The 72,089-nt window shown below is 39.6% G+C and overlaps 2 protein-coding genes across 2 annotated transcripts; both read left to right on the forward strand.

Moving 5' to 3' along the window:
• Positions 1–7,101: 7,101 nt before the first annotated feature.
• On the forward strand, positions 7,102–10,681 carry LOC112178563 (protein DETOXIFICATION 27). Its single transcript, XM_024316715.2, has 9 exons — positions 7,102–7,250; positions 7,290–7,705; positions 7,978–8,519; positions 8,606–8,692; positions 8,779–8,835; positions 9,485–9,723; positions 9,978–10,096; positions 10,203–10,292; positions 10,399–10,681. The coding sequence occupies exons 2-9, from the start codon at positions 7,400–7,402 to the stop codon at positions 10,480–10,482; spliced, it is 1,524 nt and encodes a 507-aa protein (XP_024172483.1). The 5' UTR covers positions 7,102–7,250; positions 7,290–7,399; the 3' UTR covers positions 10,483–10,681.
• A 40,169-nt stretch (positions 10,682–50,850) lies between these two features.
• On the forward strand, positions 50,851–52,354 carry LOC112180046 (serine/threonine-protein phosphatase 2A 65 kDa regulatory subunit A beta isoform). The gene is made up of 5 exons (XM_024318545.2): positions 50,851–51,036; positions 51,145–51,225; positions 51,320–51,631; positions 51,941–52,033; positions 52,175–52,354. Exons 1-5 carry the CDS (start codon positions 50,866–50,868, stop codon positions 52,316–52,318), a joined length of 801 nt encoding a protein of 266 aa, XP_024174313.1. The 5' UTR covers positions 50,851–50,865; the 3' UTR covers positions 52,319–52,354.
• The last annotated feature ends 19,735 nt before the right edge of the window (positions 52,355–72,089 follow it).

A 72,089-nucleotide genomic window follows, 5' to 3' on the forward strand; every position in this document is an offset into this window, starting at 1 on the left:
CCTCCCCCTCTTCCTTTGGGGAGCCACAGCCTCAACCACACTTCCACTAAGTGTGGTTGCATTGCCTCTATATGCGGCATCGTGCCCCTTGTTGGGGACTTCTAACCTTGCAGGCACATTTGCAGCTGGTATATGTGATCTCGTCACTTTTGAGATATCAGTAAACGCATCAGGCATTGAATCTGCTATGTTCTGAAGATCGATTATTCTTTTCACTTCACTTTCACTTTGTGAAGTGTGGGGATCAAAATGAGACAGAGCAGGAACAAACCACGACAATTCCTGTCGTTCCCTTAGAAAATCCTTTTTCCTATCTCCCCCTAACGACGGGAAGACTGTCTCATCAAAGTGACAATCCGCAAATCTAGCGGTAAAGAGATCGTCTGTCAAGGGTTCCAAGTAGCGGATAAGTGTTGGGGATTCGTATCCAACATAAATACTTAATCGTCTCTGAAGACCCATTTTAGTGCGCTGTGGGGGCGCAATAGGCACATATACTGCGCAACCAAATATGCGTAAGTGTGAAATGTCAGGCTTATATCCAGTTACCAACTGGTACGCAGAAAAATGGTTGGCTAGCAGTGGGTCTGAAACGAATAAGTAAAGCTGCGTGCAATATTGCATAACCCCAGGCAGATATAGACAGGTTGGTGCGCATAACCAATGCCATAGCCACCATCTATAGCCTTTTAAAGGTGGCTTCTGCAAGACCATTTTGTGTATGCACATGGGGTACATGATGCTCTACATCGATTCTGATAGACATGCAATAATCATCAAATGCTTTTGATGTAAACTCTCCAGCGTTATCAAGTCTTATAGACTTGATAGGGGGATCAGGGTGGTGAGCCCTTAAACGGATAATCTGTGCTAGGAGTTTTGCAAATGCAACATTTCTTATGGACAATAAAGCGACATATGACCAGCGTGTCGAAGCATCCACCAGAACCATAAAGTACTTGAATGGTCCGCATTCTGGATGGATAGGTCCACAGATATCTCTTTGTATCCTTTGTAAGAATGGAATGTTTTTGTTTTGTATCTTTAGCATAGGAAGGTCTCAATCCTGTTTTTGCTAAAGAGCAGGCTTTGTGAAACGAGTGATGTGCCTTTGAAATAGTCAATGAGGCATAATGGGAGGGAGGTAGTGCTTTTGGTACGTCAGAAGACAGTGGCTGCATTGAAGCAGTACTAGGACTGACCCCTTGCAGTGTGACGGATTTTTGTCCCATTTTATTTTTCACTCGAAAGAAGGGATGTCCATATGAGTTCTTGAAAATACAGATCATCATGTCATGACCGGGGTGCCCTAGGCGGTCATGCCAAAGCATGTATGAGTCAGTGTCCCACATTTCATTGTTAGTGACAGTGTAGGATTCAATGATCCGAATCATAGTGAGGTACAATCCACTAGATTGACTCATAAGTTTCTCTAAAATGCATTTCCTTCCACATTTATTAGAGGTAATATAAAAGTATTCAGTTCCATTCTCACAGTATGTTTTTACATGATAACCGTTGGCATGAATATCTTTGAAACTTTAACAAGGTTCGATTAGCTCTTGGTGCATACAGGGCATATCTCATATTCTTTAGATTATTTCTATTTAGGTAGAATGATAATCTTTTCATTATAATAATTTTTCTCTAGATGTATTGCTTTACATCTTTATAGTGTTATTTCGAACCATGTAAATATGTGTAGTAAATAAATTTGAATAAATTCAGTGCTTCAGAATAAAATTCAAAATTTATTAATAAGCCAACAATAATCAAATCAAGGTTATGTTCATAAATCTAATTCATCAAACCATTATTGAAATAAACTTTAAGACCAAGTAGTAGTCTAATTAAAAATGAGGCATTATGCCTTCACAACTGTCTTTGAAAAATAAAATGAATAAAGCAGATCAGTCAAGATTGAGAGCATCCATTGACTTAGCAAGTTCCTCTTTGCCTTTGAAGTCTGCAATTGTAAGTTTGACGTCTAGGTCATGACCTCCTTCTTCCATATAGTGAGCCTCTTGTTCTCTAGACTCTCTATACCTCTTGTAATTGGCTGCTACTCTGTTATTTGCTTAGCATTTCTTGTACCAATGCCCAATGAATCCACACCTATAGCATGGTTCATTGTCAACTCTTTCCTTTTGCATCTTGTTTCCACAATCCCCATGTCCCTTTCCACGTGGTGCATTGTTGCCACGTGGGTAGGGATCAGCACGTCTAAACCCCCTTGCATTGGAGTTCTTTCCACCTTTCATTTTTCCATAATTAACCTCGGGAATTTTCTTTGTCGTAGTAGGCCTGGCATTGTTGTTCAAGAGATCCTCATTATGTCTCTTAGCCACTTGCAGTAGGCTGATCAGCTTATTGAAGGTTGTGATTCTTTTGTTGTCATACTCCAGCCTATACTGGTCCACTAGTATAAGCGCTGAAGTAAGAAAGGTGGAAAGAGTCTTGTAGATCATATCATCTTCTGTGATTTCCCTTCCACAGAAATTGAGATGTGCCTTTAGGCGCAACATGTCCTTGTTGAAGTCATTGACCCTTTTGTAGTCAAGCAAGCGGATTCCATTCCACTGAACGGCCAGTTCTGGGAGCAAAATGTCATGAATGTTCCCAAAACGTCCCTTAAGGGCATCCCACAGTTCTTTGGGTGTCTTCAACTGAAGGTACTCCCAGCGTAGGCTAGGATCAATGTCGCCTCAGAAACATTAAGGCATTTGCTTTCACCTTATTAGATGGTTCATCATCTTTGGGGTCAGTAATGGTGGCAGTGTAGTCTTTTGCCACAAAGGAAGTTTCTACATCGGAAACCCAACGGTAGTACTCAAGTCCTTCTGAGTCCAAGATGTCAAATTCAGGTCGAGTTGGATTAGCCATCTACATAAACAAGAGAGAAGATATAAATTACACAGTCATAAAGACATCCACGTAAATAATTTTCCAAAAATGTGAATTAGATTTCAAGACCAAGATTCGTAATGGTCACATTTTTTTCTTTCGATGGTATGTGAGAATGCTTTATCACAGTAAGTGTGTATAGATAATGCACATGAATTTTCATTATCATGGCAAAACGGAATTGATATGTTGCATTCTAAAATTAACCATATAAAACATAGCATATATAAAAATAAATTACATGGCATGCTCAAATTTCACATAGATACAACAAATTATATGCTACACATAATAATTAGTAATAATATATCATGAGTAAAAAATAAAATACTAACGATAGCATAATATAAAGGCATGCTTAGGAATAATTATATAGGTGTAAATAAAAATCACAAAACATGCTCAAAATTGCATAAATAATATATAACAAGATATATATGGCATGTTCAAAATAAAGTATAAACTATAGCATAATTAAAACATGCTTAAACATAATTATGTAAAACATTAATAACAAGACATGCTTAAAAGGATCAAAATTATCTAACTAAACATGCTCAAAAGTTCTAATTATAAATAATTAAATATATCGTAGTATGAAAATAAATAAAAGAGAACATACTTGGTTTCGATAAAATAAAACAATCCTAACACACGCGCGTGTTGATGCAGCGTGCGTAGCGATGTTTTTGAGCTTGAGAAAAACTGGGCCGCTTCATCTTTTTTTAGCAGTGGGCCACAAGGCCTTATTTTTTCTTCTTCATTTCTTTTTCTTTTTTTCTTTTCTGGGCCACAAGGCCTGTTTCTTTTTTTTTTTTTTTCTCTTTTTTATTCTGGGCGGCAAGGCCTGCTTCTTTGTTTTTTTTTTTTTTTGTTGGGCCGGGTCCTTTTCTTTGGGCCGGGTCACACCCTTTTTTTTTTTTTCTTCCTTTGCGTCTTCTTCTTCTTTCTTTACTCTATTCTTCCCCCTCCTAATTTGCAGATGGGTGGCTGGATATCGATCAGGCTTTGTCAGACCGTGGGTGAGTGTTGCAGCGAGGTTGGGTGGGCTGCGCGGACGCTAGGTGGGCGGCGTAGGTGCGGGGCCGTGCGTGCAAGTGCAGCAGCACTTGAGGCTGGGCTGAGGTCGGCTGGCCGGTGAGGATGGCAGGTGCTAAGCCAGGCGGGGAGGGCTGCTGCAGTGTGCTGGGATCTGCAAGGGTGCAGGGCTGGGTGAGCAAACGCAGTTAGCAGATGTGTTGAGCAGACGCGGGTGGGTAGATCAATTAGTTGGGTGCGGAGAGCAAATTGCTCTTGGCTGGGCGAGGAGGTCATGCGGGGTAGTGGGGCTGTTGGAGGCTGGGCGCGGTGGAGGAAGACAAGCTGGAGAGGGAGACGAAGGTGGGTCACGGTGGAGGCTACGGGGGAATTTTATTTTATTATTATTATATTTTTTTCTGTTGGTGGCGGTAGAAAAGGAGAAAAAGTTCCTTTTTTTTCTTCTAGGGTTTTAGTTTTTTTTTTTTTTTTTTTTTTTCGACAGAAAGAAACTAGAAAACTAGAAATTTTTTTTGGCTATTGGCTCTGAGTGTGCTGATAACATGTTAAAGTAAAATTGAGATGGAATTGGTCTACTCATTTCATTTCATAGTCCTTTTTCTTTTCTTTTTTTGAAACGGGGTTTGGAACCCAGCCTAACTGGGAGGCTTAGCCCCTCGCCCGACAATATTATTACTAATAGGATAAGAATCATCATACAGCGAGGGGGACATATTACCACGGAAATATCGATTACATTAATGATACTAAATGCTGATTGAGCTGTGATTGTAATTCCTTGATTCTCTCCTCGTCAGTTGCTTTGACGAAGGCACATAATGTGTTTTTCCTTTAACAATATCCACATAAACTAATCTTCATTTTTTTTATATTAAAGAATTAAAAAGAGAAAGAAAAAGAAGAACTAACATGAATATAATTAGAAACAAAACACAATCAAATATACTAGTCTGCAATCACATGCTCTACATGTGTACGAAAAAAATAATAATAGAAAAGTGAGTAGTTATTGTAGAAAAAATAGATTTAGTGGTAGTTATTGCAGAGAGAAAATAATGGGAGAGAAAAGTGGGGGTTGTGGAATCATTTCTTTTTAATTTTCTTAATAAAAATCTATTTTATAATTATCCTATTTATCCCCGTAATTTAATTTATTCTCAAAGTTTTTTTAATCTTTTAGATTTAAATCTGTCAAAATTTTCAGTTTTGGCTAACTAACCTCTTCTCTTAATAATAGTATAGATTAAATCTGTCAAAATTTTCAGTTTTGGCTAACAAAACTTCTTCTCTTAATAATAATATAGATATTGTAACAAGACCGATCACCGGGATATGAATAAAGGAACAAAACAGGACAAAATGACGACAACCATTATATTTTAAATGAAAGGATCATACCGATATAATAGCAGAACAATTAAAACTGAATTCTCTTTGACCCATTACCCAATCACATCTCTTTGGCCACATAGCCTCAGTCAACCAAAGGCTCACGGTTCCCTCTTTATCTTCTTCCTCCCTCATCTCAATTCATTATATGCCATCTATGGTTCTACGATCCCTCAAAGCCTCCCCTTTACCATTCTTGTTTCATCTTCATCATCATTAGACTAGTCTATTTAGAAGGTATTTTCTCAAATTTTACTCTCTTGATTTTAGGTTTTTTTTTTTTTGGTTGAATTTGGTGAATGGTTTCTATAGTCATGGACCCATACCAATTTTCTTGATGATTTTATGGTTGGACCCGTAGTTTTTTTTTCTCGATGATTTCATACCTGGTGTTCTAAGTAATCAATGTGGTGAATCCCAACATGTGATTTTATATTTCTTTCTCTGTTTCACCGTCAAAGCTTTTTATTAGTATTATGTTTTGAGGTGAAATTCAATTTATAATTGAGTTTGAAATATGATACTACAACCTTAAGATGGGTGAACCATCGTTACAAGAGCCGAATGAGAATGCTATAGAAGATGAGCCAAAACGTACTTCAGCTTGGTTAGGAATTTTAATCAATAGAGGAGGCTTATTATTTTTACTATGAGATATATGCAAATATTGTTGGTTTTAGTGTGAGAATGGATTCAACTAAGAGAAGTAAGGTGATCGGGAAGATTACTTGGAAGCAATTTTTATGTTCCAAGAAAAAACATATGAGACTTATGAGAACATAATAATGCATCACTCATCGACCACTGAAGAAAGGAATTGCGGAATAAAGCGTATGAGTTGTAAGGAAATGTTGAACATCGTCTTTAACAAAGCAAGTAAAAAATGGTGTATCATTGACTTTGAGGAGGCTCATATACATGAGCTTAGAACTCCTAAAAAGGTACATTTGTTACCATCGTACCTCAAGCTTACAAAGGTAAAGAAGTGTCTTACGGAAAAGCTAAGTAGTGTAAATATTTGAACAAGTCAGCAATTCAAAATAATGGAGAATGTGGCAAATGGTGTACAAAATGTTGGGATGTATTGCTAGATATTTGAGAAAGTTTCAAAGAGATTCAAGGAAAGAAGTGAAAGGACATGATGCAATTATGCTGCTTGAGGAAGTAGAGTCATAAAAAGAAAAGAATCCATCTTTTTATTTTGAAGTTGACTAATATGAAGAAAATATGATGAATCGTTACTGTTAGGCTGATCCTACTTAAAAAAAAATTATTTCTTTAACGATGTTGTCGTGTTCGATAGCACGTACAGCTGAAAGCACAAAGAAAAGATCTCCAGTCTATTGGTCATTTTTAGGACATGGACCCCAAATTAAAACTGACAGGACTGACCAGCTCACCTAAAAATCTCTCCCAAAGTTACCATAACACCAGCTCACCTAAAAATCTCTCCCAAAGTTACCATAACACCAGCTCACCTAAAAATCTCTCCCAAAGTTACCATAACACCAACCTTATTAGCCTTATTAAACAAACATATCTAAAAGTTTCATTTAAAATTTCTATCATTTTTCTTGATTATTTACAAAAATCGATATATCCTCGATATTTCAGTTGAAATTTCATTTTTCGGGACCATCGATATTTCCTCGAAACTCGATATTTTGGTAATTGCCTACACTATTTTATGGATATGACAAAAACCCTCTTTTTTTTTAAGAGCTCTCCTGAAGTAACACGTAAACAGAGTCCTTGTTCAACAGCTCACCACTTTGTCAAAGCAAAAACTCAGTTTGCCAACAGCAACTTGTTTTAGAAACATTTGGATCCTTCATTTCCGAAAATCAGAAGTTAACAAAATTAATATTTAATACTTTGACATTGACCAGCTCTCCTTGTTTTGCATGATCATCATCCTTTTCTAGTTTTCTGTCCCATATATAAACAAAGGTTGCAGATTCGCTTGGCTTTTAGCATGCCACTTCTCTCAGGTTAGACCAATAAGCTGAGGGAGAGAGCCAGCAGGCAAAGCAATCCGGCAAGTTTCATTAAGAGGCTAATTTCTCTAATGGACCACAGAAAGGATGAAAATGGTGCAGGTTCTGATCTTACCCTGTCCCTGATACCGGAATCTTCGCCACCCGAAAACGGCAGTTTTGGTTATGACGACAAAGAGGAAGGCAAGCTTTCCGTGAGGGTCTGGGTAGAGTCCAAGAAGCTATGGCAGATAGTGGGCCCCGCGATCTTCAGCCGTGTCGCCTCATACACCATGAATGTCATTACTCAGGCCTTCGCTGGCCACCTCGGTGAAGTCGAACTTGCTGCCATCTCCATTGCCAACACTGTCATCGTCGGCTTCAATTTCGGTCTCTTGGTACGTGAGTAATGATGTTCTTAATTAATAATATTATGTTGTTAGACTCTCGATCTCTGAATCAGCCTATGAAGTTTTGTTTGAACATAGGCGGATAATAACATAAACAAGTTGAATTTCTCATTAGAACTGTTTGAAAATACACTGTTGGATTGATAGTTTGGCAATTTAAACATGTCAGATATTATTACGTAATTGAATTGTTGTTTGAATAATGTATTGTTTGATTGATAGTCCGATAACATATGTTCTTTGTTTATCGCCATTGTTAGCTAGGAATGGCAAGCGCCTTAGAAACGCTATGTGGGCAAGCCTTTGGAGCCAGAAGATACCACATGCTTGGGATATATCTCCAGAGGTCATGGATTGTGTTGTTCCTCTGTTGCTTTGCTCTGTTGCCATTTTATATTTTCGCTTCACCGATTCTTAAACTCATGGGGCAAACGGATGAGGTGGCGGAGCAGTCGGGGCTGGTGGCTGTGTGGCTCATACCCTTGCACTTTAGCTTTGCATTCCAGTTTCCTATGCAGAGATTCTTGCAATGCCAGCTGAAGAACTCTATCATCGCTTGGGTATCGTTAGCGGGGTTGTTGGTTAATGTGTTCACAAGTTGGCTTCTAGTCTATGTGTTGGATTGTGGGGTTGTGGGTGCCGCTATTGCTTTGGATATCTCTTGGTGGTTTTTGGTCTTTGGGATGTACATATATATTGCTTGTGGTTGGTGCCCTCTCACATGGACTGGTTTTTCTATGGAAGCCTTCTCTGGGCTTTGGCAATTCATCAAACTCTCTGCAGCTGCTGGTGTTATGCTCTGGTGTGTTTATTTTTCTTCTCTCTGCATAGATAGTTTTTAATTTCTGGGTTGATATTGATCTTCAATATCCTTAATATTTAATGCAGCTTGGAGAACTGGTATTACAGAATACTGATATTGATGACTGGCTACTTGAGTGATGCAACTATTGCTGTGGATGCCTTATCAGTTTGGTATGTGATTAATTTCTAAGTACAAGTTTATCTTAAATTATTGCACTTTCCCACCGTGTTTGGTAATTTGGCTTTAATTTTTGCAGCATGACTATTAATGGTTGGGAGCTCATGATTCCTTTAGCCTTCTTTGCTGGGACAGGGTAAAGTTTCTTTTATTTCTACCTCATTTGGCTCCTTCTAACTTTCTCCTTTATAATAAAGTGGACAATTTGTCTTCTTTCTTTGTGTTGGATTGTAAGTGATACATTTATATTGGGATCCATCATGGGGATCCCTATATAATAAACCTCAGAAAAATCTCAGTAGTTAAATGAAGCTTCTGATACATGCATATAAAACTTTGCCAAAAGTACTAATTTTACATATTAAAAGGATGTCTGGTGTGTATGCATTTTAATTAGTTCTTGGAAATCGGAAGTAGCTAGAGAAGCGTCTATTGCAAGGCAACAATTTGTGTTAGAATCTTTCAGAAATATTAATTATAGTTGGCTTAACCTTAATAGTCCAGATTCTTGGTTGAGTTATAGATAGGATATAGAAGAAGTTGGTCAAAAAGTTCCAATCGATCATGTCTATGTAAAGAATATAGTGAACAAACTAACCATAGATAACAACTTTTAGTCGAAGCTGTATTTTCAGTTTTGGGAAAGCACTATTTGTGGCTGGATGCAGCCAAAATGATTAGAAATCATGTGAAAGCACTTATAGTTATGATTTATGAAAAAGCACATTTTTGGCTTTTCTACTTTCTTCTATAGCTAGTGTAAAATTTTGGTGGTGAACTCACAGAGTAAGGGTGGCAAATGAGTTGGGAGCTGGAAACTGGAAGGGGGCAAAATTTGCAACAAAGGTTGCTGTGACAGAGTCCACAGTGATCGGTGTCTTTTTCTGTGTACTTGTGATGATACTCAAAGACAAGATCGCATACATATTCACAACCAGCAGTGATGTCCTCGCAGCAGTCGATGATCTGTCTTACCTCTTGGCCATCACAATTTTACTTAACAGCGTTCAACCAGTTTTATCAGGTTCTTTTTTCACCCCATTCTTGTTATTTGAATCACATTTACTGATCGTTTTTCTAGCTTTTCTATCCGTCTCTCAAATAGAATGAGATGTAATTCAATAATGTGGTCAGTGAGTATGATTCATAATTTCAAATAGTCTTATTTATGTTATAGGCGTGTAACATGTATTTTTGAGATGTACATTATTATGGTCTTTGAGAACGAATAATTTTCTGGTCAAATCATTGACTTGTTTATGGGTTCACAATCCACAGGAGTAGCTGTGGGATCAGGATGGCAAGCATGGGTGGCATATATAAATCTCTTTTGCTACTACATTGTTGGGCTCCCACTTGGGTTTGTAATGGGGTGGGTCTTCAACTTAAGCATTGCGGTAAGTTTCATAGATGAATAAATACACCCACGTTTTTAATCAGTGCACCCAGTTCTGAGATGTCTTATATTGTGTTGGAATTGTTGTTCAAATTGATATGAAACAGGGTATTTGGGGTGGAATGATCTTTGGTGGAACTGCTATGCAGACACTGATATTGTCCATCATAACTGTAAGACGAGATTGGAAAAAGGAGGTACGTTCAAATTCAACGTAATATGATCTACTTCTTTTTCTCCATGTTTTGCTTTCCAATTTTCAAATCCCTCCATTTTCACTCTTTGGTGGTTTGAATTTTGAAGGCTGAGGATGCCAGCAAACGTGTGTCAAAGTGGTCGACGCCTAATCCAGAAGACAAGCCATCAGAACAGCTACTAGTAAATTAGCTGCAAGCTTGACAAGTTTTCAATGTGTTTCCTGCAACAATTCTGAGGTTACATTTTTTGTTATAGTTCTAAGTGTATTTATGTAGTGCAATAATTTTAATCCTCTATTCAAGGGAGTCATTCTAATAAGGACCACTATAATGAGTATTAGTTGAAGACTTTCTAATCAACGGTTTGGGTCTCCCAATTTTCAGTTACACATGAGTAGATCACTTTTGAAATATTTCTTCTAAATTGCTAATCATTAAGGTACCAAACTAGATCAAATCAATGGATGAACCAAATCTGTCAAACATGAACCCATTCATGTTCATAACTAATAAATCATGATTATAAATGCTTTAACAATTTTCAATTTGGTTGAAAAATTGCATAAATGATCTACAGATGAATATCTAAACATGTAACGGTTGATTTGCAGAAATGTGATCGAAAAGAGGGTCTCACACAAAAGTCCTCAATTAATCCTCATTTTAGTGGTCCTCATTAGAAGTTCTCCCCTCTATCCAATTGTTTGATGCATACACCTGCAATTGCATAACAAAAAAAAAAAGACAAGGGGATCTAGCAATTATTTTCTGGTCAATTTTGTTAAGAAGAAGAGAAATCCATTCAATAAATAATACAATTACAACCATGGGGATAATAATCGAGGCATCACTTGCTGAACGCAATGATCTATCCCTCACAAATGACTAAAACGGTTACAGTGAGCATGAGCCGAATGGGCCCAAACTCTAACCTCACTACTCGGCTTTTTTCATAAGCTATTGATGAAGAATCCCGAGAGCCTCTGATAACACATTATAGACAATTACTAGAAACATTATGTCCTCTTTCTCATCGTGTCCAAAAAGTACCAAACCACGTGCAATGATCGATTGTCGACATATTGACAATAAGAATAAACTGAAAATAATCCAACTCATTCCCAGGTATGACACCATGACGTTGACATTACAACTTGACCAAACCTTAACTCAAAAGAGTAAGGAACCAATCCTATACTACAAAAGAGTAGAGACTTATTAAAACTAAACCAAAATAATCTAAAGCCCTAGAGAAGAAGAAGAAGAAACTATCATGAACTGATCCTCTGGAGCCAACATTGAAAATCCAAGCACCCTTGTCACCAGGTTAGGAAAAGAATTGCTAGTTAACTCATTAGTTCTGAGTTGTTTTGATTTCCCCACCACTAACCAACCTCACCCCCTACATTATTCCTCTTCACCCCTAAGGTACCATCTTCTCAGCAAAATCATTAGCCTTTACTCCCATCATTGCCACCAAGAATTGAAGGCCCTATTTCAATCCTACCTGCAGATCCTCATTTACCATTGCCCACAGAAGGGATTGCAACACCAGAAACAATCTCAGCATTAGACGAGGTTGCAATACCATCTCCTATCATACCATCTCTATCATCACCACTAACACCACCACCACCACTAGAACCAACTCACCGTTCCGAGCGAGTTTGCCAACAGTCCATTCTTCTTAAGGATTTCCAATGTTTACCCGACTGTTTCCAATCTAATGTCTTCATTGGGTTCCACTTCTACAAAATGTAAAAGTACTCGTTACCCACTTTCTAATTTTCTAAACTCTCATAAAATATCTTCCGCTCACTGTTCTTTTTGTAGCCACTATTTTTCAAAATATAGATCTTACTTCTTTGGCCTAGGTTAAGACAAATCTTAAATGGCGTGAGGCGATGAACATGGAAATACAAGCCCTTGAGTAAAATCAAACTTGGACACTAACATCTTTGCTTGTTGGAAAGAAAACTATTGGTTGCAAATGGGTCTATAAAATCAAATAAAACTCTGATGGTTCAATTGAGCGCTACAAGGCACACCTTATGGCGAAAGGTTATACTAAAAAAGAAGGTCTGGTCTACAATGAGACTTTTTCTCCTACAAAAGAGTTAAGTCACTTTTAGGTGTTTACTTGTCATTGCAGCTATGTATCATTAGCCTCTTCATCAACTTGATGTTCAAAATACCTTCCTCCATGGTGATTTGGATGAAGAAGTTTACATGCTCCCACCTCCTGGATTTGGTTGACAGGGGGAGAATTTGGTGTGTCGACTAAATATATCATTATATAACTCAAAATAGGCATCCAAGAATTGGGTTGACAAATTTACCACTGCTCTCAAGATGCTGGTTTCAAACAATCTTCTGCATATTATTTACTAGTTCCACTAACTTCTCATTTAGAACCATCTTGATTTATGTGGATGACATTGTAATTACAGGAAAGGATCCTACAACTATCCAGTCTCCGAAGGATTTTCTTCACTAATGCTTTCGCATTAAAGATTTTGGCAATTTGAAATGTTTTTTTGCTGGCAAGTTCAGAGAAATGAATTTTTATCTCTTAAAGTCAGTATGCCTTGGATGTAATTGATGATGCAGGACTCCTTGGAGCACGTCCTGCTGCATTTCCTACAACACTTGAAACTTTCTCACACTAAAGGAGAATTGCTACATGATCCCTTATGTTACTAAAGATTAGTGACCCCTCATTTATCTTACAATAACAGGGCCTGACCTTATATTCTATGTCCATATATTAGGTTGTTTCATGCACCAACCAAGAAAGCCACACTTAGAAGATGCACTTCGGGTTCTACGTTATTTGAAGGGAACTCTAGGACAAGGACTTATTTTATGTGGACAATCCTCTTGAATTAAAGACATATTCTGATTCAGAATGGCTAGTTGTCTAACCACAAGAAGATCAGTCCCTGGGTAGTGCACATTTTTGGGGAATTCCTTAATTTCTGGGAAAAGAAAAAAGAGCAAAATACTATTGCATGATCAACCATAGAAGCAAAATATCAGTCAATGGCAGAAGCTAGTTGTGAGCTTGTTTAGCTACAATATATTTTGAGAGATCTTAGCAGTGATCGTTCAAGCCCATCAATATTGTATTGTGACAAATAATCAGTTCTATACATTGCAACAAATCCAGTATTTCATGAGAATACCAAGCATAGATTGTCATGTGGTGCAACAATACACAAAATCAGAGAAGATACAAACAGCTTATACAACACCTTCCTCACAACTGATTGCAGATATCATCACTAAATTAACCTTTGGGAAAAACTTCTATGAATATATTGTTTGGCAAGTTTTCACTTTATTCCTCTCCAACTTGAGGGCGAGTGGTGAGACATACAAGGAAACAAATGATTATCATTTTATTATTCTATCTCTAGAATAGAATTCTCTAGAGTAAGATAGTCTTTTCTTGAAAAATAATTCATTGTTCCTATATAATTGTATTCTCACAATGTAATCACAATTATCAATACAATAATATTATTCTTACCAAATTTACTAACTACCACTAAGAAATTTCTAGTACAATATTAAAATTCTAATAATTGGATTCCTTATATTTTCTTTTAGAGAATTATGGTTTATGTTTTCTTTCCCTAAAAATAGAAAGTTTCACACAAGTAGCAAACAAGAGAATTGTTTGATTTCTTCAGTTCAGCTAGGACCACAGTTCCTGAATTTCTATGCGAATCAAGGTATATGAATTGTTTCTCAAGATCGGTTATGGTTTATAGGGAAGAAAAATTCTTCACAACTTAAGATACGGGGTCTCCATTTATTTGTAGTGTTTGTTTCTTTCTCAAAGATACCAGTATAAGCTATTGGCTGACTATATAAATCTCTTTGAGGCATTTCATTAGAAGTCATTTTGTCATCACTTCAAAAAAAATATGATGGGCATCCTTTTGGGAGTTGTTTGCTTTCCACCAAAAGTTTTAAACACCAAACGTCCATTACAAGCCGACTCACATAGGACAAAAGCAAATGAAACTGTGAATGGGTGAAATCCCTAATCAAATCATCAACGGGGACCAGATGGGTGCAGGTTTCTCTTCTCAGCTTTATCCAATTGTTTTTCGTTTTAAGTATTGCAATGATTTACGTTCATCTATATTCCGCTCTCTTTTCGAATTCAATTATGCAGAAAAGGGCATAGCTTGTGGGTGATTGATTACATTTGGTTTTTCTGGTTTCCCTATCGAATTCCATTCCGGGGATTTATTATTCTAGTTGCATAGACTAGTTAACCTTTATTCAAATGCATAAACCAAGGCCCTTAATATTATTATTGTTATTATTATTCATCCATCATTTATGCTACATAGTTTGCCTTTCAACACGTACAATTTCAGCCATTGTTTACACCATACAACTACAAAGAGGCTTTTCAGGAAATCCAACACACCTCCAAATCAAGTTTTCAGGAACTGATCATTGAACACAGATTTTTCGGGAGCATAAGCCAATTAGATTACAATGAGAAACCAAATGTAACAATGTTCTAGGTAGCCTGCATTTCAATCAAGTTCCCTGTCATGAAATTCTGACCATATTTTACCAATGAACACATTGTGTTGGTTTAAATGGTGTTCGTCTTGTCATCTTAGGTTTACAATAATGAGTCTTCTGCATAAGACAATAGGTTGATTTTGTTGACCTTTTCACATGCTTTTCCACTAAATTAGTTTCCTATTTGCATTTGACTCTCACACAAATTAGATAGATATAAGTCACTGAAGTTCTTTATGTCTCCCTCATTAATAGGATACAAGCAAGAATTCCCCAGTGGAGTTGCTCAACCAAGTTTCACTCATCAAGGTTGAGGGCAGGATTGTTACATGTGAAGGGGATACCAATCCTGCACTTCACCCGATTGAATTCATATGCCTTGACCTTCATGAGCCGGCTATCTGCTACGTGCAGGATCACCACCACTAGAAACATGGCAGTGATAGTTCAACAAGTTCCCTTGGCAGTCCTTCTTTGAAACCATTTCTCAAGCAAGTTCAATTTGCAATGATAATACCTTTATGTGCTTCTTAATCAGTGGAATAAGTAGCTCATGATATGTCTTCTATAGACCGGAAAGCTTGATAAGTCACCATACTGTCACCTATTATCCAAGGTCACCTGGGACAAAGTGACTGGGGAAGTAACCAGGCAATTCTGCAATACTCTTGGCCAGTCTTACGAGAGCCCATTGAGCATGACTATAGCTGTTAGGGTTCAAGGGTTGCCACATGTTCTCAAGTTTATGAATGTAATGGTAGGGAAGAGAAATGAATGGCAGACTATGAAGCAATTGCTTATGCCAGTGAAGTTAGACCGTGAGTTTCAGTTCCATTCTATTTTTGTTTGTCTAGTTTCCAAGGAACAAGCAACTGGAGAAAATCCACCTATGTTGATGTCATCTGGACATGTGCTTTACAAGCAGTCTATTTCAAAGTTGTCAAAGAACGGCACAAAAACCTTCAAATGTCCTTACTGTCCTTCTGATATTGATTCCAGGACAGTGTAGGCATCTCTCTTTTTGCTGCATCTGTGGGGTTATTGACAGAGGAATTGACATGATATTTGAGTTTCAGTATAACAAGGTATTGCTTCCCCCTTGAGTACCTAGAATACCATCATGTTGGTATGATCAGCTTGCTAGTTACTTATGGAAAGAGCTATAAACTGATCTGTTCCTGTCACTTTGTTCTTTTCTTCTCTATATTGAATGAAGTAGCCTGAACTTTTCTTTTCAAGGACGAAGTCTTTTACAAGATACACTTTTTTCAATTGTAAAGAGAAGCAGGTGTTGCTCACACTTTCTAGCTGTCTAAATATCACTCGGTCCTTGGCTGCTTTAAACAATCTTAGGCTATGACTTCAATTTCAATTTTGTTTAGGTGGGGCACTCTGTATTCGATCTGACTTCTTTATGTTAGTTTGTGTGTTTCAATATGGCTAATTCTATCTACTCGGATCATTCTCTTATGACAAAGCAATCCAAGTATGGTCATGGCTCTAGTTGGGAATAAAGCAGATCCGGTACAGTCAAGGAAAGTTGCAGCAAAGGTAATTATCATTTTCTGTTTCTTTATCCTGCTTACTGGTTGAATGTTATCCAGCTCTTGATTGTTTGTGTCAAAAAATTTTTGATCTTGATTCATCAAGGATAAAACAATTTAATATGAAAATAATTCTATTGATATGCTTAGTTTCATTCTTTGCATGGTAATGTTTGTGTTTCTATTGATGTTGGACTATAGTTTACGGTCTCATTCTTATGGTAATTGTCCCTGCATCATGAATCTGATTTTGCCATGATCCTTTCCTTGTAATTGTGGCTTGAAGGAAAAATGTATCTAGTGTATGTTTTCTTTTATTTCCTTCTCTAGGTCAGTGATTTTGCCATTTTATTTTGCAGCAGCTGTACAAGCTTTGCATGGTTATGCAAATGGTTTCATCTATTCAAGATGTCTACAAGTATAATTAAGCTACACTATATTTGGCTTCATTTTGTCAAATAAGGACATTCATAAACACATTGGGTTTCTCCCAACCTACTATAAAATCCCTCTATAATCTTATACTCTTCAAATAGCTTCTATCATAATCAGACCCTCAAAATACATAGCCACAACTGAAATACACCATTTCAGGTTATTAGAAGAAGGGAAAAATTCACCAAAGGTGTCCGGACACTTCGGTGACTTTCAAAATGATACCTGAACTCTGAAAGTTATCAATGTGATACCTGAACTTTAGTTTTCGTATTATCGTCGTACCTGTGGCCAACTTCCGTCACTCCTCCGTCAACTGTGAGCACGTGCGGCCCACGTGAGACCCAAAATGAGGGCAAAATGTCTGATATGCCCTCTGTTTGTTTTATACCATCATCTACGCCCATTATTCCCTCCATAACACACGATTTGGACCAAATTTGTGGACTTCTTCCCTCCAAATTACATAAAATCCATTGACCATGCTAACAAATTTGACCAAGACCTGTTTCACATGAAATTGGTACAAAGAATGCAACTGACATAAAAGGAAATAAAATAGTGCCAAATGAAAGGCAACTCTGCTATCTTAACAAACACTCCATGTTCATAAAAAGCAGAAATTAAAAATGGCAAAGGCAATAACCAAATAGAAATTCATTGCCTCTTGAAACTGACAAATTGTTCCAGAAATTCAACAAAAGAGAGCAATTTCAAAAGTCATGTTCATTACATCATAACCCTACATGTTCCATACAAAAAGTAGATTAGTTCTTAAACACCCAACCCTTGCCTCAAAATCCTGCCCATTCAGATTCAGTTTGGCCCTTCTGTTGTGCCTTTTTTGCTGCAGGGTTTTGGCTACTCTGAGTTGGAGGTTCATGCATTGCTTGTGAACTAGAAGCCCCTCCATTTGCACCTTGGTTGCCCTCCATGGTCTTCAACTTCTTCCAACCCCTCCTAGACTTGATGATCTGATCCCTCAATCCGCTATTACCCTTTGAGGTTGGAACTTTTGGTGCCTACATATGAAAACATAACCATATCCATCACAACCAGAAATCCATAACCTTAATCTTAACCAACAAATCAGAACCTTAAACAGATGACAAGTTCACAACTATAGACAACCATATCCATCAATTGTCAACAAATCACAGTCATACATCCATTTGCTTCTTTTTTCATAAATCTGGTATCACACATCTATTTCAACTCAACAATCATAAATCCAAAATCATTCACCCATCAAACATTTACTGTAACAATACCACAACCAGCAAATTTCTACAAGAATCACACAAAAGAAAAAAATAACTGTTGGTGAGGAAAACACAAACCTGCTGCCTTCTTTGCCTCTTCCTAGTTTGCTGGCCTCCAATGGAACTCCCTTCACCCTACAATGAAAATTAAAACAAGTTAAATGTATGATTATAACCAACAACAAACCATCAATTCTGAATGCTTGGCCTGACTTACTGCTTGTTGAGCTGCTGCTGCTTTTTTGGCCTTAGTGATTGGGTAGCCCAACCTGTTATGGCCTTTCTTGAAGCACACCTGGCAAGTCATCTTGGTGTAGGTTCTAGGCATCCTTTTTTGGTTATCTGTTTGGTTAGGTGCTGGTGGAGGCAGCTTGTTGTCACCAGGTTCCTTGGTTCTCTTCATTTTTGGCCTTCCTGCTTGTTTCTTATATGGGGGAGGTGCAATTGGATACTCAACTTGTTCCCAATCATCCTCACCAGCAATAGGATGAATAATGGGATTATTTGCCTCCATATAAGAGGAAGGCATCAAGTAGTCATCACAAAAAAGTGCAGGTTCTGCTCCTTTGCTTCTAATAGCACAAATGGCATGAACACAAGGTATGCCACTTAATTGCCACCTCCTGCATGTACACGTGTGGAGCCTTAAGTCCACTGCATGCTTACTGCCATTTTCACCACCTCCAGTGATCTGGAACTCATGTTCACCACTGTGATATGCTCTATAACAAGAGGTCCTCTCTGCCACCTTATCCAAAATCTTTTTTATCCTAGGCCCAACCATATCATTAGTCCACTTTTGAACTCCAACCCTTCTGTTTGCCATCCTAACCATTAGGTCCATTCTTATGTTCTCTAACATGGTTAAGATGGGCTTATCCCTTGCTGGAAGAATTGCTGCATTGAATGACTCACACAAGTTGTTGAGCAATATATATCACACTTGCTATCAGATTTGAAGTATGCCCTGCTCCATTGCTCTGGATGCTTGTCTTGAAACCATTGCCATGCTTCTTGGTCCAATTGCTGCAGCTCATCCATGTGCTTGTTGAACCACACTCTGGTGCTGCTCCTTGCTGCATCCCATACAAGCTGTTTAAGCCCCTATCCTGGATGCTTGGCCTTGAAGTTATTGTACATATGCCGAACACAATGTCTGTGTTCAGCACCAGGAAACAATTCAGCTATGGCTATCCCCAAGCCCTTCTGTTTGTCAGTCAAAAAAGTGTAGGATGATTCTCTCTCTATTTTCAAATCCCACATCAAGTACTTTAGAAACCACCTCCATGTATCTGTGTTCTCCACTTCTGCTATAGCATAAGCTATAGGGAACATGCTATTATTGGCATCAATACCTACTGCACATAGAAGCTGCCCTGGGTGCTGACCCTTTATGTGACACCCATCCAACCCAATCAAGGGTCTGCAGCCTTCAATCCACCCCTTCTTGCAAGTAGCAAAACACACATACATCCTATGAAACCTTCTAACTTCCCCCACCATCTCAGTCTTAATCTCTATAGTAGAACCTGGGTTACTCCTCAACAACTCCTTCTTGTAACTTGCTAGCTTGTTGTACTGCTCCACATAATACCCTTCATTCATCCTTTTAGCTTTATTTTTTCCTCTTGAAATTGTCTGCACAGAAACATCCAAATTGAACTTCTTTTGAATGTGGTTCTGAATCCCCTTCCTAGACCAACCTTCATCCACTAATAGGTCTTCCTGTACCTCCTTAGCAATCCTATTATAGTTCAAATGGTGACTTTTATGAATATGTGAACAGTTGTGATCAGATCTGAGAGTCTTGATCACAAGTGTGCTTGGTCCAAGCTCTTGAATGCCACCAGCATACAACCAAAAATGACATCCCAACTGACATTTTACCTCAACCTTCTTAGGAGTGTTCTTTTGAAACCAAACACCCCTTCTATTCACCAAACCATACTCCCTAACTGCTTCCTTCAACTGCTCTGAGTTTGCAAAACATAACCCAACCAAAAACTTGGGGCTCTTCAGGTCTACCCTTCTTTTCCAAGATTTAAGTTTAATGCCTCTCCAAGAGTTTACAGGGAGTGGATTCCCTTCCTCGTCTTCTTCAGTTTCAGATCCTCTCAAGCTATCAAGCTCCTCTTCTGTTTCACCTCCATCATCACTGCATTCACCCCTATAGCCCATGTCTTCAAACTCTTCAACAGCTTCTGGATTGGACACATGTTCCTCAAACTGAGCATCATCTTCCTCATCGGCTTGGTCATAGTCACTGTCCACAAAGAAGTCAGAGCCATCTGAGCTTGATCCACTTTCTTCTACCTGCTCATATTCCTTTGCCCCATTGTTTCTCGTTCTGTACCTTGGCTCCTTTGTTTGTCTGCCCTTCTTCTTGGCAGCAGGTTTACCCTTCTTCCCCTTGGCTTGAGTGTCCGGTGCAACCTTCTTACCCTTCTCTGCCTCACTGAACCTCTTCTTTTTGCCTCCCCTACTGTCCTCTCCTCTTGGACCCTTCTTAGAACTAGCAGCCTGTTCAGTTGGTTCAGATTCCTTAACCCCAGCTTCTTCTTCAACTCTTGGTTCAAAAACTTCTTCTTCAACAATTGGTACAGCTTCTTCTTCAACTCTTGGTTCAGTAACTTCAGCTTCTTGCACAATTGGTTCAGTAACTTCTTCTTGCACAATTGGTTCAGTAACTTCTTCTTGCACAATTGGTTCAGTAACTTCTTCTTGCACAATTGGGTCCAATTGCTCTTTTGTTGGTGTTGTTGTTGCAGCGTTTTTAACAGTGCCTTCTACTTCCACAGCCCCTTGAACTGGTCCTCCTTCTTTTGTACTTTCTGCAGCCTTGTCTTCAGGCCTTCCCTTTGGCCTTGTTACACAATGTTTTTCACGAGGGTGAGGAATAAAAGCATTGTAAAAGCCACTAAATACCCCTGGACAACCATCCACATAGCCCCTATTACTATTTTGCCCCTGCCTCAGCTCACCTTGGATTCCCTCACCTTGTGAAGCAAACATGTCAGGCACCAGGTCACTAAGACCGGTAAAGGTGCCTTGACTTTGCTGCTGCACACCATCCCCTACTTCTTTATCACTATCTGAGTCCAACTTTATCACTTCAGGATGCCCTCCCATGTGCCTAACCCTCTGACCCCTTGCATTTACATCTGCACCCACTCCACCTCCAACATTTACTCCACCTACTCCACTCGGCCTATTTAGTTGACTTGCAAAGATGTTGCTACTTTGTTCCATCCTTACTCTCTCTGCTGCTGTCAACCTATTCAATGGGTTTTCCCAATCTGGGTCAGATGGCCTCAAGTCATCCTGTTCAGCCTCCTTTTTTCTCCTCATCCCACCACCAGTAATATACACACTGATTTGCCTTGTCTTTAGAGGAATGAGCTTGGTCATCTCAATTGCATCTGCATCATTCTTAATCGGCATCCATCCCTCATTGCAAGAAGTTCGAGGAATCTTGAAGTAGTATGAAATCGGTTTCTCTCTATACCCAAGATCCCAAGCTATGTTCCCAAACTCTGTCCATGCTATCTTATCTGGGTCTAAACCATCTAGCCATATCTTCCCACCATCTTTGTTAAACCTAGCCACCCTATACTTTTTGGTACCATCCGGCATCTTGTCAAAGTAACCACCATGGTGGATTTCCATGGTGTACAAGTCTTCTGGAACTGAAGATGAAACAAAAGAACAGTATAAACAACAAAAACCTTATCCAAAATCTACACAAGCTCAAAACCCAGAAAATGTAGAAAATGAAACAACAAAACCCAGAAATCCCAATTTTTTATTGAATACCCATAATCGAAACAATAAAAAATAATTCTGGCATTTCAGACCTAACTAATCCAATGTCAATCAACTAAGTGACAAACAAAAACTATTTTTCATATCATGGACCACTCCCGCTTGTCAATTAAAAATTCGGCCCCAAATCCCAAAACCCTAAAAAATTCATCTTAATCAAAACCCTAATCTGGTTTAACCTATTCTAAACCCAGATTTCCTGAAAACGATGTCTTTAACCATGTAAGACCAGATATTTGAAATCAAAGGATAGGAATGGGAACTCACTATTGTCGCGTCTGGGTCCAGATTCTCTGAAAAACCTCCACATCTTCGCCATTGATAACTTAACTTTTTGTCGGGAATCAAATCGAATCGAATTCTTTCTTGAGAGGTTGATTAACTTTTGTCGCCTTTTTGGTTTGAGAGCAAGAGTTTGGGACTGATTATGATCAGTCGTTTTCGATAACTGTAGTGTTTTCGAGGGAATTCAACTTTTAATCGATATTAGGGTTGGGTCCATGAAAATCTCTTTTTTGCCCTCATTCTGGGTCTCACGTGGGCCGCACGTGCTCACAGTTGACGGAGGAGTGACGGAAGTTGGCCACAGGTACGACGATAATACGAAAACTAAAGTTCAGGTATCACATTGATAACTTTCAGAGTTCAGGTATCATTTTGAAAGTCACCGAAGTGTCCGGACACCTTTGGTGAATTTTTCCCTTAGAAGAAAAGGAGCTCAAATCTTACTCTTTGATATTTCCACCTACACTCTTGTGCAACGACTACTTTATTCGAGATAACTTTAGTTTTCCATGGCCTTACATCACAAAAAGAAAAAAGAAATAAAATATAAGTTAGTCAAAGGAACTATAAATCTAAAACCACCCACCTAGACTGAACAAGTCCAATTATACAAAGAGTGGTGCTAGAGACAGCAAAATATTATACCAAATTTAAATCCCAAATGATGTGGCATTGCCACCTCATTCATAGTTATTTCCAACATGTAATTATGTCAATTAATTTTCATTTATATAGTTTCCATTATATATGCAATTACTTAATATTATATTAAATGAGAAAAATAATGTTTCCCTGCAATCCTAAAAATTGATCTTCAAATACTAGGGATATTCTCATATACCACATGTCATCATCATCCTCATCTCATGCACCAAAATTTTGAACTCAAGGGACGAAAAATCATCTAGGATTTGAATAAATAAAAGGTCTTGCGTATGAAAATCTAAAATAAAGAAGATGATTATGAATATAGCAACCACAAGGCATAAATTGGCTTTGTAAATCATAATCACAAGGGATTATGATGAAAAACTGTGAGTTAGCTCTTAATAAAAGATTAAGAAAGATACAAATCAATACAGAAGTTAATTTAACCAACTTGTTTTGAAATTTGAATCCACTGGATTGGTTCAAGAAATTAAAAGAGAGAACAACAAATTTACTTATTCTCTTTTTTTTTTTTACAATAGAACAAAGAATTTACTGATTGTGGATAGATGGCTGCGATATATGGAGGATGAGTTTTGCATTTTTTAAGGTTTATCAAGACATGAGTTTGCGTGCTTGTTAGATTGATTAACTTCACCGCATTTTCTTCTTCCGTTTTTTAATATCTTAGAGATAAATAAACTAATTTAAATACATATTCTAAATCTTTATTAATTAAGCCAATTCTGTAGAGAATGGTTAAATTTTTGAAGTACCTGTAATGCCCATAGTTTATTAATATGAAGAATAACATCATTTTCATCATGAGAGGGTGAAATTGATATTAGCCATAAAACTGAAAATAACTACCCACTATCCATTTATTTTCTTTTTTGTTTTTCAATCTTTATCTATTTTCATAAATTTTCAAAAATAAACGGCCAAATGGCACGCACAGAGTGCGTGTCAAGAGGCTAGTATATATAAAAAAAAATGACAGCTTGAATATTTTGAGGTTCATTAGGGCTGATGTGGTCAATGCCATATCATTTGGGATGGTTTTTTTGTATGGAATTTTGGGATCCAAAGCATCTTCCTTATACAAAACAGCAAGAAAAGTAAATTCAATTCAAGTTCAACAAAAACTGATAGTCAGATTGAAAACCAGAAATCATAGAACTTTTACCTGTACATACCTCCACTAGCATGGCTAGTTTGGTATGTCACCAAGTATAAGTAACCCTCTCTTAGTGGGCCCACGAGCCATGGTGGGACCCAACCGCGATATGCATCTCGTAACCCGACATCCAACTTACCCCGTGGTAGTCGGAAGCAACCGAGAACTCATCGGGAAGCTACCTTCCCGGCCTTGCCAAGATGCTTCACAACAAGCTTTTCTACACTAGAAATAGGACTTTGTGTCCCACATTGGAAAACAAGTGTAAGAGGGGAGGCTCCCTTACCTCCACCCACTTATTACAACATCTTGTAATCTTCTTCGGCGCCGCAAGGCCCAAACACATAGTAAAGCTTCAAGTGGATGTAGTCTCCTCCAAAGTAGGAGATGAACCACTATACTTCTCGTTCTCGTGTTAAGCTAACACTAACCTTTCTCTTCTAATGTTAACTAGACCCCCGCGGATTCTAACGTTAACATTGGCGCCGTCTGTGGGAAGCTTAACGGAGCTCAAAGAATTTTTTTTCTTTTCTTCTTTAGGTTATCAAAGTTACTCACTAGGTATCATCTTCTTTGATTAAGCACTATTCAATCTTCTTGGATTATCATCAGCTCCCAGTGGCTTCCTTCATTACATCGGGCAATGTCATCCATCCTTGGTGGCAACACACTTGACGGCAATAGAATTACTTGCCCAATCCCATCCTTAGCGGTAACAAAATTAAAAAATTAAAAAAAAATTTGGGTGCCTATTTACTCTGGACACCTAGGAATATGCTCTTGCTGCCAAATCTCTCCATTGATCATCAACGGCAAGAGGCCAACGTCAAGCCTAGGCCCAAGATAAGCAAACAAGGGTCTCGTCCCGCTAACTCTGCTCAACGAGCGACAAGAGCCTCCGTCACATCTGTCATCAATCACTGCCAACAGCACCAAGCTTGATCAACGCAAGAGTAAAAAAAAAAAAAATTGCAACAACAAACTTCTATTCCTTGTGGCCCGTCAACCAGTGCTCCGCCAAAGTGCCAAACACCATCCTCCAACAGCGACAGCCGCCATCAACTCACTCTTCTTGACGAAGCATCAACTCCTCTTCTTGACGTACCGCCAAGAGCCAGGCCTCCGCTAAAGAGTCCCTCTAAGAGCCTCCGCTAGGCAAAGCTCCCCTAGCCGCTAGCCAAACCTCCGCCAACCGCTAGCCAAACAAGTCTCCGCTAACCGCTAGGCAAGTCTCCGCCAACCGATAGGCAAAGCTTCCCCAACCGCTAGCCAAGCCTCCGCCAACCGCTAGGCAAAGCTTCCTCAACCGCTAGCTTTAATCCCTCTAATCATCACACACCACCAAAGTCTTTGATGCACTGCCAGGTCTTGCAATTAACAACCAGCGTCAAGCGCCAACAGCCAGCGTAGCGCAACGCACAGGCACCAGCAACCCCTTCAATGGTAGCGGTCACTCAGACACTCAATTGCATCGTTCAATTGCAGCAGCGCTCAACTTGATCACCTCATCACTGGCTTTCAATTCATCCAGAGGTGTACTCTGCGCACCTCCCAGATTTACTCTCTACACCCAACAATTCTCGTTCCTCCCTCTATGCTCTCAACCACGATCAGACATCCATCTTGGATTCTCTGCTATGTTCGAGTGCTGCCATATCTCTGATTTACGAAAAGCTAAGTCCTTTTCTCTATGAAGTCATGTTTATCTTTTGAAGTCTTCGCCATTCAAATATATACATGTTTGCTGACTTGCTGTGCATTCATACTTGTGTCTGCACCCAACTTATTGAAAACTTAAATTACATTTTCAAACGTGCTCTTAGCACTCCGTGGCATTCTCCCATCTTGACATATATGATATGGGTTTATGTTTAAAGCATGACTAGACATTTATTATAATTTATGATATACTGCACACTTCCAAAGGAGATAACCACTCAAACATTACTTGTCATTTTTCAATTATATGCATGATTTGCTACTTGTTTGCTTGAGCCCACCTACAGCACACATGTAACTGACTTGAATGTGCTCTATATGCATGGGGAAAGGATCCTCTCTTGAGCTACTAATCCACCTGAGCTGCCTTAGCTTTGAAGGAGATGAAGACATGTGGCAATACCAGATCTAATGGTTTATAATTCTCCTTTTTCACTTTCCTCTCCCTTTACGTTCACGGCCACCTGTTTTTGTATCCTTTGTCCTCTTGTTATCTTCTCTTCGTCCCTCCCTCCCCCCCCTCTCTCTCTCTCTCTCTCTCTCTCTCTCTCTCTCATTTTTTTTCTTTAGCTGATATCAAGCTGATCCCAGGCTAAGAACCAATTTTGGGCAACAAATCTTCCTTTGCAATTGTCAAATGAGAACAAACCCAGAACACTCTTTTCTCTCAAAACGGTCAAAAACTTAAGTAGTGTGATTATCACACCTCATAAAATCACAACCAAATCGCAAAAAAACCAAAAACCTTTACTCAGTAACAAGATCAAGAACAAAAGCCCAGCTAGGAATTTCAGCAGGGAAAGCTAGAGGGCTCCAATGCAAAGCCCTAAATCCTGAGGTTTTTGCAGCAATTAGGGACGAACAACACGCACCTCAAATGAATCAGCCACACCCATCAAATCATCAATCAATTTGGGTATTAATCTAATTATTTGAATGATTTCCAATGAAGGAAAAGGATAACATAGCAACTTGATTTATCATGTTGTTGAGCGATCAACCCACTACCCAAGTCATGAAAACTCTTCACTGTAACTTTGGGTTGTTGACTGTGATAGATTGATAGGGAAAAATATTTGAGCTTTGTATCAGAGAAGGGAAAGAACAGAAGAAAAGAAAAAATAAACTATAAGAGATATCGGCAGAGAACGAGAACGGAAGCAAGGAAGAAAACATCAGGAGAAGGGGGCAAAGATTTTTGGGGAGAAGACAAAACCTAAAGGAGGGAGAAATTCAGACCAAAAAAAAAGTGAGAGAAACATTTCAGTTGTAATGTAGACCATTAGATCTGATATTGCCACGTGTCTTCATCTCCTTCAAAGCTCAGGTAGCTCAGGTGGAAAAGTAGCTCAGGAGAGGATCCTCTCCCATATGCATGATGTCACCACCACAATAGTTGATTGCATATACATATCAGTTAAATCTCACATATATTTGATTGTTTCAAACATTCAATTATGGTTGCAATCAAGCATCAATACCAAATTCTACTTAACTCTTGTAAACACTCAGCGTTTCTCACTTGTCGTTGATAGCTGGTGAACATTTGAAACTACAATCATGCACATTTTATGCATATTTGGCTTACATGCCAGCAGGTTGACAATCACTCTCCATGAGTATATGCCTACTAACCACATGCTTATAATAATCATATGCTATGCTTAAATACCTTGTCTCAAATATGCTTCTCGGCATTAGAATTGCACTTTTGACATTCAGAATAGCAATGAACTTTGGTCCATGCCCAATCTAGTCAGTCTAGTTCAATGTTTATATTGATATATTCAAAGTGATTATTTGTGCATAAATCTCTATATATAGGCTCTAGGGCCTAGTACTTACATGATGACGTATTGAAAATGTTTCTTTAACATTCCATTGTCACTTTGAAATCCACATTAGATGCACACAATCAAATATGTCATTTGTTCTCAACTACAAGATTACTTGTACACTTTGCTTAAAATTTTATCTAAGTACATGTGCAAGCTACTAGTGTTGATTTACATACTCATGTACTAATCACTCATTTTGTTTCAAGGAGATCCAGTCTCGATCATTTAAATTACTTGCAAGGAGTACCTCGATGACGATACTCTTATCGATACTTGGACAACTTCAACATGGAGCGTCATGCTTGGACAACTCAACATGATTTCCCACTCCAACTCACTCCAAATTGGCATAAGATAAGTAACAATATCTCATTTTTAATTCTCTTGCACTTAGAGCTATTGCCATGTCAAGGTCACGCCTTGTATGTTTTGAAATAACTTTTAAAACATGCTTCCAACTTGTATCAATTTTAGTAGCACACCTACTATGCTTACATATTATTGCCATGCCTTAAATGTCTCTCTGATCTCTAAGCATGTTTACAACAATGCAAAAATGTTATTAGCAACTTCACTACAAGTACATGCTATACACATGCCATGCTTAAATCAATTTAATGTGACACTCACTTAAAACAAATTATGTCATGCTTCATACTATTCACCGAAAACTACTCCCAAAATTTTATATGGATACCTATTACACTTGCCGCTATCTATTATGCATGTTACATGGCCATAAGATCCACATATATTACTTGCTATGCTTATTTATTATTCTTCATACAATTAGCAAGATTTACATGTACTCTATATGTAAATATTTTGTCTAGCCTCTTGGCCACCATACTTTGTCAAACTCTCCCCTTAGGAAAGAGACCTAAACGGGTCTAGACTCCACGAGTCTATGGTCCACGACCAACCGCCAAACTGTAAGGCAACGCCTCATAATGACCATGACCGCTACGTGGCATTGCAGTCAAGGTTTTCTCCTTCGGGAAAGAGTAAAGGGATCAGTTAATGCTGCCCACAACAGCTATTGATCCAGCAGTTAACCCCCGATGCTTGGGTATCAAAGATTGGGTTGGTTACCTAACGCCTACTGCTTTAAACGCAGCTCCCCTCATCAAACAATTTTCCGACCATACGGAGGTCTATAGCCAGGAGTGGGGGACTCCCTGGAAGGCCTAGCAGGGGCCCACCCTAAAGGGCATAAGCGTTTGCTCCGACAATATTCTAGATGGACGAAGCACTTGCACTAATTATGCTCGTTATATGACACAAAGCTACGCTTTGGATCAACCTCGCAAGAAAATCCTCCTTAACTGGGGACTTCGGGGACTTGTACATAGAGCCCAGCATAATTAGCAACAGCTACGCTCATGCCTCAGGGCATCACCTTTGAGCTACCCGTTAATGCCTCATGGCATCCCCGAGCTCTAACGTTCTTGCCTTCTCGGCAACCCCAAGCTTCACGCTTTTGCCTTCTTCGCATCCCCGAGATTTCACGCTCATGCCTCATGGCATCCCCGAGCTTTCACACTCATGCCTTCTCGGCAGCCTCGAGCTTTCACGCTCATGCCTCATGGCATCCCTAAGCTTTCACGCTCATACCTCATGGCATCCCCGAGCTTTCACGCTCTTGGCTTCCCGGCAACCCTGAGTTTTCCCGCTCACGCCTTCTCTGCAACCCCGATCTTCACTCTCATGCCTTCCCGACAACCCCGGGCTTCACACTCACGCCTTCTCGGCAACCCCGAGTTTTATGCTCATGTCTTCTCGGCATATTACATGTTAGTGAAACATTGAATTCTTCTACCATTTGTCGTTTGCAACAATCGAATTCTTTTCAGGTTCCATTAAATACGAGTGAAAACCATACTAACACAAACGTTTGCATATTCATTGTTCATGAGTCACAAACTCTTGCCTTCACGGCACTCATGCAACTTACACCTACGGGCGTAACCTCGTCAACTTGACCTCGTTCATTTTCTTGCGCACATCATGCATTTATGCATCATATGCACTTCATATGCTCATTCTTGGTATGCTCACACAACCATGTACGTCATAACTGATCATACTCGATGCCATTCACATATATACATCGTTATGTATCATGCACCTCGTACAATCGCACATGCTAATACATATCGGCGCAACTCACATACGTTGCCTAATACAACAAGCATTCTACATGCGCATGCTTCTATCTTTGTTTTGCAAGTTAAAGAGTCTTTTCTTGCTTACAGAGTTCAGGGACTTGTTGGGGTTGGGCACCGCTTGGACGTCACTTCTGCTTGATGACATCATGTGTATAACTCCCCAACCAAGAAGCTTCTCTTACTTGGGGACTTCGAGGACTTGTACATACCTCCACTAGCATGGCTAGTTTGGTATGTCACCAAGCATAAGTAACCCTCTCTTAGTGGGCCCACGAGTCATGGTGGGACCCAACCGCGATATACATCTCGTAGCCCGACATCTAACCTACCCTATGATAGTTGGAAGCGGTTGAAACCTCACCAGGAAGCCACCTTCCGAGCCTTGCCAAGATGCTTCACAACAAGCTTTTCTACACTAGAACTGGGACTTTGAGTCCCACATTGGAAAACAAGTGTAAGAGGGGAGGCTCCCTTACTTATAAAAGGGACCTCCACCCACTTATTACAACATCTTGTAATCTTCTGGGGTCGCAAGGCCCAAACACATAGTAAAGCTTCAAGTGGATGTAGTCTCCCCCAAAGTGAGAGATGAACCACTATACTTCTCGTGTTAAGCTAACACTAACCTTTCTCTTCTAACGTTGACTAGACCCTAGCAGATTCTAACATTAACATTACTTGTATCCAATCAAGCACAAGAAGAGGAAGTTTGTGGTGCGTGCACGAATCGAGGGTGATTGCGTATAAGCAAATAAGGGAAAGAAGAATATGCAAAATGACCAGCAGTAGCACATCAAATAGAACAAATTAACTCACTTAAAGTCAACAATACAATATGTTCTAATGTCTTTCCATATTTGTTCCAAGGTATAAAGATCACAGACAAGTTTCAGAGCTAATTGATTCAATATGGGACTTTGCAAGTATCAAAAGGTGGTTTAAGCATCTACTCCATCTAGGAAGTAATAAATGAATGGAGTTTCAGTGAATGTGCTAAAATTCAGTTCATACAAAGTAAGTTAAAGATTATCACCTTCTCATACATCTTTATGGCTAGTGTGTTCGATGCTCTTACAAAAAGATCAACAAAGTAACCCTTATCACTGCCAAAGAAAGTTCTCATTAGTAGCATAACTATCAATCACTAGAAGCATCTACAACCCAGTAGGGGTTTTTATTGCCACTGACCTAAATATGTGATCCAACAAGTGAAAATGCAGTCACATATAAGACTTGCAGGAGTGCAACAAGTAGGGGTTTTTATTGCCCCTTTAAGGCCCTAACAATGGCTTCAGGAATTTCAATCGCCAATCTTCCTGCACATCAAATCAAAGTTCATATGGTAACCAGGTGAAACAAAAAATTCAGCATTGCAAGATGGAAAGCAAAGCAGCAAAGGTACATGTGCTTCCATGTTACTGGCACCAAGGTGAGGGTATAAGAGTGATGCATAGATAAGGGTACATGTGCTTCCATGTAAGCTCAGTATGAATGGTAATTGAAGGAAAATAAGCAAGAACGCAATATTGTATAGTATAGAACTTTTCCTACTGTAGATATTATTAACAATAACCACAATGCTTTCTATAAGCAAGATTAGCATGAAATAATTCATTTCAAGCCAATAAAAACTCATTCTTCCCTGTCCCAACAAGAAGAAACTGAAAGAAAAGAATGCTCAGAAAGCCAGTTCCAACCAAAGAGATACATGTTTTTAACATGATGCATATTCACAACTTGCTTTTCATACACTATTATACTTGAGGTGAAAAACAAATATATCCAAACTTCAAAACGGTATTTGTACACAAGAAAATAATGAGGCCTCTTTTGAAAAATTATAATATCCTTGACTTATGGAATACTAATTGAAGAAAAATAATCACATTTCAGCTTGCAAAGTAAAATTGACATTAAACATTCAAACAATACAAGCCAAAGGAAACTGAAAGTCACCATGATACTCCAAACTCTCAAATAACAGCTCAGATATGCTTTTTATATCAATTTACCAATAACAAACAATATTGAAAAGGTTTCACCTTCAAGACTTGGCTCAAAGTTGCATTTTTCATCCATAGATTTTGGTTTCCATGAAATAAGAAGACCGCACTTCAATTCAATGATCATTGAATACCTGTTGTGAACTTGGATTGCAACCTGCAAAGCATATAAGTAAAAGTGGAATTCAAAAGATGAAACTGGTACTCAAATGGAGCTACTTCGAAACAAAGAACCGGTTCGTTTCCAAACACGACCATGAAACTGGAAATTAAATAGGAAACCCAGCCCTAAACATGAAAGTCCATAATTAAGAATTATGGGTGAGGAATTAAAGGCTAACCTTGGGAGTTCAGCTCGTGCCTTGTGCTTTCCTGTCCCTTGCTACAAGATGGGAAAACTGAATCTCTAGCAGTATGGGTGTAGAAAAGATAGACATTCGGGGCTCTTGTATTTACAGTATTTTGATGTCTAAAGTTGTGAGATAATTTTTCCTCTTTCTTATTGAATCGATGAGAGGGAATATGAAAGTAGAGAGGGCGGGAATTTTAAACTGAACTGAAAATTTTGCCGCCATGAATTGAATTTCCTTCTCATAATTTTTATTTAAACGTTTGGTTTAAACTTAACTTAGAGCTATATAAGGAAATTTAATAACGATGAGTTACTTAATATTTTTATTTAAAAAAAAAAGGCTAGAAGGACTGCCCTTAACTGTATAGTTCTCAAAAAAGAATCTCATCGAGACATATAAAATTGGGGAAATCAACCATTAGATGAGAAGATTGGAATGTTTTATGATTGTTGTGAAATATTCAGTCAATTTAGTATTCGTTTCGACTTCAATCTCTTTGGTCAACCATAGTTACCATATAACCGTATATCTTATAAATCAAATTCCTTATAGGGTGTTAATGTTAGTGACCGAGGGGCCTAATTAACGTTTAGAGAGAGAGAGAGAGAGAGAGAGAGAGAGAGAGAGAGAGAGAGAGAGAGAGAGAGAGAGAGAGTAAATGAGACACGAGAAGTATAGTGGTTCTTATCCCGCCTTAGCGGGAGACTACGTCTACTTGAAATGTTTAACTATATGGGTTTAGGCCTTGCGGCCCAAAGGAATTACAAAGTGTGTAATGGGATGGAGTTTAAGTGGGAGGAGGGGTCCCTTTTATAGGTAAGGGAACCCCTCTGCTTTACATATTCTTCAATGTGGGATCTAAAAACCACTATTCTAGTCTAGAAAGCCATATTGTGAAGATAACTTGACAAGGCCGGGAAGGTGGCTTCCCGGCGAGGTATTGGCCTCTTCCGACTACCGTGGCATAGCTTGAACATCGGGCTATGGGATGCATGTCGTGGTTGGGTCCCACCATGACTTGTGGGCCCACAAAGAGGGTGTTACTTATGCTTGGTGATGTGGTAAATCCTCCATATTATTGGAGGAATGTACAAGTCCCCGAAGTCCGCAAGTAAGAAGAGCTTCTTGATTGGGGAGTTATGCACATGATGTCATCAAGCATAAGTAACGTCCGAGAGGTGCCTAGCTCCTACAAGTCCCTGAACTCAGTAAGCAAGAAGAGACTCGTTACCTGCACAACAAAGACAAAAGCACGCGTATGGAGAATGCTTGTTGTACTAGGCAACGAATGTGAGTTGCATTGATATGCGTTGGCATATACGAATGTACGAGGTGCATGATACATGTTGATGACGCCGATTATGATCGGTTATGACGTACAAACTCGAGAATGCGTATAGTTGTGTGAACATATCACGAATAAGCATATGAATTGCATATGATGCGCGTGGTGCTCGCAAGAAAACGAATGAGTCGGGTTGACGAGGTTACGCTCAGTGTAAGTTGCGTGAGTGCCATGAAGGCAAGAGTTTGTGACTCATGAAAAATGAATACGTGAACGCTTGCGTTTGTTTGGTTTTCGCTCATATTAATGGAACGGGAAAAGAATTCAATTTGTGATGGTAGAAGAATTCAATGTTTCATTAATGTGTATTATGTTGAGGGGATGTGAGTGTAAAGCTTGGGAATATCGGAAGGCAAGAGCGTGAAAGCTTGGGGTTCTGGGAAGGCGTGAGCGGGAAGCTCAGGGGTTGCCGGGAAGGCGTGAAAGTGGAGCTCGTGAGCAGGAAGCTCAGGGATGTCGGGTAGGTGTGAGCGTGGAGCTCGTGAGCGGGAAGCTCGAGGGTTGCCGGGAAGGCATGAGCGTGGAGCTCGTGAGCGGGAAACTCAGGGGTGCTGGGTAGGGGTGAGCGTGGAGCTTGGGGTGCTGGGAAGGAGTGAGAGTGGAGCTCGTGAGCGGGAAGCTCGGGGGTGCCGCTGAGGCAAGAGCGTGAAAGCTCGGGGATGCCGTTGAGGCAAGAGCGTGAAAGCTCGGCGGTGCCGCTGAGGCAAAAGCGTGAAATCTCGGGGATGCCGCTGAGGCAAGAGCATGAAAGCTAGGGGATGCCGCTGAGGTAAGAGCGTGAAAGCTCGGGGGTTGCCGCTGAGGCAAGAGCGTGAAAGCTCGGGGATGCCACTTAGGCAAGAGCGTGAAAGCTCGGGGGTTGCCGCTGAGGGAAGAGAGTGAAAGCTCGGCGATGCCGCTGAGGCAAGAGCGTGAAAGCTCAGGGGTTGTCGCTGAGGCAAGAGCGTGAAAGCTCGGCGGTGCCGCTGAGGCAAGAGCTTGAAAGCTCGGGGTTGCCGCTGAGGCAAGAGCGTGAAAGCTCAGGGATGCCGCTTAGGGGGGTGTATTGTATTTGGATTTATGTGGACTTTTTTTAAATGATAGACTTTTTTAAAAGTCCATGGACTCTATAAAAAGTTCATAGGCTTCTATTGATTTCTTAAAACCATTGACTTTTTAGCATAGACTTTTTACTGATTTATAAAAATCTACAGATTTTATATGAATGACTTCTATAGATTTCATAATATTTACAAAAAAAAAAAAACTAGTTTATGAGTCAGAGAATAGAATACAATGCATTAGCTATGTTAACTAATGTCCATTAGTGTAGAAATCAGAGAAGCTCAAATAATATTATGAAACAAACGTATAAGAAAATAAAGGAAAAACCTCCAAATGTAATGAACCAAAAGGTACCAAAAAAAAAATGTTTCATGCTAAAGAAGCAGATGTCTCTGAAACAATGATCTGATTTATCCTTCTCCTTCATTTTCACTTTCTTCATTGTTATTGTTTGGATTAATTTCAGTTTACCCCCCCCCCCCCCCGAGGTTTAGGGGTGTCATCATTTCACCCCCTCTACTTTCAATTTTGAATTTTTACCCCCTAAACTTTCAAATTTCAATCAGCCGTGTTCAATTTCTACTATTTCGTCCAAATTGGACGTTAAGTTTGACTTTTGAGGGCTAAAATGGTCATTTCAACATAAAAAATTTAAAAATAAAAATTTCTTCTGTTTTTTTTTTATTTTTTATTTTTAAATTTTTGTTTCTTCGTTTTTTTTTCCTTAAATTTTGTTTTTATTGTCTTCAACCTATACACCACAAGTTATAATAGGTTTATAAAAACAAAAAAAATACTCTAGGTAGTTGAAAACCGCTCCCTGGCCTACGATATTTGTGACATATCTTCGATAAATTGAAGAATTTAGGATATATCCCCAATAAAGTGAAGAAATATCTGTAAAAAATAATTTTACACTTTATCTGTAAATAAATATCTGTAAAAAATGATTTTACACATATATTTCTTCACTTTATTGGGGATATATCCTAAAATTCTTCAATTTATTGGAGATATCACAAATATCGTAGACCAAAAATGATTTTACACAGATATTTCTTCACTTTATTGGGGATATATCCTAAAATTCTTTAATTTATTGGAGATATCACAAATATCGTAGACCAAAAATGATTTTACACAGATATTTCTTCACTTTATTGGGGATATACATATATTTATTTTCAGATAAAGTGTAAAATTATTTTTTACAAATATTTCTTCACTTTATTGGGATATATCCTAAAATTCTTCACTTTAAATGAGATATATCACAACTATCGTGGACCAGCGAGAGGCTTTCAACCACCTAGAGTATTTTTTTTATTTTTATAAACCTATTATAACTTGTGGTGTATAGGTTGAAGACAAAAAAAAAAAAAAAAAAAAAGAATTTTTTTATTTTTTTATTGTTTTTATTTTTTTTATGTTGAAATGACCATTTTAGCCCTCAAAAGTCAAACTTAACGTCCAATTTGGACGGAATAGTAGAAATTGGACACGGCTGATTGAAATTGGAAAGTTTAGGGGGTAAAAATTCAAAATTGAAAGTAGAGGGGGTGAAATGATGACACCCCTAAACCTTAAGGGGGTAAACTGAAATTAATCCTTATTGTTTTCATTGTTGGCATTTGGTTGGGCATCTGTCCACATATGAGTAGCAATACTCATTCTCCATTCATTAGCATTTTCTCTCTGCTGATCTTGGGTTTGAAAATCATCCCATTCAAAATTATCTTCGTGATTGTCTATCGGATCTTCTTCTGGTTTGGGAGGAAATTCATCTGAATGGCATTCCTGTCGAAGAAAATTGTGCAATCCTGCAAGAGCCAAAACTAGCATCCAAAAGGTCACTCTCTCTTGATTCTCTCTTCTCCATTAAGCCACAAATTTTATCAAAACTTGTGACAATTTTACCAATGCCACTTGATAAGTTTTCTAGAACCTCAGCCTGACCAGTAGCCCCTTTTGAGCCACTATTATTTTCATAGTCAGTTCTACTCCGTTTTCCTTGAGTTCTGCTATGTGGTGGAGCTGGAGCATCTATACTGGTACCTTAGGAGGGTTGTTGTGAAAGAGAAGGCGAGTTTTCTTGGTGCGATGACTCATTTTCACTTTGTACGAACATGTTAGTATTTCGATCAAAAACTAATCCATCTATGCCACCAATTCCCCAAGATCCATTTTCCTCCGCTCCAAATGTTGTTGCATCTGTATCATCACATAGACTGATTGAGCCCATTCCAGTTGCAGTTCCATTTCCAACTGCAATTTTCAAGTTCTGACCGAAAGTGCCCATGCGTTGGATGTGACTAGTAGGTGTCAATATGATGATAAACATTTGAAATAATTATAAATCCAAATTAGAATAAACAAAAAGGCAATAAGCTCACCTTCAAATAATCTGCCCATACTTCATCATCAGCAGTGAATCTTTTTGTGATCGGATCCCACCCAAATCCAGAACTATGGCGCATAAGCTGAGAGTAATTGGTGTATTGTTTCTTAAACCATTTCACTCTGCTTTGGTAATGACTAAAAGTTATTTCATAACCAAGTTTTTCCTTAAGTTTAGGAAATATCTTCACCTCTACTGTTTGTTTGCTTATCACACCATTAATATCACGAAATCCAAGTTTGGCGCCTTCAACCATAAGTTGAAGCAAAACGTTGCTTTCTTTAGTGTTCTAAGTTTTGTAATCCTTTCTTTTACCATTCCCTTGTGAATCTCCCATCTATACGATTGTGTAGAAGTAATCATACATGCAACTTTTATCAATCAAAACATTATAATTCAAAGCAATGTATGTACAACTTTGAAGTATCAGAAGCCATGAAAAAATGAGTCTTCAATAATAATATATAAAAAATAAAAAAAAGAAGTATAGACAGGAAAAAAATTACAAGACCACTTATGTGTCCTCTATTTGTATCAATAAATTGTTGCTTCTTATGAATTAAGAAAAATATCTGTAGTTATATGTTCCTATAGTCCGATCTAAAAAATAAGAACGAAAACAAACCAGAGATTAGTTTCGAGTGGACCTGCAACTTATTTATCTTAGACTTGTCAACACCAGCCCGAAACAAAAAATTTCAAGCAAGGCTAGCAGGTTCTATATTGAAATTTACTGCAATTCACATGCTTAAAGTACTATCATTGTTGTCTAATGCGTAAAAGTGAGGGAGAGAGTGCTAGTCATGTTTTTGTGCACTGCACAACCACTCACTTAAGATATAGAGATTAATGATTAATAGAGACCTCACCTACTCTTTAGTTAATTCCCTTCCCTCACTCAGTAAGGGCTTAGGCTATGTAATTTAATATTTTAATTGATAGCAAAAGGCTGTTCTTTGATTAATGTTTCTTTTTCATAATTCATTCAATTACGCACTTGTTTAATCACACTTCTTTGTTTTCTATCAGTAGAATCACACACACTTTAGTTATAGAAAAGAAGGTCTGGCATGCACACAAACAAAAAAACCACACACACACACAAATACCATTAAGCTTATCTACCCAAACTTAAGAGCCACAAGGGCAAACCAATAGCAAATTAAACAAAGAGAACCAAGCCAATATAGGACGGCAACAAGTAATAAAAGAAACCAAAAACCTAGAGAGAAGAAGAAACAGACGCAGCAAACAACAGAAGAAAAGGAACTTCTTGCAAAATAGTCTAATAAGGATGACAATTGCAATAACAACAATAGCGCAAGACGCAGGACTATGATCAAACCGTAAAAGCATTAAGCATATACGTATCGACGACAAATTTAGGTTTTAGGGTTTTAGGAGGAGATGATAATATTTGGGTTATTAGGGTTCCAAGCATCACAATTGAAAAACAAAAAAATCAAATTCAACAACAACAATGAACATGTTAGGTATTAGAAGTTGATACCACAAAACATTAGAGAAAAGACAACAAAAAATTTAAGAAAGAGAGATGATGGAGGACCAACCTCTTCGCGCGTAGAGAGAAGAACTTTGATAGACTTTTCCACGCTCAAAATCTTTGCTCTGATGGCTAGAAAAATATTGGAGTTTGGTATTTATACTAAAGACTATAAAGTCCATAATTTTCCATGATTTTCCATGATTTTCTAATTCCATATGTATGAATGATATTTTGAATACCCCTAAACTTTTATTCATTTTTAAAAGTCCTAATTGAATGCCCGTAGACTTTGGTGAAATTCATAAAGATTTTTTAAAATCCTAATTGAATACACCCAGACTTTTATGGATTGTCAAAAGTCTGTATTGAATACACCCACACTTTTAAATTCCATAAACTTCTTTAAAAATGCGAGTAATTCCATATACAATACACCCCCCTTAGGCATGAACGGGTAGCTCAAAGGTGATGTCATGTGGCATGAGCGTAACCGTTGCTGATTATGCTAGGCTGTATGTACAAATCCTCGAAGTCTCCAGTCAAGGAGGGTTTTCTTGCGGGGTTGATGCCAAAGCGTGGCTTTGTACCTTATTGTTAGCATAATTAGTGCGAGTGCGTCGTCCATCTAGAATTGGTCGGAGCGAACGCTTTTGCCCTTTCGGGTGGGCCCCCGCTAGGCCCTCCGAGGAGTCCCCCACTCCTGGCTATAGACCTCTATATGGTCGGAAAATTGTTTGATGCGGGGAGCTGCGTATGAGTAGTGGGTGTTAGGTAGCAAACCTAATCTTTGATACCCAAGCGTCGAGGGTTAACCGCCGAATCAATGGTTGTCGTGGGCTGTGTTAACCGGTCCCTTTACTCTTTTCAGGAGGAGAAAAAACTTGACTGCAATGCCGCGTAGCGGTCATCTTCATTATGATCAGGAATTGCCTTACCGCTTGGCGGTTGGTCGTGGACCATAGACTCATGGAGTCTTTAGACCAGTTTAGGTCTCTTTTCCGTGGGGAGAGTTTGACAAAATATGGTGGCCAAGAGGCTAGACAAAATATTTACATATTGTGTACATGTAAATCTTGCTAATTGTACGAACAACAAATGAGCATGGCATAGTTTGTTTAACTAAGCGTTACATGTTTATTTAATTGAGTTGCAATTAAATAGAAGCATGGCATATGTGTATAGCATGTACTTGAAGTAAAGTTGCTAATAACATTTTGTGTTGGAAAAAAAATGCAAACAGTACCCGACCTTTAGCCCATTAGTAACTTTAGTACCTAACAAAAAAAATATATCACTTTGGTACCTGAAGTTTGGACCCCGACCCAATATTAGTACCCAAAACACTGTTGGTCATTACGGCGTTAGCCATGTGACAAACTTTGAGGGGTATTCTCGTCCCTTCACTCAATCTCTTCTTCTTCCTCTCACTTTCTTCGTCTTCTGCTTCCTCCCTACTCCCCTTGTTTCTCTCAATCTCTTCTTCTTTCTCAAGCTCAGATTTCCTATCCAGCCACCCACACCATGCCAATCAAATCTCGCCGCACAATCCACCATTCTCCGTCGCCGTCGCTAAACTTCACCCGAAACAAGGCTGAGAGAGAAAGAAAGAGGTTCGTACTTGGCGGCCATAGAAGGAGTTCGGGTCTGAAATCAGACGAGTTTGGGTCTGTGGTAGAGCCAGGTACTACCCATTGCTTCACCTTCATTCCCCAATTTCATCGTCCCTCTTTTCAACTCTTAATGCTTAATCTCCCATTGCAATTCGCAGCCCTTTGCTAGAAACATATGACGAATTTGTGGTGGAAGAGAAGGAAGAAGAAGACTTTTCTTGCTATTTTGAACAAATAGCTTCCTCTCCTCATCGCCGACGTCTTTCTAGGGTCAGATCGTCCAGCCGGCAACTCAAGAAAATGAATTGAAGTCGGAAAGCTTTGTGTTTTCGATTAATTCCGGTTGTTCTTTGATGAATTCCAATGACTGATTGGGATGCATGAGGTATAGAAATCACTCTCCTCTTCCCGCTTCACGCTCTACATGATGGGTATCACTGGTTTTTGAATTCGATCAAGTTTTGATTAACTGGGTTTTGGTTGGTTTCGGGGTCTGACACAAGTACCATCGCCGGTAGCTTTTCTGGCTTCGTCGCTTCACCGTTGACAGTATGTGAGGTATAAAACTTGATCTTCTTTTGATACTCTATGTGTTGATGTCCTTGGTTTCGATTTGTCATCGAGTTTTGATAAAGTTGTTGTTTGGGGTATTGTCGGCCGAGTTTCTGGTTTGTTTCTGACGTTGATTGGCATTCTGGAGGAAGAACTGCTTGGTGATGTTTATTTTAAGAATCTGTGTAGTGGAGTGCAAATCCGAGCGTGATTGGATGGTAGCAAGGTATTGGCTTCGAAGTTAGAAAGCTTCCTGTTCAGTGATCGTGTTCAAAACCAGACACAGTATCAATACCCATGATTAACACAGTGAAGGTAAATTTCGATTCTCACACTCCATGTGTATTGCGACTGTTCTTCTCGATGCAGAAGTGGAATGGGTTTGTGGATATATGATTATTGTTGGCTCTATTGTATTTTGATTGATTTTGCTGGAAAATGAGATTGGTATGTTGATTAACTACTATACTGAGAACCGAAAAATATGGAAATTGGGTTGTTGTTATAATCTTGGATTAAGTGCGTTACTAGAAATGTGATATTAGTTGAGTTTGGTCATGAATTAGAAAAAGATAATGAAGGAAAAACATGAGTGGGTGGCCTTGTATTCTGCGTTTTGATATTCATCAGTTGGGAGGAAGAAGAAGACGAAGAAAGCGAGAGGAAGAACAAGAGATTGAGTGAAGGGACGAGAATACCCCTCAAAGTTTGCCACATGGCTAACGCCGTAACGGCCAACAGTGTTTTAGGTACTAATATTGGGTCGGGGTCGGAACTTCAGGCACCAAAGTGATATTTTTTTTTTGTCAGGTACTAAAGTTACTAATGGACCAAAGGTCAGGTACTATTTGTATTTTTTTTCCCTTTTGTATTTGTTGTAAACATGCTAAGGTCATTGAGATCAATATTTAAAGCATGGAATTGCATGTAAGGCATAGCAAGTGGTTTTGGTAAATCTACGAAATGTTGTAGGCATGCTTAAAAGTAGTAAAAGCATGTAAAGACATGACAATGGCTCTAATTGCAAGAGCGTAAAAGATAAGATATATTTACTTATCTTATGTCGATTTGGAGTGAGTTGGGGTTGATATTAATATAAGTACTCAAATCATGTTGGAGTTGTCCAAGCATGACGCTCCATTGCTCCGGCGGTGCATCTTAGTAGAAGGATGATGATTTCGTTTAAATGGAGGGGTGATTGATGATTATATCTCCTTGTGACAAAATAGGTGATTAGTACACGAGTATGTAAAATCAACACTAGTAGCATGTATATTTTGCATATGTACTTTGATAAAATTTTAAGCAAAGTGTTAATGTTTAAAGTTCAGCGGTAGCTAAACCTTTGTTAACGCTGGTCCGACAGGCGGACCTCTATGATATTCTCAGAGTTTCTGCTACCTGTCAAGTAAAATACAGAGGGCGTCAGAGGGAGACCGCGCTGGGCGGTCTTCTCTTCTCCAATGCCTAAGTTAGTCAATGTATTTATGTTGATAAAGTAACAGTAGGTAAGTATTAAATGCGTAATCAATGAGGAGAGAATAGAGAACCTTTTATAGGTGAAGAAGGAGCTGATCTTCTTCATGTTTTCAATGTGGGACTGACATGCTTCAGTCCCCAGCTTCTGATGCTGTCTTGGCGCTGCGTGTGGCTGCCCGTCAGCTGTGATCTGGGGGTAAGCCGAGGCTCAGGCGGTAGCCTGCTTGGATGTGTTCCCGTAGGTCACTCCATTGGCGGGAGTTGGTACCGCTAGCGGTAGCATGAGCGTGGCTCGTTGTAGCTAATTATGCTTGTAAATGCCTATGTAAGTACAAGTCCCCTAAGTCCCCAGTCAAGGAGGGCAATCTTGGTTGGGGAGTTGCCTAGCGGTTCGAAGCGTTGCTTTCGCCAGTCTTGCAAAAGCATAATTAGCGTCAGTGCGCTGTCAACCATGGACTTACTGAGCAAAAGCTTTATACACTTCCGGGTAGGCCCCTGCTAGGCCCCCTAGGGAATCCCCCACTCCCCGGCTAATATAGACCTCCGTTTGGCCGGTGTATTGTTTGTTGAGGGGAGTTGCGCTGAGAAGAGGGTGTTGGGTAGCGAACCTAATCTTTGATACCCAAGTGGCGGGGGTCAACATGCTTGATCAGGGTCATCGAAGGCTGTTGATGCATCCCCCCTACCTGTCCAGGAGGACCATGTTTTAAATGCAACGCCGCGTTGCGTTCGTTGTCAAAGTGAGGCATTGCCTCAGGAATCGCCGTTAGTGGAAGTCCCTTCGCTGATGATAAGTGCCCTGCAATGTCGCGAGGACTTGCCTAGCGGTAGCCTGGTGCATGGCATTGCGGTCAGCTGTGACGGTCTTCCCAGGTGTTGAGGGAGAAGTCTCGCTAGTGGAGTTGTCCTTATCGGAGACTAGCTCGCTTGGAAGATGAAAAGTGAGAAGTTCTACTAGCGGAGTTGCGCTTAGCGGAGACTATCTTGCTTGCAAGATGGAAAGAGAGAAGTTCAGCTAGCGGAGACTATCTCGCTTGCAAGATGGAAAGAGAAGTTTCACTAGTGGAGTTGCGCTTAGCGGAGACTATCTCGCTTGCAAGATGGAAAGGGAGAAGTTTCGCTAAAGGAGTTGCGCTTAGCGGAGACTATGTCGCTTACAGGATGGAAAGAGAGAAGTTCCGCTAGTGGAGTTGCGCTTAGCGGAGACTATCTCGCTTGCAAGATGGAAAGAGAGAAGTTCCGCTAGCAGAGTTGCTCTTAGCGGAGACTATCTCACTTGCAAGATGGAAAGAGAAGTTCCGCTAGCGGAGTTGCGCTTAGCGGAGACTATCTCTCTTGCAAGATGGAAAGAGAAGTTCCGCTAGTGGAGTTGCGCTTAGCGGAGACTATTTCGCTTGCAAGATGGAAAGAGAGAAGTTTCACTAGTGGAGTTGCGCTTAGCGGAGACTATCTCGCTTGCAAGATGGAAAGAGAAGTTCCGCTAGCGGAGTTGCGCTTAGCGGAGACTATCTCGCTTGCAAGATGGAAAGGGAGAAGTTCCGCTAGTGGAGTTGCGCTTAGCGGAGACTATTTCACTTGCAAGATGGAAAGAGAGAAGTTCTGCTAGCGGAGTTGCGCTTAGCGGAGACTATCTCGCTAAGTGCTTCAATGATTGACGATTTTCCTTTTCGATGGTTACCTTGGACAGACGGCTCGTGTGATGGTGCCTGACACGTGGCCTACATGTATTGGATTAGCGTGTGCGATAACGTCTCTTCAGCACGCCCGTCATCTCGTCATTAATGTGAGTAATTATTGATTTTGTAACCGAGGCATTGCCTCGGTTAATCCGGAGAGTAAGTGCGTTTATGGGGCACGTGTACGGTTGTGGTGCGATGTTGTTTTTTCAGCGGACGGCGTAGATTAGTTTGATGTTGACATAAAAGAGAGGGAAACCTTGTGTTTTGGCACTTTGCACCTTGAACTAGTATCGTCGTCTTCAAGCTTGGTTTTTTTTTGTGTTCTGAGAAGATTGCTATGATTCAGTGAAGTTGTCGATCTCTGAAGCGCGGTGATCTTCTGCAGTGAAGAGAAGCGCCTTCGGTCGCACCAAAGTCTTCACCTTTGAGGTTGGTACTCAGAACCCCATCCCTGTTTTACTGGATTTATGTGTTTGCTTTTGTCAGTTTCTGGGCTTTTGGATTTGGGGTACTATCTCTTCCTCCCTGGTGTGCTCTGAGGGTGTGAAGCGAGTTTTGGGGATGGGTTTTGGTGTTGGATAGAGAGTTGGGGTTTAGGGATTTGCTGGATGGTCGAATCTGGGTCGAGTATATGGGTGCGTTTTGTTTTGGTATTTTCTGGGCAATTGCTCTTGATGCTCCTGGATGTAACTGATAAAGGGATAGCTTAGATCTTGTGCGAACTAACTGGTTTGTTTAGGGTTGTGGGATGGCTAGCGTCGTAGATATCTCGAGTGGTGTGGATTCCGAGTCTGACGAGTCGCTCAACGTGGCGGATAGGGTGTTTATTGATTCGTTGCGTCCGTCTGCCCCTGCAGGAACCTGGTCCGAACCGCTAGACATTGCATCGCTACAGACCATACCCTGGGAAGTTTCCATGGGTCGTGCTGGTCGTCTTGAGAGTTCTAGGGCAGGAGAGGATGCCGCTACTGGCAAAAGGCAGGAGGATAGGCTGTCGAGTAATAGCGCTGCTAGCGGCTCCGCTGATGGGGTGAGAGAGACTGGCGGGGAAGAGGTTGAGTCAGCCTGGGTTCTCCGCGATGGTACAGCGGTTGACGAGGCGGGAGGGCCGATGACTGTGGCCACTGTCGACAGTGTGAAGCGGGTGTTCCGCCTGCCAGGCGTTGTGAAGCTGCGACCGCCACTGAAGGAAGAGAGAGCGTCGGTCCTGCCAGCCGGTCACGCCGCCGTACATGAGGCGATCTTCCGCCAGGGAGTGACATTCCCGCTACTGCCAAATATCCAGATTTTGGTTTGCGAATTTGGCCTCTCTTTTGGGCAGATTTGTCCTAATATATGGCGGTTGCTGATGGCGCTCAACTCGCTATGGTGCCTGTCCGGTTGCGAGGGTCCAACAGTGGTAGAGGTGCTGCACTTCTACGAGTTGGTGTACGTGAAGCGCCAAGGATGGGCGGGCAAGTGAATCTGAGTCGCCGCCAGGGGGCGCCCAAGCTAATAGAGAATTTGAAGGATTCCATGTCACCTTGGCGGGGGACCTTCTGTGTTGCCACCACCGGATGGGAATATCAGGCGGGGTCCAACAATGGAGAGCCGACCTTCAGGATTAGGTCGGAATTCCAACCTATCAGAGGTTGTCGGTCTGCCGCATTTTAGAGTTGATTTTTGTTGCGTAATAATTCCCTGTTGTAATGACCACTTCGTTGTTTTTTTTTTTTTTTTGTAGCGGGCCTGCGCTATAGCCTGACGAGAGAAGAAGAGTGCCGCTTGGCAAGGATCCGCGTCTGCTGGCAGAACCGCAATTTGCTAGATCTCTGCCTACTTACCGGCTGGGAGCTGTTGGTTGATCAGCAGTTGACACAAGCCCTTGGTAATTATCTTCTGTTGATGTGTGCCTTAGTTCGATTGTCGTCAAGCTAACCCGTTGTTTTTGTACAGGCTCTCCGCCGGGTAACAAGCCAACCGCGAGGCGTTCGAAAAAGCCATGGACCTTGCCGAGATCAACAACTTCTTGGAGAGCATGTACGCCTCTGGGCTAGAGGCCCAACAGACTATCGCCGACCCTCAGACATTGGCGCTGAGCCCATCTGAGGTTCCCCTGGTGTTGTCGATGCCGCATCACTCACACCTCGGCCCCGACGGCTCGCCCTTGGTGTAGGCAGGAGCTGGCGGAAGCAATGTCCCTGCTGCGCCAGTGCAGCAGAAAGAAAGGGTGCCCACCATTAGGCGTGGGTGGCAGAAGGATAGGGTGGCGCCCACAAAGGAGCCAGTGACTATTGTGGGGCTGGAGCTGCAGATTAGAGCTCTCCCCGTCGCCGTTGGTGTGACACGAGTGGTATGCCAAGGGAAGCGGCGACAATGTTAATGTTTAAAGTTCAGCGGCGACAATGTTAATGCTTAAAGTTCAGATGGCGTCAATGTTAATGTTTAAAGTTCAGCGGTAGTTAAACCCACTACAATAGAAAACCTCATTTACGAGGAACTTATTCCTCGCTGAAAACCGACATTTCGTCGCTGTAGTATTTCTACGAGGAAATTTTTTTCATCTTCAATTCGTCAGAGAATGCTCGTCAAGAAAAGCTTCAGCGACGAAAAAATAATTTCCTCGCCAAACTCTTTTCACGATGAAATTAATTTGTCTCGTTGTTATTCTTTAGCGACATTTTTTTTCCTCACCCAAACTCATATTTTTTTCTCGTTTAAAAAGTTTGAGGATTAGAAAATAGTCGTTAAATATATTTTCCGACAAACAAAATTTCGTCGCTAAATTAATTATTTTCTTGCTAATGATAATTAATAATTTGAAAACTATAAATAATAAAAGAATTAAACTCCGGTTTTTGGGACGGAAATCTTTTCGTTGTTATAAATAGCTTTGGGCGAGGAAGTTTTTCCTTGCTATAAGCTGTTTTCAGCGAGGAAATTTCTTTCATCGTAACATGTATCCTTCAGCAAGAAAAAATTTTCTCGCTAAAGATACTCAACAATGAGGAAAGCTTTTTTTCATCGGTATAAGATCTAAAGTCTATAGTGGGGAAATATTCTTTTTGTTGCTGTTGTCTACTTATTACAATAGGACCTGTTGGCGATGCATATCAATTATTTTATTTTACAAAGAGGATTCTGATTCAAGACTAGTTAAACATTCAACAAAATAATAAAGGAAATAAAAGCACATAACAGGGATTTTGGAACAAAAGAAACTTATATTGCAGCAAACATGGTTTACATATGGTCTAGAGTACACAACTCTCTTGGTAGTTCATTATTCTTAGACTTGAAGGAAACGATCCAAACCTATATTTCAATGGCAAAAGTACATTGTGGACCAAATTTGCAACAATTTGATCTTTGTCAAGGAAAAGAATGCTGAAGTTGGATACAGTAGCTACATCTTTACTCTTGTCAAATTTGCAGGTACCACGATCAGTCCCACTGTTTTTAAGGGTAGTCCTTCTCTTGCTCCAAACCACCAGCCTTGACTTAGTCCACCAGTACAGCCTGAGTCACACGAACCGTACCAGTAAAGCCTGAGTCACATGAACTGTATTCTTCTGGATCACACTGGAAAATGTACAGGCTCATAAGACAATGCCATGCCATCATAACAATCAAGTCAACTATAGTGCATCATCAATCCATTAGAGATAAGAAAGCAACCAAGTGCCTAAACAAACACAGCTTCTACCACCAGTACTGAAAACTTTGCAGATATTATAAAATGAATGTATGTGAATCCTACTTGAAATCCCAATACACATTAAAAAAAAAGAAAAAAGCACCCAAGTCCTAACTAACAGGATTATGAGGAGACTCATATTTTAAGCAGGAAAAGGATATACAAAAAACCATCTCAATCAACATTATGCTTTCTGTTTGATCTTCGTATGCAGAGTGCAGATAAAAACTTCAAAAAAGTAAGTAATTCCAACCAACTTGAAATCTGTAATGTCAAAATGTACACTCACTCAATCATCTGGAAAAGTTCAATATCTTGAAGTAAAGATACATCATAGATCTACTTAATATTCCATTAGCAACATACTAATATATACATGACGGAGATTCAGATTCTACTACTGTCGAATTAGCTAGGCTTAAAGCCTTAAACTCAGTTAAGAAATTAGCTAAAGCTTCAGCCTTTAGGTTCCGCGGATAAAAAGTTCAATTCTCCTGTAGGTTCAGCGGATAAAAAGTTCAATACTTTTAAGGATAAACATATATAAGATGCTGCTGCTCACTGAGACTCACAAGCTCCCCTGTTGTCAAATAATGATCTCCTTCCAGTGCAAGCTCCCCTTATCTACAAGAATACAAGCAATAAATTATCCTAGTATGTGATTCTTGTTTTTTCAATCAATGTGAATTGCTTCAAATATCTGAACACACAAGTCAACGACAATACAAAAATTTCAGTGGGTATTAATCGAAGTTTGTTTCTATTTGATATTTGGTAGTGTTACACACACACACACACATATGATATGTTCTAAAATAATTCATTTTGATGATTAGATACCTGGTAATTAATACGATATGTTCCAAGATAATTTGATGCCATATAGATTATGAACTGTCAGTGGTATAAGAAATCATGTAACCAAAACAGGAAAAAGAAAAAAAAAATACTCCAACCTATGTGTTCTGTTTAGCAATGTAAGAAACGTCTGAATTGAAGACTTTAAGTAATGTCAAATACCTTGGCTTTCACTTTGGTTTATTAATTAGTTACCCATAAAACAATATAAAATACATTGGCTATTTTATTTTTACAAAAATATCATAAAATATTAATTATTGTATTGTTACAATATATAGTACAATGACGGGTTTCTACTAATTTCAACACATTAAAAAAAAAACTATTAGAACTTTCGCCAATGAAACAATAAGTTTCTCCCAAAATATATATTCAATTAATAAAAAAATTATTCATGGTAAAAGTTTACTTTTTGTGATGACTTTTAGCGAGGAAGACTTAGTTCGTCACTATTAAACTTGGCAGGTTCGAGAAAACTTTCTGCCAAAACTTTAGTGACAAGTTATTTAGTTCCTCGCTAATCGCATTTTTTTGTGAGTAAATTTTTCTTCGCTAAATATTAATTGGATATATTAATTTTTAGCTAGGAAACTATAATTTTGTCGTCGTTGAATTTGGCGAGTTTTACACAATTTTCCGCCAAATTAATAACAAGGAAAGTGTTATTTCCTAGCCAATCACTTCTTTTAATGAGGAAATGGTTCCTCGTAGAACACAGACTTTTAGCGAAGAAATTCTAGTTTTGAAGCTATTGAATTTGGCGGGTCTTATACAATTTTCTGCCAAACTAATAATGATAAAAGTGTCATTTCCTCGCTAATCGCTTCTTTTAACGAGAAAATGGTTCCTCATAGAACACGGACACTACACCAATTTCGGAATCAGACAACACATATCAGACGACAGCAAACATTTTAACTATCGTCTGATTTAATCAGACGACAGCAAGAAATATTGTGTCGTCTGAGTTTTCGAATTAGACAACAGTTTTTTCTTGGCTCTTGTGCAATATCATTTCAGACAATGGTTTATTTTTTTGATGTTGTCTGAATGAATTAATTTAGACAACAGTTATTATGTGATGTTGTCCAAGGTTCATTTATACAATGGTTGATTTTTGCTGTTGTCTGATTATTTTCAGTCACACAACTGTTATTAGGTGTCTGTTGTCTGATATCTTGTAAGTCAATGGCTACTGAAAGATGTTGTTTGATTTAAGTTGTTCAGACAATGGTTTTTAATTTGTCTGTTGTTACATGAGTTTCAGACAATGCATTTTATTTGATGTCGTCTGAGTTTTAGATTTTTTTTTTGGATACAATGAATAGCTGACTTTAGTTAGGGTTTGACTTATACTTTTAACACTTATACTCTTTCAACTCGTTCCCTCTCCATTCCATCGAGCAAAACACCCAGTCCGCCTCCAGCTGAAAATCACTCTCTCTCACTCTCACCCTAGCCTTTCTCATTTTCTCCTTCTTCCTCTTTCAGCCGCACATGCCTCTTTCTCTCTGCTCTCTCTCTTCGTCTCACCTTCTCTCTGTCACGCCGGAAAGCTCGACTTCCGGTCGTCGACTTTTGACACCTCCACCACCAAAAGATAGCCCAAGCGATGAAGAATAAAACCCCAACCACCCCTCCATCGATCGAGATCATCGGACCAAGGGAAAACGAAGGTTGCGTTGGATCCAAGGGAAGCAACCACACGTCCCCACAGTCCCAACCAGAGACAAGAGAGAAGAGAAAGAGAGAAGGGCCTAAGAGACTAGAATTAAGCAATTCGCACCAAAACCACGAGATCGAGCTGGTGCTAAATCCAGGTACAACTTTCTCCTTGATTCAGTTTGCGAATCAGGTTCTAGATCTTCTGAATCAGATTTCATATTGATGCTACGTTCCAATCGAATTGAAACCTAATTTGTTGTGATTTTGAGCACGAAGCTCAGCTTAAGTTATGGTTGTCTGCTATTTCTGTGCATTTTTATGAATGAACAAGTCGAGTGTTTATGCAAATGTAATGGTGTTTGTGTTGAAGGTGGAGAAAGCAGAGTTTAATGGTGATTGAGACGTGGCCGCGGTGATTCTGGGGAGTCACAGTGGGGAGCAAGAACGGAGTGGATCGGATGGACAAGGACAAGAGCCGTACCGATCTGCTCGCTGCTGGCCGTAAAAAGGTACATACACATTGGCTCATAGCACACTAGCTTTCGTAATTTGGCTGCTGTGTTAGCAAATAGAGCTCAAGGGTTTAATTCATTTGCCACACACTTGAACTGTAACTTGTCGAGTATATTTGTTATTAGGTATAATTTAGATAGATTGGGAAATCCTGTAATGCCTATAGGTGTTTTCTTTCATTTTGTTAACTGTTATAGCAAGTGAATTACAGTCTCATATACAAGGTATCCCACTGCCAATATACTATCTTATCTCTGTATCTATCCCTGCTTATTTTTTCATTTGTATGACTTATTACTATACTGTGCACGACTAGTTTTCTTTTGGCTATATAGTTTCAAGTTGGACCATGAGATAATAGTTTTCTTGATATTTATATTTGTGATTTGAGTCACCATCTTAGTAATAGTTTGAGAACTTGCCAGTTGACTTCTAATTGATGGTTGTTGTGATGTTGACATTCTTTAGGTCAGACCTGGTGCCTGCCTATGTTCGACTTCTTCGCGATAATGAGGCTGAGGTGCGGATTGCTGCTGCAGGAAAAGTAACCAAGTTTTGCCGAATTTTGGACCCAGAACTTGCCGTTCAGCAAATCCTACCATTTGTTAAGGTACACATCTTAACTTATATTTTATTTTAAATAGTTTGTTTGATTAGTCTTGATGCAGTTCTGATGTGTGACTTTAGCTTTATAACTTATAAAGTTTGCTTGCTATAGGAATTGTCAACAGATTCATCCCAGCACGTTCGCTCTGCATTGGCTTCAGTGATAATGGGAATGGCACCAGTTTTAGGAAAGGCAAGAATCTTCTGTTGACTTTTCTATATAATTCATAAAACTAACCATGCTCTCCTGATCCTTATATTAATTCATTTTCTGTTGGTGGTTGCAGGATGCAACCATAGAGCAACTGCTGCCTATTTTCCTTTCTCTTCTCAAAGATGAGTTTCCAGATGTCCGGCTGAACATTATTAGCAAGCTTGATCAAGTTGAGCCGTTCTTGGTAATTTACCTGGTGCAGGGAATTGGAATTGATCTGCTGTCCCAGTCTCTACTGCCAGCAATTGTGGAACTGGCAGAGGATAGACATTGGAGGGTTCGGCTTGCGATAATAGAATATATCCCTTCATTGGCAAGTCAGTTGGGTGTGGGGTTTTTCGATGATAAGCTTGGTTCTCTTTGCATGCAGTGGTTAAATGATAAGGTTTGTGCAGCCTTTGAGATTGATAAATAATTTTTTGACATCTCATGCTTATTGCTTTCAGAAAGCCAAGAAGAAGAAGAAAAAGAACTTGATGCTTCTGCTTTTTGTTCTTTCTATTTCATCATCAGAAAGAATTTTGTTACCTTATATTTACTTTTACTTGTCTAGAAGTAAAAACATGGGAATCTTATCTGGTGGTTAACAACTTCCTCTGGTTTTAAAATTTTGAAATGGCAGTAATCTGTCATGCAGTATAGGCTGGGAAACCTCTTTTTTGAAATTTACTGACAAAATTGTTGTTGATGGTAGGTTTACTCAATACGTGATGCAGCTGCTAATAATGTGAAGCGCCTTGCAGAAGAATTTGTTCCTGATTGGGCCATGCAGCATATAGTCCCACAGGTTTCTATTCTTTTCTTATTTTAGATTGGACTAAAATGTATCTATGACTAGGTTTGTAGTTTTATAGCACTAAGGTCTAGTTAGGTACCTTTAGGCTGAGTCATTTGTTACTCTTGTTTAAATCTGGCAATCTGTTGACAGGTTTTGGAAATGATTAACAACCCTCACTATTTGTATCGGATGACCATTCTACATGCAATTTCCCTACTTGCCCCTGTTATGGGATCAGAAATTACTTGTTCCAAACTTCTACCGGTGGTTATCACTGCATCAAAAGATAGGTAAATATTACTAGCTATGACACTTAATTTTTCTCTTTGCCTGATTTAACTTAGCTGTGTTAGCAAATAGAGCTCAAGGGTTTAATTCATTTGCCACACACTTGAACTGTAACTTGTCGAGTATATTTGTTATTAGGTATAGTTTAGAACTTTAGATAGATTGGGAAATCCTGTAATGCCTATAGGTGTTTTCTTTCATTTTGTTAACTGTTATAGAAACGACTAGAGAGAGACAAATGATCGATCTGATTTTTAATATTTGGTCCCTGTACATTTATCATCAGCTTCAATAATAGCAGTTGGTGGGTCAATTATGTTTTTATAAATTTGGGCATGGAGTGGAGATAAGTTTGTTGTTGCTTCCATATTAATTAGATCATGAAGGAATAATTATTGCTTGAATCCCTTGCAGGTATTGCGTTCCGGATATTTGGATACTATCCGGAGGCAAAGGAAGTGATTGTCATAAGGCTGCAATTACAGGAGACATGTAAGTCCTGCTGTCCTCCTTTTTCTGTTAATTTGGAGATGTCTAGTGGTACTGTGGCAGTAGATTTGACCAAGTTCTTATTGTTTTCGTCATTATGATTTATCTAATATTCTGTCAATCATTTACCAGTCTCTGAATTCTCAAAAATGATATCCTCTTGTTTGTTTTGCAGAGTGGGAGACCCATTCAAAGACACAGCTAGACCTTCACTTCATGTCCTTATTAAAATGCTTGCTACAAAAATGTTGGTCATGGCTCCTGTCTTTCTTTGAGTAGTTTATAACAATTCCGGGTTTTCCAGTTTGTCAGTCATGAGTGCACGTAAACTATTTGATTGACTTGTGTCAATCTACTTTTTATAAGAGCTTTAGTATTTGATCATGATGCTCTCAATACCTTGACAATTTATTAATTGCATCTACTTTTCTTTCCTTGCAGTGATTTTGCTTACAACTATCTTAGTGGTACAACACCAAAGGAATAGGCTTCAAGCTTGCAGTGATTTTGCTTACAACTATATCTTGAGAGATCGAGCAAATTGTATTCTTTTTTATTATCATGTAAAGCTCATGAAACTTGAAAGCTTGTTAAGCTAATGAAAAAGATATAGGCACTTGGACAAGGTTAATTCCTGTGTAAATGTTGGGACGAATACTGGAATGAAATGGTTTTTGGAATCAAGGATATGTTGTTCAATTGTGTATATCTTCTTTTCTATCTCAGACAATTCAATACCAATCGCAAACCATTGTCTAACAAACGAACTTAAAGAAAAAAGAAAGAAAAAACTGTTGTCTGAAGCAATAACATACAATAGCTTTAATAGTTTTCTTGTTGTCTTGTTCAAAGTCAGACAATAGTATTCAATTACATTGCTGATCTACAAGCTTCATTCAGACAACAGTTTTTGTACAAATCAATGTTCTCTAAATATTCATTACACGTCAACATTCTTCCAGGGTCTGCCAACTGAAATTACTTTGCACAAGAGTTCTGGTACAAATTGCTGTTGTTCTTTGTGGTGTTCAGACAACAGACTGGGTAGTAGCTGCTGTTGTACTAAATTTTATCAGACGACAGTTTTCTGGTATTGTCTGATTCATGTATCAGACGGCATTGAGATAGACAACAGCAAACCTTATACTCAGACGACAGTGAAAAACTGTCGTCTGATTGAAAAATTGGTGTAGTGGGACTTTTAACAAGGAAACCATTGTTTTGTCACCGTTGAATTTGGCGGGTCTTATACAATTTTCCACCAAACTAATAATGAGAAAAGTGTTATTTCCTCGCTAATTACTTCTTTTAACGAGGAAATGGTTCCTCGTAGAACACAGACTTTTAGCGAGGAAACCATAGTTTTGTCGCCATTGAATTTGGCGGGTCTTACACAATTTTCCGCCAAAAAAATAACGATGAAAACTTTAATTCCTCGCTAAATATCGTTTTAGCCACGAAAAAATTCGTCACCCAAGTCTCATATTTCCTCACTAATAACATGACGCTTTTGGAGACCAACTTATGATCACCTTTAGTGATGAACTGAAATATTCGTCGTAGAAAGTGATATACAATGAGGAAAATATATTTCTCGTTGAAAACCTAGTAGTATTTAGTGAGGAACCCAAATATTCCTCGTAAAAAGTAACATACACTGAGGAAAATAAATTCCTTGCAAAAAACTTGGTCGCTAAAAAGACTTTCTGTTGTAGTGACCTTTGTTAACGCTGGTCCGACGGGCAGACCTCTACCTATGATATTCTCAGAGTTTCCGCTACCTGTCAAGTGAAATATAGAGGGCATCAGAGGGAGACCGCGCTGGGCGGTCTTCTCTTCTCCTATGTCTAAGTTAGTCAATGTATTTATGTTGACAAGGTAACAGTAGGTAAGTATTAAATGCGTAATCAATGAGGAGAGAAGAGAGAACCTTTTATAGGTGAAGAAGGAGCTTATCTTCTTTATGTTTTCAATGTGGGACTGACATGCTTCAGTCCCCAGCTTCTGGAGCTTCTGCTGTTGTCTTGGCGCGGCGCGTGGCGGCGCGTCAGCGGTGATCTGGGGGCAAGCCGGGGCTCAGGCGATGGCCTGCTTGGTTGTGTTCTTGTAGGTCACTCCTTTGGCGGGAGTTGGTACAGCTAGCGGTAGCATGAGCGTGGCTCATTATAGCTAATTATGCTTGCAAATGCCTATGTAAGTACATAAAGTGTATATGCAAAATTGTAGTTGGCAACAAATGACATATTTGATTGTATGCCTCTAGTGTGGATTTGAAAGTGATAGTGAAATGTCAAAGAAGCATTGTACTAGACTGACTAGATTGGGTATGGACCAAAGTTCATGCTATTTTGAAATGTCAGAGTGCCATTCTAGTGGGATGTAGAGCCATATATGCAAGATTGAGGTGATCTAAGCATAGTGCACATATGTGGGCTTTAGGATAAAGTTTGCAATTTAATTAAACGTGGATATGCTCTACATGCACATTAGTTTGAAATTTGGACCCAGCCACGTATGCTTGGTTGACTTCCCCAGCTAGTTCGTTTGTGGGCATGCTCTGTTTAATCAAGTTGGAACACAACTATATATATATGCATAATTCATGCGCTTCTGCCACATGCATAATTTGGTCAAGAAGTTCCGACATATGTTTATTCATTTTGATAATTAGCTCAACAGTAAAGGTGTATGTGTCCATAGTTGATGGAAACGGCACATGCGGCCAATAATACAAACATATATATATATATATATATAAAGTGTACATGTGGATAGGTGTCCCATGCGGCAAGTGTATGTGCGCATAACTTATGACAGAAAGCAGAAGCACGTGGTGGTTGAACAGTAAGGAGAAGATTATATATGGAGGAAAACTTAGCTTGCCGTAGAGAGCGAATCCCTATATGGCTGGGTACAGTAAGGATAGCCCAGATAGCTCTGGCCTCTTGGCTGAATGCTCGGCGGTTGTGGATCGAGCGGTGGGGGTTTGATTGATGTTGGTGGTGGCTGGTGTTGATGAAGAAGATGCTCGCTGGTTGATCATGGGTGGCCAGATCAATTGCAAGTTTGCTATCTTCTAGCCAACAGTGTACTGGTTTGACCGCTGAGGTTTGAACTTCAAGTTTGAAAACTTCCGATGCTTGTACAATGAAGTAACATAACTTGCGGTGTACCGGAATGGGGATACTTGGCAAGTGATGTTTGAAGCTTGCGGTGCTTTGGCCGGCGGTAGGGGTTAGCGGAGGCTTTGGCTAGCAGTGGTGTTTGGCCAGCGGAGCTCTTAGTCAGTGGTAGTTTGAGTCAGCGGTGGTTGGGTCAGCGGTGCCTGGGTCAGCGCAGCCTTGGGAAATAAACGGAGCTTTGACATCAGCGAACACCGTGATGCTCTGTCAAGGCTTCGCAGCGGTGCATCAAAGTTGTGCTTTGCTTGGCGGATCACATTTGCTGCAGTGGTTTGTCTGGGTGTCTAGAGTAATTTTGCAGAAGACTTGGCGACGTGTTCCCGTTGATCCTCTTGGTGGCGTGTTCTCATCTAAGAGGATTAACGGGGTGGGAACTCACCGGTCTTGATGGAGTGGAAGGAAGCGAACCGTGCAGGCGGTTCGTCAAGATTGTTGGAGCTAGTGATGCCCGTTGGCGGAGCCTTTTCTTAGCGAAGGTTGTCAGCGGAGGTGCTAGGGAGGTTGCTGCCGGTTGGTGGAGTGGAGCAGAGGTTGGATAGCGGAGGTGTGCCACTGACGCTGATGATGCTGGCACTGATGATGATTGAAGAATGGTCATGGGTGCCCAGAGAAGTTTTCTGGGTATCCAGAGTGAATCAACACTTTTTGGTAGTGCCGCGTTGACTTTGCTTACCAGGGTTGACCAACACTCATCAGCGTTGACTAGCTTTGTTCGGCGTTGACCGCTCATGATCAGCGTTGACCAAACCTAACCGGCCCTAATGGGCGTTGACTAACCCTAATCTGATGTTGACCGAGCGTTGACTCGACTCTTAAGGGTCAAAGTTCATGGTACGTGACGAAGCCTTTGTGTTGGCTTCCCACAGACGGTGCCTGTAGACACCTCTCACTATGCATGGATAGTTTGCTACCTCACCAAGCATAAACAACACCCTCATGGGATCCAACCGCTACTTGCATCTTGTAGCCCTATGTTCAAGCTACGCCACGGTATCTGGAAGTGGCAAATACGTCGCCAAGAAGCCACCTTCCCGGCCTTGCCAAGTTGCCCTCACAACATAGCTTTTCTATACTAGAATAGTGATATTTGAGTCCCACATCGGAAACCATGTAAAAGAGATGGCTTCCTTCACCTATAAAAGGAATGCCTCCTCCCACAACTCAATCCATCCCATTACACACTTTGTAATCCCCTTTGGGCCGCAAGGCCCAAACACACATAGTACAATATTCAAGTGCACGTAGTCTCCCGCTAAGGAGGAGACGAACCACTATACTTCTCGTCTGTGTCTCTCTCTATCTCTATTTATAGTTAATTAGATCCCCACAGATCCAAACATTAACATTGGCGCCTGATGTGCTCATATTTTCCTATATTTCTATGCCTCTTAATCTTGATATTTTTGTTTAGTTCTCCTTATTTATGATTCATTTACATGTTTTAGTGTTTTTGTAGGTTTGTTTCATAGAGAGAAGAAAAGAAGCCAAAATGAGCTAACTAGGATTGAAAGACGCCCAGGTCCCAGAATCTGTCTGTGCAGAATACCCAACTTCCCCGAATTACTGGGTATTACTCAGATCGAATCAGATAATGAGCCTTATATCATTGGAAAGTTACGGATGTCTACTTTCTGTAGAATTTTACGGATCTCAATTTCGATACTTCTGGAGAAAGTTATAATTATTTGAGTGAAGATAGGTCAGACAGGAAATCTGCTCGGAAATTTACAACCATTCGTGGAGAACTCAAGTTCTGTGGCACAAGTTCGTCAATCTTAATGTTTCAAGGAAGTTAATTCAGATGAAGATTCAATAATGAACTTATTCCTACTTCTATAAGAGATATTTAAAGGTTTTCCCATTCCAAATGAAGAAAGGAATCTAAACCCAAGTTTTACAAGGAAACATGAAGCCAAAGATGAGCAGAAATCTTCCATATATAAGGGAGCACGAATTTACATGAGAAGAGAGAGTCTCGGGAGCACAATGTAGACTCCTAAGGAGCGGAGACGACTCATCCATCTTCCCTTCTTTTCCCTTTCCATTTTTTTTATGTTTTTCCTCTGTTTTATCTAGTTATATTTTGCTAAACCTTTTTCTAGGGTTAAGATGATGCCCTATCATAATTGTTTATGTACTTTGATGATTTATTGATGGATTTGTAGTTTCTTTATGATAAATTCTTATTCACTATTTGAATTGATGCTTTATGTTTAAGTTCTTTGATTGATCACCTTAGGGCTTTGCATCTAGTAATTAGAAGATGAATTTGAGGCATACCTGCAATATAATTCAAATTAGCTTCTTGTGATTAAGAGTTGTGAATTACATTATTGTCGTACCTGAAGTAATGATTTGCATGATTCTCTTGTTTTATATAACGTAATGAGTCCTATGTGTTAAATTTATGTCGTACCTGGATAAACTGCATGTTAGGATATACGACCTCTGCCGTACCCGGAGTGAATCATACACTTAAGGAAAACTATGGTATAAGTGTCGTACCTGGACTTAGAAACGGGAATTGTCATCAAAAGAAATAAAAGAATTTGTTAATTGCATCGAAACATAAATAGGATTGTTAGTGGTTGATTTTGAAACCCTAGGTTTTATCATTATTTGTTTGTTTCTTTAATTCTCAAATTATTTGTTTATTGGAAAATCCAAAAATCAATATCTTCCTTTGCTTGATTGTTTGTGATTTTGTGTTTGGATTAATTAGGTTAGGATTTAAATTGATTATCAATCCTCAGTTGGAATGACCTCGTACTTGCACATTATACTAACGACGATTCATGCGCTTGCGAGTTTTAATTAAAATTTCACAACAGCGCCGTCTGTGGGAAGCCAACAAAAGGCTTCATCACCTACCACGAACTTTCACCCGAAAGTGTCAAGTCAACGCTCGTTCAACATCAAATTAGGGCTGGTCAACGCCCATCGGGGCCGGTCAACACCCATCATGGCTGGTTAACGCCCATTGAGGCCGGTCAACAAAATTTTGAGCTGGTCAACGCCAACTCAAGAAAAGTCAATGCTTACCTACACCCAAAAAAAAAAATTAAAAAAAAATAATAAAAAATTGGCGCTAACTTATTCTGGGCACCCAAGCCCAAGCTTCAATCATCAGCGCCTCCGCTGAGCTCCAAGCTCCAAGCTCCACTCTGCCGAGAACCACAGCTAGCGAAAACTCCGCTCCACCGAGCTTCTTCTGCTGGTCAAGCCCCGCCAGCCACAACTTCTGCCAACCAAGGCTGCCTGCTCTGGCCATTACCGCGGGACAAAGCACTCCGCCGGCAAGCCTCCACCGGCAACGCTCCGGCAACCGCTGAACAAGGCTCCGTCCTCTCACTTGACTCACAAGGCCACAAGCTCCGCTAGCATTCTCCGCTAGTTGTCGATACAAACAAAAACCACCACAGCTGGCCAGCGCGCCGCTGATCATGCTCTGCCGACCAAGCTCCTCTAAACCAAGCCTCCGCTCGGCATCTCCGCCGGGTAAGCACCGCTGGCCATGCTCCACTAAGCTTCATCGCTATCGAGATTCACCGCTAAATTTCACCACTGGACAAGGGCGCCGCCAGCCAAAAGCTCCGCCATCTATGATCCGCTGATGCCTCCAAGCTGCCTCGGTTGGAAGGGCCCCACTGAGCAACGCCTCCGCTGAGCACCACCTCCACTGATCAACAGATCCACTGAACTGCTGGCCACAGCTCTACTGACCCTCTAGCCAAGCTTCCGCCAAGCAGCTACAGAGCTTGCTCGTCTTCCTTGCTTCTCCGCCCGAGATTCAACTGGGCTATTCTCATACTCTTCTCCAAATATGCATGAGTTTCCAACTCTTTTGATGCAGCTGCACGTCTAAGCTTTTGGCCAAAAGAACGAGAATTAAGCATCAGCGACAAAGCGCCACCGCCAATGACGAAGTCCGTTGACGGACACTCCAAATCTGATTTGGACACCCATGATCAACTTATGCATCACTCAGATCCAACCATCTCGGATGTTCTAGATGTTGAGAAGTCGATCCAAATCGAACCACCAGGCTGCCTCTGTCAAAACACCGAAATGCAGATCATTCTCGCACCGCTCTTCAACCATGGCTTCGAGCTCCAGCGGTCAAACATGCTAGATCACGAGCTAAGTCACTTCTTCTTATTTAATCCAAGTATCACGTGGCCATGGTTTGCACCATATAGCAAGTTTATCAAACCAAAGCATGACTAAATTATGAGGCCCACTTGTGTATAAAGTAGAGATGCAGCACAGGCTATCTACTGACCATCTGAGACTCTAGGCACATGCAACCATGTTTTAATTAAGTGTTGAAATTGCTAGGTGTAATCATCTGACCATAACACGTGCTGTGTCTTAATTAAGTGTTGGAATTGCTACATTCATATGCAAACACACACATAAACATATATGTATCGCATGCTTTCATTGGATGCATGTCCATCTGTTTGGGAATGGGGCAAGGGCTTATCACTTATTAATAGCATAATACACCTTAACGGCTTGATGCTTGGTCCATCTATGCAAGGGCCACATATATCCATGCATTATTCATGTCCGCCATGCATAATTTGCTAGCTGTACCCATAACTTGTCCCATATACTACTACAAGCCATAATTGGCTGCATGCCATGCAAATAAACAATTATACATACAACCTTTTTCATTTTGTCATGCATGACACATTAATGCTTAAATGGGATATGTTCGTCATCGTCAGCAAGCATGTCTATTGCTTATATATGCCCTTAGTTGGCACATGACTATCCTGCCACGGGCATGTACGTTTGTTAAACATAGCCACTATATCATGCATACAGATTGTGCTACGCACACAACCACTATATCAGCTACAACATCAGTACATTGGTTATACACTTCGCTTACTTGGTACATATATTTGTCTATATATCTTATCATAGTATATATGCAAGATGCTAGTGTTGATTATACATACTCATGTACTAATCACATATTTTGTTTCAAGGAGACATAATCACCGATCACCTCTCCAATTAGTAAAATCATCATCTTTCTACAAAGGAATTTCGCCGGAGTAATGGAGCGTCATGCTTGGACAACTCCAACATGATTTGGGTATTTACAATGATTCCAATTCCACCTCGCTCCAAATGGGCATAAGATAAGTAACTATATCTTATCTGTTACGCTCTTACAATTCGAGCTATTGCCATGTCTTTACATGTCTCCATAACCCTTACACATGCCTACAAAATGTTATTAGCAACTTTACTACAAGTACATGCTACACACATACATGCTTAAATTCACTTTCATGTGACATGCATCTAGAAGCTTGTGACACTTACGACTTAATTAAACATGCTCGGATTACAACTCGCTTGGGTATCGAGTATGGCCACGACTTGCACTTGGGCCACACCCCGCATGCTCGCATAGCGCCTACACACTCAACTACACCCAACTTGCTCGATCATGTCCAACATGCTTTACTTAAGCCCCAAGTTCACAAACGCTTCATACTATGTCACCGGGACTACTCCCACAATTTTCTTTGGACACCCATTACACTTGTCACTATCTATTATGTATGTTATATGGCCATAAGATCCACATATACAAATACCAATATTTTACATGTTCATACACATTAATGGAATATTGAATTCTTCTACCATTTGTCGCTTGCAACAAATCGAATTCTTTTCACGTTCCATTAATACGAGCGGTAACCAATACAACACAGCATTCTACATATGCGCGTTTTTCGTCTCATTGTGCAGGTTAGACGAGTCCCTTCTTGCTTAAAGGAGTTTGGGGACTTGTAGGGGCTAGGCGCCTCTCGGACATTGTTTATGCTTGATGACTTCATGATTATAACTCCCCAACCAAGAAGCTCCTCTTACTCAGGGACTTCGGGGACTTGTAGACACCTCTCACTATGCATGGATAGTTTGCTACCTCACCAAGCATAAACAACACCCTCATGGGATCCAACCGCTACTTGCATCTTGTAGCCCTATGTTCAAGCTACTCCACAGTATTCGAAAGTGGCAAATACGTCGCCGGGAAGTCACCTTCCCGACCTTGCCAAGTTGCCCTCACTACATAGCTTTTCTATACTAGAATAGTGGTATTTGAGTCCCACATCGGAAACCATGTAAAAGAGATAGCTTCCTTCACCTACAAAATGAATGCCTCCTCCCACAACTCAATCCATCCCATTACACACTTTGTAATCCCCTTTGGGCCACAAGGCCCAAACACACATCGTACAATATTCAAGTGGACGTAGTATCCCGCTAAGGCGGAGACGAACCACTATACTTCTCGTGTGTGTGTGTCTCTCTCTCTATTTATCGTTAATTAGATCCCCACAGATCCAAACATTAACAGCGCCAATGTTAATGTTAGTGACTGAGGGGCCTAATTAACGTTTAGAGAGAGAGAGAGAGAGAGAGAGAGAGAATAAATGAGACACAAGAAGTATAATGGTTTGTCTCCCGCCTTAGCTGGAGACTACGTCCACTTAAAATGTTTAACTATATGGGTTTGGGCCTTGCGGCCCAAAGGGATTATAAAGTGTGTAATGGGATGGATTGAGTTGTGGGAGGAGGCATTCCTTTTATAGGTGAAGGAAGCTATCTCCTTTACATATTCTTCAACGTGGGATCTAAAAACCACTATTCTAGTCTAGAAAGCCATATTGTGAAGACAACTTGACAAGGCAGGGAAGGTGGCTTCCCGGCGAGGTATTGGCCGCTTCCGACTACCGTGGCGTAGCTTGGACATCGGGCTATGGGATGCATGTCGCGGTTGGGTCCCACCATGGCTTGTGGGCCCACAAAGAGGGTGTTACTTATGCTTGGTGATGTGGTAAATCCTCCATATTATTGGAGGTATGTACATGGGGCAACTGCATCAATACATATGAAATGGAAAAACCAACCGTTGGATTAAAGTACTAGAATATTTTATGCATGTTGTCCAAAATTTAGCCAATTTCATCATAGTTTCAATTTTGATCCACTTAGTCAACCGAACTGACATATATAATCTCTATGTTGACTGATGACATAATGACCACGAACAGTGCCAATTTTTTCACAAGACATATATAACTAGGATTGTTGAGATCTGGTATAATATGTGGTATTGTTGATTGAATTCTTCATCTTCTCAAATTAGATTACCAACACAACAGCTCTCTTCCTTCCTCCTTCGCTTTCCACACTCCCAACACTCCGCCGCCATGTCATCATTCTCCGATCATCGCATCTCTTCTGCCGTGTCTCGGTCCTCCACCGCCACAAACTCGTTTTTCGAGATCCAATTCAAATACTGGAATCAAAAGCCAAAGAACAATAATCCAATTTGAATATCTGAATCACGATCACAATTCTAGCATCACTTTTTTTTATAATCAATGTTCAATAGATCGATCATCTTCTGCATTCTTTAGCATTTATGGAGTTTAGGCTTGAGGAACAGAAGAGGACTGGTAGTTGGGTACCTATTTAGCGGCGGTGGGTATGGATATATGGGTATTAACCATTTTCGTTGCTGGGTGGGTATGGGTAATGCAGGTAATGCCAACCCCAATGAAGATCTGGGATCTTCTTAAAAATATTTATATAATAATAATAATAAAAAAAAAAAAATAATAATAATAATAATAATAATAATGATGATGATGATGATGGAAAAAAATGCAAACAGTACCTGACTTTTAGCCCATTAGTAACTTTCATACCTCAACTTAAAAAAAATATCACTTTAGTATCTGAAGTTCGGACCCCGACCCAACATTAGTACCTAAAACACTGTTAAACACTGTTGGCCGTTAAGGCGTCAAATTTGTGACATATATTCAAGGGCAATTTTGTCATTTCATGTTTTCTTTTGCATTTTTTTCTCTCTCTATTATTGGACTCTTCTTTTTCCATTGGGTCTCTCATTTTCTTCTTCTGATCTGTTCTTGGGCCCCGACCTTCTTCACACTGATTTACAAATTGTCTCACTCTGTAATCGTATAATTACATGATCTGATTCTGCTGATGAAGCTAGCAAACAAGTAGAGGGAATTCACAATTTAACAACTAGCAATTGTAGCTTTTAAGTTCTTAACTAAGCCTGAGAAATTAATGCCTATTGGAGATAACTGTGATAGCTTCTATGTACTTCTGTGATGGCTTCTTCACATCCTCGCTCTGGTTTACTCTGTTTATCTTATTGAGTGGGATCACAACCTTGTAGTGGACTCTGATGAGTTGTCCATTTGGATTTGGCGATGATGACAATTTGATTGGCTTATCACTGCATAAGGCAATCTTATGTGTGGAGATGAAGAGGAGGCCTGCAATAAGACCTGTTGTGGTTGATAGATAATAGTGAGAAGTCTTCAAAAGCTTCTCTCTTGCTGCTTTATCATTATTACTAAAAAAATGCCTGAACACCTTCTTCGATGTTTCATAGTGAATAGATCATCAAGAGCTCTTGGATTCGACATTTAATTCCATAATTGAACATCCCAAAATGCTATTACAACTTAAATCGCAAACTATCATGATTTCATATTCAAATTTGAAGACAAATTGGGACTACCTCGAAAGCTATAGCAATTTGCTCTCCATTGGCAGTAACATGGTTTGATAAATCTGGCCTTGTGGCAACGAAGCCAAACCGCGCCGGCAATACACGCCGCCCTTGCGCCGCGTGTCCCTTATGCTTCTTCATGTGCTGCGGCGAGTAGGCGCCAACGCCGCCATCGGAGTTCTCCTCCCTCTCCATCGTCTTCGCAAACTCCAACAGCGTACCGCGTACCACTCCATGCCCTCGTCGCCACGTCAATCTCCGGCAATCTAAATGAAATTATCTGATGCCTCATCTTCACCGAAAACAGGGCTCTTCATCATCTCCCCTACTGACATACTCTCTGCTTCTTCAAATATGGTGGTACTTGTTACATCTATGACAGAGCTATTAGCATGATCCATCTCAGTCTCGAAAACATCCTTCACCTGAGCAGACGTGTATTTTCTAGAGAAGGCGCCTCTATGATCCCTGGCAAGCATCAGAACTTTTTTTCAGCATCCCAACTTATCCAGATTATCTACAGAATCACTAAAATACATTAGGTATTCGAAATCAACGAGAAACAGGGAGAATTGGGAGGAAGAAGAAGACGAAGAAAGTGTGAGGAAAATGAAGAATAAGAAGAGATATAGTGGAGGGTCGAGTATACCCCTCAAAGTTTGCCACCTGGCAAACACCGTAACGACCAATAGTGTTTTAGGTACTAATGTTAGGTCAAGGTCCGAACTTCAGGTACCAAAGTGATATTTTTTGAAGTTGAGGTATGAAAGTTACTAATGAGCCAAAGGTCAGATACTGTTTGCAGTTTTTTCCCTAATAATAATGAAGATCTGGGATTGATACCCAGAAGATGAAGATGAAGCTATGCGTCAAATTTTTTTTTTCTTTTTAATTTTCTTTTTTTAATCATAAATTTAATTCTTTCTTTTTTTTGGACAAAAAAAAAAAAACAAACAAACAGTACCTGACCTTTGGCCCATTAGTAACTTTCATACCTGACAAAAAAAAATATCACTTTGGTATCTGAAGTTCGGACCCGACCCAACATTAGTACCTAGAGCCGTTAACTCAGTAACGGCGTCTGACAGGTGGCATATATTGAAGGGTAATTTCGTCCTTTCATATTTAATTCATTATTTTTTTTTCTACCTTATAAGCTTGCTAAATTGATTTTTTTTTCTCTTGCTGCCTTCTAATTCTATACTCTCCTCTGCTGAGCTCAAATTAGACGTTCTATCAGGGAATTCAAGCTTTGAATTTGGTGGTCGAATTGAGGATTATGAAGTTTGTTGACATGCTTGTGCTTAAGTCGTCGAATCAAGTTCTCAAGATCACAAACAAATTCCTCTAGGCTTCGAATTCTCTTTGGAGCTTCATCTAAGTTTCTAGATGCTTGCTCTACTGTAGCAATGGCACCTACCATGCTTGAAACTATTTGTGTTGCAGAAGAAATGGCTTGCAAAGCATCCATTACTAAAAGCACAATGTTGGACAAGTATTGACCAATTCAATACACATTCTCACAAAATTCAAATTGATCTCTGGGATATTGACCTCAGTCCCAATGGATCGCTGAAATGGGATATAGGCATATATAAGAGAAACACCATATTGGATTGATCAAATGTAACTGTTGATATCTTGAATATCAGCGAGCTATTCTGAGGAGCCATACCCATTAGAACCTGGATTGGGTTTGGTCTTGCTGCCACAGCAACCCATTTTCCAATCAAGATTAATGGAGGAAACCCAGCTTGGGATATCAAACAAAATTCCAATGCAACAACTCAATCAACTCATACGCAGATCTCTCTTTGACTTGTCGCTCAACCGCGACGTCTGTGACGGCTATAGCAACATGGGGGTTGCGCCACCCGATGGTGGTTCGTATCAAACTGGAGACTCTAATTCCAGTAACTCGGCTGTTTTGGCATTCAACTCTGGTCGAGAAAGAGCAAGGATCAGCCTTTCTGGGCCAGTCTTTGCTTCTGATTCCTAAAGACGACCGGAGGTTCTTCTTCATCATATTCAATGGAGGTTCTTCTTCTTGTTGTTGTTCTTCTAATTCAACTCAGGGATTGGTTTTTTCTCTACCAAAGAATAAATTTAAGCAAGAAATAAGAAACACCCAGACACTAAGTTCAAGTCTTTATGAACAAGAAACTCTTCTCTGCTGTGACCGTACCAAATCCATACCTCCCGGAATCCGTAACCTCCGATGGGTTCACAGCCTCACTGCAGCTGCCACCGCCTAACGATTACAAACTCTCCAATCAGGTACTGATTCCGTCACCACAACGGCGCGGTGGAAATGTCGGACTGGATATGGGCGGCACAGAAGGAGCCGGAGGTGGTGAAGCTTGTTGGAGAGGTCAAGATTGAGAGAATCGGATAAACTGAAATTTGAAGCATGAGAGCTTGAGAGGTGAAACTGAGTTTGAACTTTGAAGACGAGAAATAGGGAGAGTTGGGAGGAAGAAGAAGATGAATAGAGCGTGAGGAAGAAGAAGAACATATTTAGTGAAGGGACGGGAATGCTCCTCAAAGTTTGCCGCCTACAAAACGCCGTAACGGCCAACAGTGTTTCAGGTACTAAAGTTGGGTCGGGGTTCAAACTTTAGGTACCAAAGTGATTTTTTATTTTTTGTCAGGTACTAAAGTTATTAATGGGCTAAAGGTCAGGTACTGTTTTCATTTTTTTCCTTTTTTTTTTTTATCAGAATCATAAACTTGGTTTTGATTTGAAAATTAAATAGAAAAACATTTTTCAATAGAAATAAAGTTATATGTGTATTCTATCCAAAAAAAAAAAACTTACAATAATTATATGGGTATGGGTACCCACGGATGTACACTTTGTTATCTCAAATTTGTCCACCATTGTTCTAAGGGAAAATCGTCCGTACAGTACCTGACTTTTTCCCTATTCTAAACTTTCGTACCTCACGTTAAGAAAATATCATAATGGTACTTGAGATTTTGACCCCAACTGAAGATTGGTACCTAGAGTCGTTAGCTTCGTTACAAAAACTGACGGCTGACATATTTTGATCATTAAATGACCAATTTACCCTTTTGTTTTAGTTTTCTTTATTTTTTTTCATAAAATTAAAAAAAAAAAATCTATTAGTTTCAAACTATTTTTAGTTTTGAAAATTTATTTAAATTTTTGGTTTGTCAAATTTTATCTTTCATGCCGTAAGATTAAACTAGACGTCGTTACGAGTTCGTAAGAATTATTGGAGGATTTTTCGAACACCCGAGCTATTTTTAATGATTTTTGAAATTTGGTAATATCCAGAAATATAATTAAAAATAGAATTTTCAAGTCGGCTACATCTAGACCGTTGATTTCAAATGACAGAAGATCTTGACCGTTGAAGGAACCTATAGATAGAGACCCAGACCGGGTCCGTGCCCACCCGAATTGCCGCAACAGTGATCCGACAGTTTCTCCATTTTCTGACCAGTTACTGACATCGGACTGGCCTAGTTTTCTTCGTCTCGGTGTCGCTGTCATCCCTATGCTTTTAGTTTTGTCAAATGATGTCCGATGACAGAGAATAGAAGGAGAGAAGGTGGCGGCTTGTCTGGCAGGTTTTTCCGATTATGGCCACATCGTGTCTCTCACCCATACCAGAAGCTTCCTCTCGATGTGGCCGACCTATTCATGGTATTTGTTCATTCAGATGATGAGCCAAGAGAGAGAATCGAGGAGAAGAACTTTCTGAGTTTTCCGGCAAGTTTGCTCTGTTTTCCGACGAAGTTTGGTTTCGACTCAGGTATCAAACTTGCTCCCCTTGTCGAACTCTACCTCGCTATATACTTGAATTTCAGTTTGGAGGAGATTTGCAGAAATTGGAATTTTGAGGTATTACGGTCACTACGGGTTTGCTGGGTTTGAAGGGGTTTCAATGGGAACGAGGGAGAGCGCGAGAGAGAGAGGAACAGTAGGGAGAGACAAAACAATAGAAAAAACTATTTAGATAAAAAAAATAAGGGATTAAGATATGAAAAGATGAAAATATCCTTTAGCTATTAGCTTCCGTAACGGAGCTAACGGCACGAGGTACCATTCTTCTGTCAAGGTCAAAATCTCAGGTACTGTTCTGATATTATCTGAACGTGAGGTACTGAAGTTTAGAATGGGAAAAAAGTCAAGTACCGTACAGACAATTTTCCCTTGTTCTAAATAAAGGGAAAATGGTCCGTACGGTACCCCGCCTTTGGCTCCTTATAACTTTTGGTACCTGACAAAAAAAATATATCAATACGGTACCTGAAGTTCTTGGCCCGACAAAAGATCGGTACTTATCGCCGTTAGTTCCGTTACGGAAGTTGTCAAGTGACAATTTTTGAAGGGTATTTTTGTCATTTCATGCCTTTTTTTTATTTTATTTTATATATATATATATATATATATATATCTCTCTCTCCCTCCTCCTCTCGCCTTGTTCTTATGCACATTTGGTCAAACACATGCCAAAAATCGCAACAGCAAGGTGTGTGATCCCAACCTTGGTTTCAGACCCAAATCTGGAGCTTGAGGGGAAGCAGATCCGTTACAGATCGCCTTCGTCCGCCGAACCCCTCGAGTCTCAGACCAATTCTCCGCCCTCCGATCTCAGGGAGCTCTGACTCCCTCTCCGACAAGCTCTACAAGTACCGCAGCCTCCTCCTTTCAGTTAGATACAATTTTTTTTTCTTTTCTCAAAGGGATAACAGCTATCCAGGCACCCAAAACCTCCTAAAACAGCGCCTATTTTTGTAAAAGAATGAAATTTTGATTTGGGAAGAGATCTGCATTTTTGGTTTTGATTTTCATGTTAGGTTTACATGCATCTTGATTTGAAATTTGTTCAGATTTGGTTTTTCTGCATCTTGGTTGAATCTAGAGAACTCATGTCAACCAAATTAGTACACCCAAATACGTAAAAGCGATGGATAACAGAGGATGCATATGGGGCAATTGTGAATTGAAGATTAGACTGAGAAGTTGCATATTTTGGCACTAATGGTTCTGCCAATTAATTTAGATTTTCTGGGTTTGCCGTGAGCATGATCTTGGCTCCATTAGCGATCTCAGACTCCCTCCATTAGAGACCGTTGGAGATAAGCTTTTGGCCGCGAGGGAGGACATTGGTGAAAGGTTGAAGAAGGACCTTCAGATTCTACCCATGCCCAACACCCCTCTTGTTTTTCAGTCTCTCTCATCTTCTTCTGGCCACGTTGATCGGTGGAGGATCCATAACCAAGAGCTGAGAAGAAGAGGAGCTCTGAGAAGAAGAGAAGATTCTAAAAGAAGTTAAAAGACAGGTGTTTAGCTATAGGGAAGCCACGTCAAGCATGGTTAGGAATGGCTGACCACAAGTATTGTCCAATCGAGACATGACTGGAATTAGTGAGGATTAAGACATAAAATGACAAAAATACCCTTCAAAAATTGTCACTTGACAACTTCCGTAACGGAACTAACGGCGATAAGTACCGATCTTCGGTCGGGCCAAGAACTTCAGGTACCGTATTGATATTTTTTTTTTTGTCAGGTACCAAAAGTTATAAGGAACCAAAGGCGGGGTACCGTACGGACCATTTTCCCCTAAATAAATCACAATAGTGACATAAATTTAAAATGACAAAAAAAAAAAGTTCAAAAAAAATTATAAAATTAAGTTATCTAAGTGGATGTACCCTATTAATTATTTTTTTAGATTTATTTGAAACTTCCGATAATCGTAATAAAGAGTTTCGTCGTCCAAAAAACTTCACAAAATTACTAAAGACTTGTTGGGACGCATATTTTATTATCGAGTTCTCAAATTAGACATTCTGATTTAAGAAATTTCCAAAAATATGTCCCAAGCTCAATTATCTTTTAATTTTTTGAAAAAATGAAGTTCTATAATTTCAAACTTCATATCATAATAAATATCTTAGGTGTCCGAAAAATTTCTTGAAAATTCCCTCAAACTCATTGCATCACGTAATTTATTTTCAAACCTTTAAATTTGAGATTTCTCCTCAATAAAAATCTTTAATTTTATATTTCCCTAAGGGAAGCTATACTAGGAGGAGATAAACGTCCATAAACTTTTACATTAGTTTATATAGCCCACACCCATGAGAGTGTGAGACTGATAGATCGAAAAAATAAATTGCAAAGGACCGGTTATAAGCATATTAGTTTTATGTGGTATTAGGATATAGAGTTGAACTAGTAGATCGATACCCAAACGACGACGAAAGTAGTTGACATTTTGATAGTAACCATATCTTCTTACCATGATAACATCCAACGGTCAATTTTGATAAATTATATTTCCTCCACCATGTTGCTCATGAAATGAATAATTTTGTAATGCACCTTATAAACAAGTAAAGACCACATTACTAGGCATATAAGGATTTTGTGCGATCTAAAATTTCATAAATGGAAATGGAAATCGATAAATTTACCATTACTCATCTATTTGTAGTGTGTTAATAGGTACTGTGTAAAAAAATTAGCCCAGTCCGTCGTCAATTCGACATCAAACAAAGCGGTAAACTCTTTAGACACTTATAATTCCCTAAGGAGAGCTATACTGAAGCAGATGAACTTCCAAAAACTCTTACATTAGTTTATACAGCCCATACCCACCAGAGTGTGAAAGCTGACAAATCGAAAAAATAAATTGCGAATGACAGGTTATGAGCATATTAGTTTTATGTGGTATTTAGGGTTTAAAGTTGACCTAGTAGATCTACACCCATAACACGACAAAAATGGCTAAAATTTTAATCATGACTGTATCTTCTTATCAACATAACATCCAAGGTCAAATTTGATAAATTATATTTCCTCCACCATGTTGCTCATGGAAGGAATAATTTTGTAATACACTTGATAAACAAGTTAGAGCACATTACTGGGCCTATAAGGATTTTGTACAATCCAAAAATTTGTGACTGGAAATAGAATATTTGACATTACTCATCTATTTATAGCGTATTAGTAGGTACTGTGTTAAAAAATTAATCCGATCCGCCGTCATTTCGACATCAAACGAAGCGATCAACACACTTATACTTCCCTAAGGGGAGCTATACCAGGAAGAGATAAACTTTCAGGAATTTTTACATTCGTTTATATAGCCCATACCATGAGAGTGTGAGAGTTGACAGATCTAAAAAATAAATTGCAAAGGACCGTTTATGAGCATATTTGTTTTATGTGGTATTTAGGGTATAGAGTTGACCTAGTAGATTGATACCCAAATAGCGACAAAATAACTAAAATTTTGATCATGATCATATCTTCTTATCATGATAACATTCAATGGTCGATTTGGATAAATTATATTTTCACCACCACATTGCTCATGGAAGGTATACTTTTGTAATGCACCTAATAAACAAGTTATACCACGTTACTAGGCATATGAGGATTTTTTGCAATCAAAACAAGTTATACCACGTTACCACGTTACTAGGCGTAACAGGAAATCTATAAATTTGACAGTACCCATGTATT

This window comes from Rosa chinensis, chromosome 7, assembly GCF_002994745.2.
Source record: "Rosa chinensis cultivar Old Blush chromosome 7, RchiOBHm-V2, whole genome shotgun sequence".
Taxonomy (NCBI): domain Eukaryota; kingdom Viridiplantae; phylum Streptophyta; class Magnoliopsida; order Rosales; family Rosaceae; genus Rosa; species Rosa chinensis.

Coding starts and splice junctions, on each gene's coding strand:
- LOC112178563 (XM_024316715.2), top strand. CDS start 7,400: ATGGACCACAGAAAGGATGAAAATGGTGCAGGTTCTGATCTTACCCTG. Junction 8,836..9,484: donor GCCTTCTTTGCTGGGACAGG/GTAAAGTTTCTT, acceptor GTGAACTCACAG/AGTAAGGGTGGCAAATGAGT. Junction 10,293..10,398: donor GACGAGATTGGAAAAAGGAG/GTACGTTCAAAT, acceptor TGAATTTTGAAG/GCTGAGGATGCCAGCAAACG.
- LOC112180046 (XM_024318545.2), top strand. CDS start 50,866: ATGGTTGTTGTGATGTTGACATTCTTTAGGTCAGACCTGGTGCCTGCC. Junction 51,037..51,144: donor AAATCCTACCATTTGTTAAG/GTACACATCTTA, acceptor TGCTTGCTATAG/GAATTGTCAACAGATTCATC. Junction 52,034..52,174: donor TGCAGCATATAGTCCCACAG/GTTTCTATTCTT, acceptor ATCTGTTGACAG/GTTTTGGAAATGATTAACAA.